Source organism: Lynx rufus, unplaced genomic scaffold (genome assembly GCF_022079265.1).
Source record: "Lynx rufus isolate CCGP_SWC_20201006 ecotype Redwood Valley unplaced genomic scaffold, mLynRuf1.p SCAF_4, whole genome shotgun sequence".
Lineage (NCBI taxonomy): Eukaryota > Metazoa > Chordata > Mammalia > Carnivora > Felidae > Lynx > Lynx rufus.
In genome coordinates, this window is record NW_025814856.1 from 10,283,385 (window position 1) to 10,335,198 (window position 51,814).

Here is a 51,814-nt window from a genome sequence, read left to right on the forward strand (position 1 = left end):
TAATGTTGGAGAAGTTCTGGTCTAGAGTGGTGTTTCTCAACTTCTCCACTGTTGACACTGTGCTAGATAATTCTCTGTGGTGGGGGCCGTCCTGTGCATTGTATGATATGGGGCACCATCCCTGTCCTCAACCCACTAGGTGCCAGTGGCACCTCCCTAGTTACGACAACCAAAACTTTCTCCCTTATCTTGTCAAGTGTTCTCTGAAGGCAAAATCACCCTTGGTTGAGAGCCACTGACCTAGCGCATGAGAACTGGAAATATCTTGGTCGATTTACAATCAAAGCTCCTTCCTCCCTCAGTTCACAACTCTGAGTAGTTCATGCCACACTTCTGAGCCCCACTGTTACAACTGTACTTTAATAAGTGTGGACTTTTCAGGGTGCCTGGCTGGCTCAGTCAGTTAAGTGTCCAACTTCGGCTCAGGTCATGATCTCACGGTTCATGGTTTCCTGCCCCACATCTGGCTCTGTACTGACAGCTCAGAGCCTGGAGTCTGCTTCGGATTCCATGTCTCCCTCTCTGTCTGCCCTTCCCCCATTAGTGCTCTGTATCTCTTTGTCTCTCAAAAATGAATAAAAACATTAAAAATTTTTAAAAAATAAGTGTGAAGTTTTCTTTAATTCTACATATGAATGAAATGATATTTGTCTTTCTCTGCCTGACTTATTTTTCTCAACATATTACAGTCTAGCTCAACCCACATGGGTGGGGAGAGAAGAGAGGGAAACAAACCACAAGAAAATCTTAACTATAAAGAACAAATGAGGATTGATTGAGGCAGGTGGGTGGGGATGGGCTAGATGGGTGATGAGGATGAAGGAGAACACTTTAGGATGAGCACTGGGTGTTGTATGTAAGTGATGAATCACCGAATTCTACTCCTGAAACCAATATTACACTGTATGTGAACTAACAAAAATTTAGATTAAAAAAAAAAGAGTGGGCTTTTGTAAAAATGAAATAAGGCAATCCACACAGAAGTCTAAGATCAGTGTATGGTACATAACATGATCTAAATATATCTTATAAGTAACGAGCTTTTTCATCTGGGACACTAAATGGAAGTTCTCAATTTGTGTTACCAGCATGACTCACCTTACTGATTAGTCAAAAACATCATGAACACAAGAGCACGGTCCCATAGGCTTATAGCAAATTAACATACCTCTCTCTCTTGTTGAGAGGAGAATAGCAATTTTCTAGAGAAACCGGGAAGTCTTTTCTGCCATTAAGACAATACTTTGGAGGTCCATGAGACCTGGTTAGCAAGGTCCCTCGGTCTTAGATTTGGAGAAAACGTTAACTCAAAATTGGGGTAAGATGTAAGGAGGTTAGACCTCTGGAAGGCCAGCAAGAGCATGGAGAAGAAATAACAAAAGTCAGATTCACCTGACTTCTAATCTGGTCTCCTGGGAACAGAGAATTAGCAGGAAAAAAAATTCCTTTCTGTCCAGACCAGTGGCCCAGAGGGAAACAAGGTGCTCCAGCGTGGGACTAACAATGGAAACAGCGCCTAATGAGCAGACACAGGGAGCTATAAATATCTCCTCTGCCATCCTAACCATGGTGCTCCTTGTGCAGGACAGGACATGGTTGTTGCTCTCGGATTCCTAAGTCTGGCTGGGGGACCCATGCTTCACTCCTTCCTGCTGTCCTGTCTGGGAACAGAGCCTTGGTTTCCATCATCGACCATCAAGGGGGAATTTCAGTCCTCCACACAGAGACACTCCTCTTGTAGACCCCATCCAGGTGAGTCTGAGAGCTCAGCAGGTATTTCAGGAAAGGATCAGAAAGAATGGAATTTGAGAACCTTTTCTTGAGGTCACCTGAGAGCCTAAGCAGCCTGGCCCAGAGTCAAGAGATACCATGTTTGTTTGTTAGGTTGACTTTTAAAAATTTGAACACAATTTACTTAACACATTTTTTAAAAGAAGTGTTTGTTGGACTCAGCAATACAAGGATCACTGGTGATGCTGAGCGGTGGGAATGGAAGTCCAATTGGATGAGACTGAAGAAGGAAAAGGGGGCAGGTGCGTAAAGAGGTTCCAGTGAAATTAGCACGTATCCACGGAGTTTTGCAGCTAACGGGAGTAGGGAAACAGAGTAGGAGGCTTGGAGATACGAGCAGCGGGATGGGAGCATTTTACACTTTTTTTCATTTGGGGTACATTTAACTTGTTCTTTATCTCTTAGAAGGATCCAGCCTCCTGAAGGTAAATACTCCCTTGTGACAGTGGTTTTTGAGACACACATTTCAAGTATCATCTCTCTCTTTGGTATTTACCAGAAAGAAATAATAGACTTAGTATGACTGAAGGGATATGCCAAGGAGCATTTTGGCCACAATTTTATTACCAAGGAGGCTGAATAGGTTTTAGACTTTGTTAGCCACTTACTTCCTATAAGCAAATTTTTTGGTAAGTATGTTGCTTTTCTGTACTGGGAACTGAGTGCTTTTATTGTTGTTTTATTGCATTCTTTCAAAAAACAATCGCAATCTTTCACCAAGTTTGCTGTTTGCCACTTAATATTTCTGTTGTGTGTACATGTATTTATGGGATTGAGAGAGAGTCTAGATATATTGTGTGCTCAAATCTCTCAGTTGGTCATATCGTGTTCCCCTCATTGCTTTTATTTATTTTTTTTGGGGGGGGGGACAGAGAGAGACAGAGCATGAACGGGGGAGGGACAGAGAGAGAGGGAGACACAGAATCGGAAACAGGCTCCAGGCTCCGAGCCATCAGCCCAGAGCCCGACGTGGGGCTCGAACTCACGGACCGCGAGATCGTGACCTGGCTGAAGTCGGACGCTTAACCGACTGCGCCACCCAGGCGCCCCCCCTCATTGCTTTTAAACATCGAAATTCTTCCACATCCTTACTAGTAAGAAGTGCTTTTCCATATATTGCTGTGTTATGTCACATCTGACTTTCCTTATTTCTGCCATTTTATATTTTGAAGTTAGATCTGTTTTTTAAAATAGGAATCACCTCCCGTCCTTATGTGCAACATGTTCTTTTGTATTTAACTAAAGATTCCCTACATCTTTTCCATCGGCATGATTGAGTCCGTTTATGGTTACATACAATAAAATTATAGCTTTAGCTACTGCTTCCTCCACTGTATGTTAAAAACTATATTTTCCCATCATTTATTTCCAAGCTTTTACCCATTTCGTCCTGAATCAGAGACCCATGTGGATATGATTATTGCTCTTTTACATCTTTTCTGTAAGACATTAGTGTTGGATCATTGTTCAATTTTGTTTAATACAGTTACTAGAATCCATCATGTTTAACACGATTTTCGTTTCCCTACTGTACTTTTTTTAATACATTCTCATGTTCTTAGAACTTGTTTCTGTATGAATGCACACCTTTGTGACCAAAAGATGCAAACAAAGCAGGTGAGGCCCCTGCTCCTTTGGGTCCTATATTATACTGGAGAAGAGAGCAAAGAAATAAGTGCTTATATGACATAGGGTCTTCAAGGATAACTCATAGAAAGAAAGGGGATAGATGGTCACGGAACGTGCATTATTTTGCACAGTACAGTCTGGGAAGGTTTCTGCATGTCAGACAAGGAACAGAGTAACGGGACTGGAGTGTTCCCACTGGATGTGGCAAAACAAAGATCAAACCCCAGAGCCCGAGATAACAAAGGAAAGAATACCACCAAGGAAAGTGAGGAAAGGGTCAGCCACATCCACTGTTGGGCCACATAAAAACAGGCGTGGTCAAATAGACAGGGAATAGGTACATTAATAACAATCAGGTCAGGGGCCCGAGGTGGACACCATGATGAGGCAAGTGGAGTCATCAGCCCGGGCTCCCTGGAGTCTGACTTAACATCAGCACCCAAACTCACTACATTTTCTCTCGGCAACCAGGCTCCTATAATGGACTCGCCATTCACACTGCTTTTTTCCCACATGAGCAGGCAACGGTCTTCTGTTAAAACTACTTTTCCCATTATACCAGTGGATTCCATTTTTTGTACTGTCCACAGGAAACATGTCTTTGACATTATGATCCAGAATGTGTGCACATGCAAATACACAAATCCACATGGATGCTCACACGTGTGTGCACACACGCACACACACAAATACACACACACACGCGGCTGAACAAACAGGATGACCACTCATAAACTAACAGGAAGGATCTATGCTGAACTTTTTATATATATTCACCTAATCTGTCGAGCACCTTGGAGGGTGGATACCACTGCCCCCACCATACTAGTGAGAATATTAACACTTTAGAACTATTTGCTTGTCTTCCCAAATTCAAACAGTTAACATTTTTTGGTGGATCTAAAATTCAAAGCTCATTAACTGATCCCAAAGTTGTCCAAAGTTGTGTGTGTTTATCATATAGAAAAACCTGTTACCATTTGATCTTGATAAATCCCCGCTATTTTTGTATGCTGTGTATTTGCTTTTGTCAGTTGGGGATTTATTCCTTTTACTCATATTTCCAGTGGATGTTTATACTTTATGTGTCTTGACACGATAAATACAGCACTCTTTTCTCTTTTGGAGAAATTGGATTTTGTTGCTTTATTAGTCATACTGGGCATATGGGGGTAAACCTAGGATTGGAATGCAACCAGAACCAGGGAAGCTTTCTTATCATCACAATCTCTCAGGGACCACCTGGGCTTATGAGATCTTTCTCCCTGCTCTTCCTTTGCTCTGTCTCCTTCTGAGTTTTTTATACTTCTCTAAATGCAGAAGAGAAGAATGGTCATATTAAAATGGAGCAGCGTGTTTTCATGTTCATGGGAATCTTACCAACTGGAAACTGGGTACTTTTCTATATTCTTTAGGATAATGACAATTTGATATTGAGAACTTCACCTGTATCATTTCTTTCCTAAATATTGTAACTAGGGGTGAGAAGAACCCATAGTCACCTGGCCCCAGAAGGCTGTGGTGGGCCAGTGTGGGCCCTCAAAATACAGATGCCAGAATGTTAACCATCATTGGAAGTAAGAAGGAGATCTACTTTTATTTGCAGGATTCCTTAGGGACAAAATTAATGAAGTGCAAGGAACACTAGGCAAAGGAAAGGCTCCCTGTGTCGTGAAGTTTCAGCTGTAGCAGGAGGCCACCTCGTTCCTCAACAGTCCCTGCCATCACCTCTCTCTTACTCCTTTCCTGACCACACTGCCTCCATTTTTATACCTGGGTACCTGAAACAAATGCCTTCCTCAGGGCCTTTGAACTGGCTTTTCTTCCTGCAGAGCCCACACTTCCCCAGATAACCTCATGTCTTCCGTGCACATATCCCAGAAGTCTCTCTTCAAATGTCACCTTGCTTTTAGGTCTTCCTGAACTCCCCGTAAAGATAATAACCCAACCATTTTCTTTTATGCCTGCTTTTCCCACACACACACATCATTGTAATTATACCATTTCTGCCATGTTACTAGTGCCCATTTGTGCTAATATTAATCTTTTTTTTTCTAATTTTTAGTCACCACCACCACCACATGGCACCAGGCAATGATACCCAAATTTCAGAATTTCTTCTTCTGGGATTATCAGATGAACCAGAATTACAGCCACTCATATTTGGGCTTTTCCTCTCCATGTACCTGATCATTGTGTTTGGAAACCTGCTCATCGTCCTAGCTGTCAGCTCTGACTCCCACCTCCACACACCCATGTACTTCTTCCTGGCCAACCTGTCCTTTGTGGACATCTGCTTCACCTCTGCTGTCATCCCAAAGATGCTCTGGAACATCCAGACTCAGAGCAAAGTCATAACCTATGCAGGCTGCATCACACAGATGTACTTTTTCCTACTCTTTGTAGAATTAGACATCTTTCTCCTGACTGTGATGGCTTATGACCGCTTTGTGGCCATCTGTCACCCCCTGAACTACATGGTCATCATGAACCCCCGGCTCTGTGGACTGCTGGTTCTGGTGTCCTGGATCATGTGTGCCCTGAATTCCTTGTTAGAAAGCTTAATGGTATTGCGGCTCTCCTTCTGTACAGTCAGGGAAATCCCCCACTTTTTCTGTGAACTCAATCAGATGATCCAACTTGCCTGTTCTGACACTTTTCTCAATAACATGGTGATGTATTCTGGAATTATGCTGCTGGCTGGTGGTCCCTTTGTTGGGATCCTTTACTCTTACTCTAAGATAGTTTCCTCCATACATGGGATCTCATCAGCTCAGGGCAAGTATAAAGCATTTTCCACCTGTGTGTCTCACCTCTCCGTTGTCTCTCTATTTTATTGTACTGGCCTGGGAGTGTACCTCAGCTCTGCTGCTACCCAGAGCTCCCACTCAAGTGCCACAGCCTCAGTGGTGTATACAGTGGTCACACCCATGCTGAACCCCTTCATCTACAGCCTGAGGAACAAAGACATGAAGGGGGCTCTGATGCGGAGAAAGGGGAACACTTTTGCAGTGTTGGTGGGAATGCAAACTGGTGCAGCCACTCTGGAAAACAGGATGGAGGTTCCTCAAGAAATTAAAAACAGAACTACCCAATGATCCAGCAATTGCACTACTAGGTATTTATCCAAAGGACACAAAAATGCTGACTCGAGGGGGCACACACACCCCCATGTTTTTAGCAGCACTATCAAAAATAGCCAAATTAGGGAAGGAGACTAAATTTCCCTTGACTGATGAATGGATAAAGAAGATGTGGTGTATATATATAATGGAATATTTCTCGGTGATCAAATAAATGAAATCTTGCCATTTGCCATTTGTGGATGGAAGTAGAGTGTATTACGCTAAATAAGTCAGCCAGAGAAAGACAAGTATATGATTTTGCTCATGTGGAATTTAAGAAACACAACAGATGCACATAGGTCAAGAGATAGAAAAATAAAACAAGATAAAAACAGAGAGGGAGGCAAACCAAAAGAGACTCTTAAATACAGAGAACAACAGAGGGTTGCTTGGGGTGGGGGGGGTGGGGGAGATGGCTTAAATGGGTGATGGGCATTAAGCAGGGCACCTGCTGTGCCCTGCTGTGATGAGCACTGGGTATTACATGTAAGTGATGAATCATTGGGTTCTACTCCTGAAACCAATACTACACCAAACGTTAACATGGATTTCAATAAAAAAACAAAAAGCAAACTGGGTTCAAAATCCTTCATTACTCTTTTCAGATACTGAGGTGACTTTTTATAAGAACAGAATTTTTTGGAATAAGAACTGTAAGTTGCAAGTTCATGAGAGATCTGGTTGTATTAAATTATTTATCACACACCTGCTTTAATAAAAGGTGAAATGTTAAAAAAAAAAAGATTGTCGACTATGTGGCTCCATTTGTGTATAATTCAAGAAGATGCACACTAAGCTTTAATTTCTCTGTTATATTATTGTGAAGATGTAATCCAACTGAGCCTCCATATCCTTATTTCTGAAGGTAATGTGGGGTAATGAGCCCTAACTCCAGACAGATGGTGTGAGGAATAAATGAAAGGCGTAGAGCACTTTGCTGGATCTGAAGAAAATATTCAAGGTTAAGGTTGTGATATGTATACGTGTGTGTTCATTTATGTCCATCTTTCTCTCAAATAAACACATTAATATGCATACATGTAGATGCACAGAGGACTTACTAAAATCCCATCTATTATGTTGAAAAAAAATGTTAAATATGGCAGAGGGGGGTGGGGAGGATCATAATGAAAAGAATAAACATTCAAGTCAACATAAACTAGAAAGAATAGAATTTTGACACAAAGACTTAAAATGGAACAGGTGACCTCAATTTTAAAAAGAAATTGTCTTTTATATATACAATGGAATCCTACTTGGCAATGAGAAAGAATGAAATATGGCCATTTGTAGCAACATGGATAGAACTGGAGAGTGTTATGCTAAGTGAAATAAGTCATACAGAGAAAGACAGATACCTTATGTTTTCACTCTTATGTGGATCCTGAGAAACTTAACAGAAGACCATGGGGGAGGGGAAGGGAAAAAAAAGGTTAGAGAGGGAGGGAGGCAAACCATAAGAGACTCTTAAAAACTGAGAACAATCTGAGGGTTGATGGGGGGTGGGAGGGAGGGGGGGTGGGTAATTGGGTATTGATGAGGGCACCTGTTGGGATGAGCACCGGGTGTTGTATGGAAACCAATTTGACAATAAATTTCATATTAAGAATAAATAAATAATAAAAAGGAATTGTCTTTTATCTCAAATCTTCAAAGGCCTCAGAGTCAAAACCACATTTACATGTATGTAGTGAGAAATCACTGTCCAGCAAGTAGGGCAGAATATCTCCAAACTGAAACTAAATTCTTTCCATTTAAGGTGGGATTTCAATACCAAATGCCTTTACCCAAGGGAAAGTTCACTGAATGAATTGAAAGGCTCAAATCCTGCTCCTATAAACAATATATTTCTGAACAAACTTCTGCATTCGATTCCTGATGCTGCTACAATAAATGACTACACTTGTGGCTTAAAACAAAGATTTATCCAAAGTTTCTAGGTCAGAAGCCTGAAATGGGTCTCGCTGGGCTAAAATTAAGAGATCATCAAGGCTGTGATCCTTCTGGACACTCCAGAAGAGAATTCATTCCGTTTCCCATTTCTATTTTTTAGTGGCTTTCCTATTTTTTAGTGGCAACCTGCATTTTTTGTCTAGTGGCCCTTCCTCTAGCCCGCAGCATTGTGTCTGAAAATGTCTCTCTGATTCCAATTCTTTTCTTCCATTTTCTGCATTTAAAATGCTTGTTTATAAATAACCCAGTGAAGAAATGGGCAGAAAACATGAATAGACACTTCTCTAAAGAAGACATCCAGATGGCCAACAGGCACATGAAAAGATGTTCAGCGTCGCTCCTTATCAGGGAAATACAAATCAAAACCACACTCAGGTATCACCTCACGCCAGTCAGAGTGGCCAAAATGAACAAATCAGGAGACTATAGATGCTGGAGAGGATGTGGAGAAACGGGAACCCTCTTGCACTGTTGGTGGGAATGCAAATTGGTGCAGCCGCTCTGGAAAGCAGTGTGGAGGTTCCTCAGAAAATTAAAAATAGACCTACCCTATGACCCAGCAATAGCACTGCTAGGAATCTACCCAAGGGATACAGGAGTACTGATGCATAGGGGCACTTGTACCCCAATGTTTATAGCAGCACTCTCAACAATAGCCAAATGTTGGAAAGAGCCTAAATGTCCATCAACTGATGAATGGATAAAGAAATTGTGGTATATATACACAATGGAATACTACGTGGCAATGAGAAAAAATGAAATATGGCCTTTTGTAGCAACGTGGATGGAACTGGAGAGTGTGATGCTAAGTGAAATAAGCCATACAGAGAAAGACAGATACCATATGGTTTCACTCTTATGTGGATCCTGAGAAACTTAACAGGAACCCATGGGGGAGGGGAAGGAAAAAAAAAAAAAGGACGTTAGAGTGGGAGAGAGCCAAAGCATAAGAGACTGTTAAAAACTGAGAATAAACTGAGGGTTGATGGGGGGTGGGAGGGAGGGGCGGGTGGGTGATGGGTATTGAGGAGGGCACCTTTTGGGATGAGCACTGGGTGTTGTATGGAAACCAATTTGTCAATAAACTTCATATAAAAAAAATAAAAAAAAAATAAAAAAAAAATAAAAGCTACACCCTGTTTGTCTCTTCTCCTAAAAAAAAAATAAAAAAAAAATAAAATAAATAAAAAAAAATAAAATAAAATGCTTGTTTATTTGTTTGTTTTGAGAGAGAGAGACAGGGAGAAAGAGACCAAGCATGAGCAGGGGAGGGCCAGAGAGAGAGAGAGAGAGAGAGAGAATCCCACGCATTCTCTGCTCTATCAGCACAAAGTCAGAAATGGGGCTCAGTCCCACAAACTGTGAGATCATGACCTGAACCAAAATCAAGAGCTGCACTATTAACCTAGTGAGCCACCCAGGCACCCCCTTCCTCTTTCACATTTAAAGGACCGCTGTGATTGCTCTAATCCCATCCCGATAATCTAGGCTAATCTTTTTTTTTTTATCAAATTCAGTGATTAGCAGACTTATTCCACCTCCTGGCTACATTCCTCTTAGTCTGTAAACAAATGTTTTCAAAAGTTTTTTGGATTAGGATGTGGACATCTTTTGGAAGCCCTTATTCTGCCTACTCCATAGTTTTTGCTCAAATATAAATTATTTGCTGTCACTCAAGAGCCCTTAGGTAAAAGAATTGAACACAGAATTTATCAACACCTATAGAGTTATGTGAAAAACTTTTCCTTCAAAATCACATATACAGAAGATTCCTGGTGGAGAAGACCTAAAACTGCCTACACGTGTCTCTAACACAGGAGCACAGCCTTGCTCTCAAGCTGTGCTCCACAGACCAGGACCCACAGCATCAACACCACCGGGGAGTTTATTAGAAACACAGAGTCCCTGGAGACCTAGAGACCTAATGCATCATAATTGGCATTTTAACTACAAACTCTGGCGATTTGTACACACAATGCAGGTAGAGCAGTGCCGGTCTCGAGTAATATTTCTCACTTTCTCACCGTTGACATTTGGGGCTGGGTGAATATTTGTATTGGGTGCTGTCCTATGGGTTATAGGTGTTTGGCAACATCCTCTTACACATGGCCAAATATCCCCACGGGCAAACTCCTGCCTGGTTGAGAACCGCTGTGCCAGGGTTTGAGAACTGGAAGCATCGTGACCGAATTCCAATCAAGGCTTCATCCAGCACGACAATTTATAACTGTGATATTATGATTTGTAATAAAAAAAATCATTTGGTCTACATCCCCATATCTGGTACAGAGCTCCTAAAACTCTTCCAATTTCCTAAGTGATGGGAGTCATAAAGACGTCTTGTGTTGCGGGGGAGGGGCATCTTGGTGGCAGTCAGGAAAGGGTCCAACTCTTGATATCATCTCACGATTTGTGAGATCTTCACTGTTAGCACAGAGGCTGCTTGGGATTCTCTCTCTCTTTCTCTCTCTCTCTCCACCCCCCTCAAAATAAATCAATGTAGTTAAGGGGGAAAAAATGTCTTCTGTCAGGTTAATGAAGTGACGTTGAGAGGGGCTACTGGCCAGGAAGACCAACCGTGTTATTAGAAGACTGAAACTTCACATCCCAGCCACTGACCTCCTGGGAAGAAGGAGGGTCTGAAGATTGAGTCTAATCACCAATGGCCAATGATTTAATCAACTGTGTCTACATAGTGAATCTTCGATAAAACCCAAAAGGATGGTTCAGAGAGATTTCAGGTTGGTGAATGTGAGACGTGTGGGAGATGGTTTATTTTCAGAAATACCAAATAGGGAGGAGCCATTTTGGCAGAACAGCCTGGAAGCTTTTTGTGTGTCTCACGTCCATGAAGTACAGCCAGACCAACACTAAACCATCCTACACACCTAGAAAACCGATTGGAAGATTAACACAACAATCTGCACAACCTGAACCACAGAATTCAGCAGGTACGTGTCACGGAGAGCTGAACTTGGGGAGCAAGAAGCCCCGAAGGTAGGGAACCCCTTTTGCAGGCGGAGAGAGGACGGAGACTGGGCGGGGAGCATACAGGAAAAGCACCCCTCCCCAAAAGCAGCTGGAAAGAAAGTGTAAAATTGGAAACAGCCGCAGGGACGAAATTACAAAGGAAGAAAAGAGAAAGGAGAGGGTTTAAATTCCATTAAGACTGTAAACAGGGGCGCCTGGGTGGTGCAGTCGGTTAAGCGTCCGACTTCAGCCAGGTCACGATCTCGCGGTCCGTGAGTTCGAGCCCCGCGTCGGGCTCTGGGCTGATGGCTCGGAGCCTGGAGCCTGTTTCCGATTCTGTGTCTCCCTCTCTCTCTGCCCCTCCCCCGTTCATGCTCTGTCTCTCTCTGTCCCAAAAATAAATAAACGTTGAAAAAAAAATTAAAAAAAAAAAAGACTGTAAACAAGGGGAGCACAAAGACTGCAACTCCGCAGCTCCCTACCTGGCGGTGCGCTGGTGGGAAGGTGAATCCCCAGGAACAGAGTGGGGTCCAGGAGGTTCTCGGGCCACACAGGGAAAAGCGGTTCTACTGACGGAAGGACATTCGGTAGAGACTGTTGAGGCCACCTGGTCCCAGCAGACTCCGGAAGGCGGCCACACTCGCTGGTGCTGGGACGAGGTCGTTGAGGGTGAAGCCTGGTGCCAGATGTGTGTTGTGATTTTTCACAGTCCCTGAAACGCTGAGGCTACACCGTCTCGCGATCTTTTTGGGGGGGCGGGCTGACACCTGGCCGCAGTCTCAGGGCACCGGCACCAGCAGGGTCCAGCAAGCGTTCCTGGGTGCAGCCAACATTCGGCCATTGCTCATTCGGCCACTGCTCAGTGAGACCTTCCCGCAGAGGGGTGGAGCAGGTCAAAGCCACAGTCCTTCGGAAGGGGCTGGGGAAAACGGCCGCATCTGAGACAAAACGTGGGCGAGAGGTACTGCCTGGGGCCTGGTCACGGAGAGTGGAAAAGCAGGGAGTGGATGAGAGCTGAAAACGGAGGACTGGTGCGCGATTGCCGATCGGGAGAACAGACTGGGTGGCTGGGTGGTGCCATTTTTCACCGCTCCCGCGCATGCGCCTGCGCACCGACAAGCCCTGCAACAATCCACCCCAGTAGGCTAGCAGCGCCATCTAGTGGAGAGCGGAGTTTTTACACCGAGCCCTGCCCAACTGGGCCAACTTCGCTCTTCAAGAGCACAAACCTCACCGCCGGCTTCATTTCTGGACTATAAAGAGCTACATGGACTGATTCTAGGGTAAAACGAAGCAATTTCAGTCCTACTTCAATCTGTTAGCAGGTTCGTCTATCCAATTTTTTCTCTCTCTCTCTTTTTTTCCTTTTTCTCTTTTACAATTCTTTTCTTTTTCTTGAATACAGAAAGAGAAACAACTCATTTTTATTTTCAATTTTTCTTAAAAATATCTGTCTTTAATTTTTATTACTATATCTTTTACTTTGGTGTAAATTTTTTCAACTTCTACTTTACTTCCATCTTTTTATTTTAGTCTACTTCAGTATACCCACCTTTTCAAATGTTCAAACAATTTCTTTTTTTTCTTTTTCTTTTTTCTTTTTCTTGAATGCAGAAAGAGAAAAACTTCAGTTTTACTTTCAATTTCTTTTAAAAATATTTTTATTTAATTTTTATTACTATATTTTTTGGTTTTACGTAAATTTTTTCAAATGCTATCTCACTCCCATCATTTTATTTTAGTCTATACAGTGTATTCACTTTTTCAAATTTTCAAACGATTTCTTTTTTTTCTTTTCTTTTTTATCTTTTTTCTCTTTTTCATTTCTTTTCTTTTTTCTTAAATACAGAAAATGAAAAAATTCATATTTCTTTTTAATTTTTATTAAAAATAGTTTTCTTTAATTTTTTCTACTATATTCCCTACTTCTGTGTATATTTTTTCAAATTCTATTTTACTCACATCATCTCATTGTAATCTACTTTAGTGTATTCATGTTTTCAAATTCTCAAACAATTTCCTTTTTTTTTCTCTAATCCGTCAAACCACTTCCAACACCCAGGCCAAAACAAACCTAGGATCTAGCATCATCTATTTGTGTGTGTGTGTGTGTGTGTGTGTGTGTGTGTGTGTGTGTTTATTTTTAATTTTAATATTTTTTTAATTTTAATTTTTTTAATTTCAATTTTCGACATCATTAATTCCTTTTCTCCCTTCAAAATGACAAAATGAAGGAATTCACCCCAAAAGAAAGAGCACAAACAAATGACAGCCAGGGATTTAACCAACACAGATACAAGCAAGATGTCTGAACCAGAATTTAGAATCATGATAATAAGAATACTAGCTGGAGTCAAAAATAGATTAGAACCCTTTCTGCAGAGATAAAAGAAGTAAAAAATAGCCAGAATGAAATTAAAAATGCTATAACTGAGCTGCAATCATGGATGGATGCAGTGGTGTCAAGGATGGACGAGGCAGAACAGAGAATCAGAGATATACAGGACAAACTTATAGAGAATAACGAAGCAGAAAAAAAAAGAGGGAGATTAAGGCAAAAGAGCACGATTTAAGACTTAGAGAAATCAGTGACTCATTAAAAAGGAACAACATCAGAATCATAGGGGTTCCAGAGGAGGAAGAGAGAAATAGGGGTATAAGGGTTATGTGAGCAAATCATAGTGGAAAACTTTCCTAACCTGGGGAAAGACACAGGCATCAAAATCCAGGAAGCACAGAGGACTCCCATTAGATTCAACAAAAACCAGCCATCAACAAGGCATATCATAGTCAAATTCACAAAATACTCAGGCAAGGAGAGAATCATAAAATCAGCAAGGAAAAAAAATCCCTAACCTACCAGGGAAGACAGATCAGGTTTGCAGCAGAACTATCCACAGAAACTTGGCAGGCCAGAAAGGAGTGGCAGGATATATTCAGTGTGCTGAGTCAGAAAAATATGCAGCCAAGAATTCTTTATCCAGCAAGGCTGTCATTCAAAATAGAAGGAGAGATTAAAAGTATCCCAGACAAACAAAAATTAAAGGAGTTTGTGACCACTGAACTGCAAGAAATTTTAAGGAGGACTCTCTGAGGAGAGAAAAGATGAATATATATATAAATAAATAAATACCAAAAGCAACAAAAGATTAGAAAGGACAAGAGAACACCACCAGAAACTCCAACTCTACAAGCATAATGGCAATAAATTCATATCTTTCAGTACTCACTCTAAACGTCAATAGACTCAATGCTCCAATCAAAAGACATAGTGTAACAGAATGGATAAGAAAATAAGACCCATCTATATGCTGTTTACAAGAGACCCATTTTAAACCTAAAGACACCTTCATTCAGATTGAAAATAAGGGGATGGAGCCATCTATCATGCTAATGGTTGCCAAAAGAAAGCTGGAGTAGCCATACTTATATCAGACAATTTAAACTTTAAAATAAAGATTGTTTTTTTTTTTATTTTTTTTTTTATATGAAGTTTATTGACAAATTGGTTTCCATACAACACCCAGTGCTCATCCCAAAAGGTGCCCTCCTCAATACCCATCACCCACCCGCCCCTCCCTCCCACCCCCCATCAACCCTCAGTTTGTTCTCAGTTTTTAACAGTCTCTTATGCTTTGGCTCTCTCCCACTCTAACATCCTTTTTTTTTTTTTTTTTTTCCTTCCCCTCCCCCATGGGTTCCTGTTAAGTTTCTCAGGATCCACATAAGAGTGAAACCATATGGTATCTGTCTTTCTCTGTATGGCTTATTTCACTTAGCATCACACTCTCCAGTTCCATCCACGTTGCTACCAAAGGCCATATTTCATTTTTTCTCATTGCCACGTAGTATTCCATTGTGTATATAAACCACAATTTCTTTATCCATTCATCAGTTGATGGACATTTAGGCTCTTTCCATAATTTGGCTATTGTTGAGAGTGCTGCTATGAACATTGGGGTACAAGTGCCCCTATGCATCAGTACTCCTGTATCCCTTGGGTAGATTCCTAGCAGTGCTATTGCTGGGTCATAGGGTACGTCTATTTTTAATTTTCTGAGGAACCTCCACACTGCTTTCCAGAGCGGCTGCACCAATTTGCATTCCCACCAACAGTGCAAGAGGGTTCCCGTTTCTCCACATCCTCTCCAGCATCTATAGTCTCCTGATTTGTTCATTTTGGCCACTCTGACTGGCGTGAGGTGATACCTGAGTGTGGTTTTGATTTGTATTTCCCTGATAAGGAGCGACACTGAACATCTTTTCATGTGCCTGTTGGCCATCTGGATGTCTTCTTTAGAGAAGTGTCTATTCATGTTTTCTGCCCATTTCTTCACTGGGTTATTTGTTTTTCGGGTGTGGAGTTTGGTGAGCTCTTTATAGATTTTAGATACTAGACCTTTGTCCGATATGTCATTTGCAAATATCTTTTCCCATTCCGTTGAAAAAAATAAATAAATAAAAAATAAAATAAAATAAAATAAAGATTGTATCAAGAGATGACAGAAGGGCATTATATCATAATCAAGGGGTCTACCCACCAAGAAGACCTAACAATTGCAAACATTTATGCGCCAAATGTGGCAGCACCCAAATATATAAATCAGTTAATCACAAACAAAAAGAAACTCATTGATAGTAATACCATAATAGTAGAAGACCAACACCCCACTCACAGCAATGGATAGATAATAATCAAAAAATCAACAAGGAAACAATGGCTTTGAATAATACATTGGACCAGATGGACTCCACAGATATATTCAGAACATTTCATCCTAAAGCAGCAGAATATACATTCTTCTCCAGTGCACATGGAACATTCTCCAGAATAGACCATATACTGGGACACAAATCAGCCCTAAGTAAGTACAAAGAGATCGAGATCATATCGTGCATATTTTCAGACCACAATGCTATGAAACTTGAAATCAACCACAAGAATTTGGACAGGTAACAAATACTTGGAGACTGAAGAGCATCCTACTTAAAGAATGAATTGGCTAACCAAGCAGTTAAAGAGGAAATTAGAAACTATATGGAAGTCAATGAAAATGATAACACCACAACCCAAAACCTCTGGGATGCAACAAAGGTGGTCATAAGAGGAAATTATATAGCAATCCAGGCCTTCCTAAAGAAGGAAGAAAGATCTCAGATACACAACCTAACCTTATGCCTTAAGGAGCTGGAAAAAGAACAGCAAATAAAACCCAAAACCAGCAGAAAGCAGGAGATAATAAAGATTAAAGCAGAAATTAATGCTACCAAAACAAACAAAACAAAACAGTAGAACAGATCAATGAAACCAGAAGCTGGTTCTTCAAAAGAATTAACAAAATTGATAACCCCCTAGCCAGTTTGATCGAAAAGAAAAAGGAAAGGACCCAAATAAATAAAATCAAGAATGAAAGAGGAGAAATCACAACCAACATAGCAGAAATATAAACAATAATAAGAGAATATTATGAGCAATTATATACCAATAAAATGGGCAATCTGGAAGAAATGGACAAATTCCTAGAAACATATACACTACCAAAACTGAAACAGGAAGAAATAGAAAATTTGAACAGACACATAACCAGTAAAGAAATCCAAGTTATAATCAAAAATCTCCTTAAAAAAAAGTCTAGGACCAGTTGGCTTTCCAGAAGAATTCTACCAAACATTTAAAGAAGAGTTAACATTTATTCTCTTGAGGCTGTTCCAAAAAATAGAAATAGAAGGAAAACTTCCAAACTCTTCCTATGAAGCCAGCATTACCTTGATTCCAAAACCAGACAAAGACCCCACTAAAAAGGAGAACTATAGACCAACTTCCCTGATGAACATGGATGCAAAAATCCTCAACAAGATACTAGCCAACTGGATCCAACAATACATTAAAAAAATTACTCACCACGACCAAATGGGATTTATCCCTGGGATGCAGGGCTGGTTCAGTATCCACAAAACAATTAATGTGACTCATCATATCAATAGAAGAAAGGACAAGAACCATATGATCCTCTCAATAGATGAAGAGAAAGCATTTGACAAAATACAGCAATGTTTCTTGATAAAAACCCTCAAGAAAGTAGGGATAGAAGGATCACACCTCGAGATCATAAAAGCCATATATGAATGACCCAACACTAATATCATCCTCAGTGGGGAAAAACTGAGAGCTTTCCCCCTAAGGTCAGGAACAAGACAGAGATGTCTACTCTCGCCACTGTTATTCAACATAGTATTGGAAGTCTTAGCGTCTGCAATCAGACAATACAAAGAAATGAAAGGCATCCAAATCAGCCAGGAGGAATTCAAGCTTTCACTCTTCGCAGATGACATGATACTCTATATGAAAAACCAAAAAAATTCCACCAAAAACTGATAGAACTGATTCATGAATTCAACAAAGTTGCAGGATATAAAATCAATGCGCAGAAATCGGTTGCATTCCTATACACCAACAATGAAGCGTCAGAAAGAGAAATCAAGGAATCGATCCATTTACAGTTGCACAAAAAAACCATAAAATACCTAGGAATAAATCTAACCAAAGAGGTGAAAAATCTATACACTGAAAACTATAGAAATCTTATGAAAGAAATTGAAGAAGACACGAAGAAACGGAAAAAGATTCCATACTCCTGGATAGGAAGAACAAATATTGTTAAAATGTTGATACTACCCAAAGCAATCTACATATTCAATGCAATCCCTATCAAAGTAACACCAGCATTCTTCACAGAGCTAGAACAAATAATCCTAAAATTTGTATGGAACCAGAAAAGACCCCAAATAGCCAAAGCAATCTTGAAAAAGAAAACCAAAGCAGGAGGCATCACAATCCCAGACTTCAAGCTATACTACAAAGCTGTAATCATCAAGACAGTATGGTACTGGCACAAGAACAGATATTCAGATCAATGGAACAGAATAGAGACCCCAGAAATGGACCCACAAACGTCTGGCAAACTAATCTTTGACAAAGCAAGAAAGAGTATCCGATAGAATAAAGACAGTCTCTTCAGCAAGTGGCCCTGGGAAAACTGGACAGCAACATGCAGAAAAATGAACTTGGACCACTTTCTTACACCATACACAAAAATAAACTCAAAATGGATGAGAGATCTCAATGTAAGACAGGAAGCCATCAAAATCCTTGAGGAGAAAGCAGGCAAAAACCTCTTTGATCTTGGCTGCAGCTTCTTACTCAATGAAAGCAAGGGAAACAAAAGCAAAAAGGAACTACTGGGACCTCATCAAAATAAAATCTTCTGCACAGCAAAGGAAATAATCAACAAAACTAAAAGGCAACTGACAGAATGGGAGAAGATATTTGCAAATGACATATCAGATAACGGGTTAGTATCCAAAATCTATAAAGAACTTATCAAACTCAACACCCAAAACCAAATAATCCAATGAAGAAATGGGCAAAAGACACGAATAGACACTTCTCCAAGGAAGACATCCAGATGGCCAACCAACACATGAAGAGATGCTCAACATCACTCATCATCAAGGAAATACAAATCAAAACCACACTGAGATATCAACTCACACCTGTCAGAATGGCTAACATTAACAACTCAGGCAACAACAGATGTTGGTGAGGATGCAGAGAAAGAGGATCTCTTTTGCATTGTTGGTGGGAATGCAAGCTGGTGCAGCCACTCTGGAAAACAGTATGGAGGTTCCTCAAAAAACTAAAAATAGAACTACCCTAAGACCCAGCAATTGCACCACTAGGCATTTATCCATGGGATACAGGTGTGCTGTTTCGAAGGGACACATGCACCCTCATGTTTATAGCAGCACTATCAACAATAGCCAAAGTATGGAAGGAGCCCAAATGTTCATCAATGGATGGATGGATAAAGAAGATGTGGTGTATATATATATATATATATATATATGTATATATATATACATATATACATATATATATATATATATATATATATATATACACAATGAAGTATTACTCGGCAATCAAAAAGAATGAAACCTTGCCATTTGCAACTATGTGGATGGAACTGGAGGGTATTATGCTAAGTGAAATTAGTCAGTCAGAGAAAGACAAAAATCATATGACTTCACTCATATGAGGACTTTAAGAGACAAAACAGATGAACATAAGGGAAGGGAAACAAAAATAATATAAAAACAGGGAGGGGGACAAAACAGAAGAGACTCATAAATATGGAGAACAAACTGAAGGTTGCTAGAGGGGTTGTGGGAGGGAGAATGGGCTAAATGGGTAAGGGACATTAAGAAATCTACTCCTGAAATCATTGTTGCACTATATGCTAACTAATCTGGATATAAATTTTAAAAAATAAAAAATAAAATTAAAAAAAAAGAAATGCAACCAATTTCTATGCATTTATTTTATATCCTGCTACTTTGCTGAATTCATGGATCAGTTCTAGCAGTTTTTTGATGGAATCTTTTGAGTTTTCCACATAGGGAATAGCATGTCATCTGCGAAGAGTGAAAGTTTGACTTCCTTCTTGCTGATTTGGATGCCTTTTATTCCTTTGTGTTGTCTGATTGCTAAGCTAGGACTTCCAACACTATATTGAATAACAGTAGTGAGTGTGGACATCCCTGTCATGTTCCTGACCTTAGAGGGAATACTCTGTTTTTCTCCATTAAGGATGATATTAGCAGTGGGTCTTTCATATATGGCCTTTATGATCTTGAGGTACAGTCCTTCTACCCCTACTTTTTTGAGGGTTTTTATCAAGAAATGATGCTGTATTTTGTCAGATTCTTTCTTTGCATCTATTGAGATCATGTGGTTCTTGTCCTTTCTTTTTTTGGTGTAATGTATCACTTTGGTTGTTTTGCGAATATTGAACCAGCCCTGTATCCCAGGTATAAATCCCACTTGGTCGTGGCGAATGATTATTTTAATGTACTGTTGGATCCAGTTGGCTAGTAATTTGTTGAGAAATTTTGCATTGATGTTCATCAGGGAAAATGGTCTCCAGTTCTCCTTTCTGGTGGGATCTTTGTCTGGTTTTGGAATCAAGGTAACGCTGGCTTCAATGAGTTTGGAAGTTTTCCTTCCACTTCTGTTTTTTGGAACAGCTTCAAAAGAATAGGTGTTAACTCTTCTTTAAATGTTTCATAGAATTCCCTGGAAAGTCATCTGGCACCCTGGACTCTTGTTATTTGAGAGATTTTTGATTAATAATTCAATTTCTTTACTGGTTATGGGTCTGTTCAGTTTTTCTATTTCTTCTTGTTTCAGTTTTGATAGCGCATATGTTTCTAGGAATTTGTCCATTTCTTTGAGATTACCCAATTTATTAGTGTGTAATTGCTCATAATATTCTCTTATTATTGTTTGTATTTCTGCCATGTTGGTTGTGTTCTCTCCTCTTTCATTCTTGATTTTATTTATTTGGATCCCTTCCTTTTTCTTTTTGATCAAACTGGCTAAGGGGTTATCAATGTTGCTAATTCTTTCAAAGAACCAGATCCTGGTTTCATTTATCTGTTCTACTGGTTTTTTTGTTTTTTGTTTTTTGGGGGTTTTTTTTGGTTTCAATAGCATTGATTTCTGCTCTGATCTTTATTATTTCCCATCTTCTGCTGGTTTTCGGTTTATTTGCTGTTCTTTTTCGAGGCCTTAGGGTGTAAGGTTAGGTTGTGTATCTGAGACTTTTCTTCTTTCTTTAGGAAGGCCTGGATTGCTATACACTTCCCTCTTATGACCATTTTGCTGCATCTCAGAGGTTTTGGGCTGTGGTGTTATCATTTTCATTGACTTCCATATACTTTTTAATTTCCTCTTTAACTTCTTGGTTAGCCCACTCATTCTTTAGTAGGATGCTCTTTAGTCTCCAAGTATTTGTTGTCTTTCCAAAAAAATTTTTGTGGTTGATTTCGAGTTGTGGTCTGAAAATATGCATGGTATGATCTCTATCTTTTTGTGCTTGTTGAAGGCTGATTTGTGAAACAGTATGTGACCTAGTCTGGAGAATGTCCCATGTGCACTCGAGAAGAATGTGTATTCTGCTGCTTTAGGATGAAATGTTTTGAATATATCTGTTAAGTCCTTCCGATCCAGTGTGGGTTTTGTTTAGATGATCTCTCCATTGCTGTAAGTGGGGTGTTGAAGTCCCCTACTACTATGGTATTATTATCAATGAGTTTCTGTATGTTTATGAGTAATTGATTTATATATTTGGGGGCTTTCATGTTTGGAGCATAAATGTTTACAATTGTTAGATATTCTAGGTGGATAGACCCCCTAATTGTGATATAATGCCCTTCTTCATTTGGAGCATAAATGTTTACAATTGTTAGATATTCTAGGTGGATAGACCCCCTAATTGTGATATAATGCCCTTCTTCATCTCTTGTTACAGTCTTTATTTTAAAGTCTAGATTGTCTGATATAAGTATGGCTACTCCAGCTTTCTTTTGGCAACCATTAGCATGATAGATGGTTCTCCGTCCCCTTACTTTCAATCTGCAGGTGTGTTTGGGTCTAAAATGGGTCTCTTGTTAACAGTATATAGATGGATCTTGTTTTCTTATCCATTCTGTTACCCTATGTCTTTTGATTGGAGCATTTAGTCCATTGACATTTAGAATGAGTCCTGAAGTATATAAATTTATTGCCATTATGTTGCCTGTAGAGTTGGAGTGTCTGGTGGTGATCTCTGGTCCTCTCTAGTCTTTGTTGCTTTTGGCCTTTTTTTGTTTTGTTTCATCTTTTCTCCTCTCAGAGAGTCCCCCTTAAAATTTCTTGCAGGGCTGGTATAGAGGTTATGAACTCCTTTGTTTTTGTTTGTCTGGGAAACTTTTATCTCTCCTTCTATTTTAAATAACAGCCTTCTGTATAAAGAATTGTTGGCTGCATAGTTTTCTGATTCAGCACATTGAATATATCCTGCCACTCCTTTCTGGCCTTCCAAGTCTGTGGATAGTTCTGCTGTGAACCGGATCTGTCTTCCCCTGTAGGTTAACGACTTTTTTTTGCCTTGCTGCTTTCATGATTCTTTCCTTGTCTGTGTATTTTGTGAATTTGACTATGATATGCCTTGTTGTTGGTTGGTTTTGTTGAATCCAGTGGCAGTTCTCTGTGCTTCCTGGATTTTGATTTCTGTATCTTTCCCCGGGTTAGGGAAGTTTTCTGCTATGATTTGCTCTCATAAACCTTCTATCCCTTTTTTTCTCTCTTCATCTTCTGGCACCCCTATGATTCAGATGTTATCCCTTTTTAATGAGTCACTGAGTTCTCTCATTCTTGTATTGTGTTCGTTTGCCTTAGTGTTCCTCTTTTTTTCTGCTTTACTATTGTCCATAAGTTTGCCCTATCACTGCCATATCACTGATTCACTGCTCTGCTTTATGCATCCTTGCCAACGTGGCATCCATTCAAGATTGCATCTCATTTATAGCATTTTTTTATTTTTTATTTTTTTTAATGTTTATTTATTTTTGAGAGACAGAGTGTAAGCAGGGGAGGGGCAGAGAGAGAGAGAAAGACACAGAATCTGAGGAGGCTCCAGGTTCTGAGCTGTCAGCACAGAGCCCAACACAAGACTCGAACTCACAAGCCATGAGATCATGACCTGAGCCGAAATCAGACACTGAACCAACTGAGCCACCCAGGCGCCCCTCATTTATAGCATTTTTAATTTCATCCTGACTATCTTTTACATCTTTTATCTCAGAAGAAAGGGATTCTTTGCTTTTTTCATTCCCAGCTGCTATTCTTATTATCGCAATTCTAAATTATGGATAGACATCTTGCTTGCATCTGTGTTGATTAAGTCCCTGGCTATCATTTCTTCCTATTCTTTCTTTTGGGGTGAATTTCTTCATTTAGTCATTTTGGGGGAATAAAAATAATTAATAAAATTTAGAAAATAAAAATTAAAAAATTTAAAACAACACAAAAAAAATCAAATAAAGGTTGCTAGCTCCTAGGTGTGTTTTGTTCTCGTTGTTGAAAGAAGCATGATAGAATAGAGAAAAAAGAGAATGAAAAGAAAAGGGAAAAAATGTAAAACATTTGGAAATTTTTAAAAAATGAATACAGTAAAATAGAATAAAATGAAATGATGTAAAACAGGATCTTAAAAAATTTACAAAAAAAAACTAAAAAATATAATAGAAAAAATTAAAGAAAATCTTTTTTATAAAAACAGAAAATAAAAATAAATTTTTTCTTTCTGTATTCAAGAATAAGAAAACAAAAGAAAAAGAAAAACATTGAATAGATGGACCAATGAACAGAGTGAAATATGATAGAAATTATATCGTTTCCCCAAGATGTCAAACTATGAAGCACTTTATAGTCTTTATAGCAGAGAGACTTGTGGTATTCCTCTAGAGCATGGTTGGTGCAGTTGGTCAGGGCTTGGTGTAACAGCTCTGTTGTCCACTAGATGGTGCTGCTTAGCTTACTGGAGTGGATTGTTGTGTATGTGCATGCACAGGAGGATGGCATCACCCAGCCACCCAGTCTCTAGTATCAGAACTCTGTGCTCTTGCCCACCAGCAATCAAGCATCCCTCCTTTGTCTCCAGCTTCCATCAACTCCCTGCTTCTACACTGTCCGCATCCAAGTCGTCAGCCTGCCAAGCAGCACCTCCCTCCCAAGTTTTATCTCAGATGGGGCTGTGTTTCCAAACCTCTCACTTCTGTGTCCCCTGCAGCTTTGACCTGCTCAGACCCTCTGGGGGAGGGTCTCTCCAAGCAATGGCCAGGGGTCAGCCCACCCCCAGGAAGGTTTGTGCACCTGTGCTGCTGCAGATGCCCAGAGACTGTGGCTGGGTGCCTGCCCAGCCCAGAAAAAGTTTATGCAATCACGTAGCAGCAGCATTCCAGGGATCTTGGTAAATCGCAACACACATCCAGCACCCGGCTTCACCCTTAATGTCCTTGTTCCAACACCAGCACATGTGGCTTTTCTCTGGGTCTGCTGGGACCTTTACCTGTGGCATGACCACACAGCCTATACCAAATGTCCTCTCAGTTGGAGAACCACCTCTCCCCATGTGGCCTAAGGATCCCGCGGACCTCTCTGTCTGCTCCTGGAGATTCACCCTTCCCACCAAAGCTCTACCAAGTATCAAGCTGCAGAGTTTCAGACTCTATGCTCCCCTGTTTATAGAGTTTTAATGGTATTTAAACCCTCTCTTTTCTCCTTTCTCCTTTCTCCCTTTCTTATTAATTCCCTTACAGGTCTTTCTACTCTCTCTTTCTTTCCAGCTGCTGTCAGGGGGAATGTTTTTCCTGTACTCTCCCCCCTGTCTCTGTCCTCTCTCCACAAGCAAAAATAGCTCCCTACCCTCCCTGGCTTCTCTCTCCCCTAGTTCACCTCTCTGCACTGTGTACCTGCTGAGTTCTGTGGTTCAAGTCGCACATATTGTTGTGTCAATCCTCAGATCAATTTTCTAGGTGTGCAAGATGGTTTGGTGTTGATATGGCTGCATTTCAGGGACAAGAGAGACAAAAACTTCCATGCTGCTCCACCATCTTGGCCCCTCCCCTATCCATAAGTCCATTTAAATATAATACAAGAAAGTGTACAAAAGCTTTAAAGCTTTATTATATAATTGTAAAAATGTAATCAACCAGAAACCTCTTTTTCCTTATTTCCAATGATGATGTGGGCTGATAAACCTAATTCAGGCAGATGTTGTTAGGAATAAATACAGTGGTTGAAAATATTTGGTGAGTCCAAGAACACTTTAGTGGGTAGTGAGTGGATGCACATATATGTGTGTGTGTGCATTTGTACATTACTTCATACAAATATACTCTTATATAAGAATGCATAACACAAACTCAGTAATGCCATCTTTTATGTTGAAAGGAAATTTAGGTGGGATATAAATGAAACCAGAAACTGTTTGAATTAGCACAGAATTAAAAGAATGTAGAAACTTAGACACAAAATTTAAAGTAGAATGGGCTAACTTAATTTAATAGTAAATTACTTTTTCTTATCATAATGTGCAAAAGACCTCAAAGTCAGGATTCATATTTAAATATAAACTCATGGGGTTCATTGATAGAGTATGTGACTCTTTATTTTCTAAGATTTTTTTTACCAATAATTACTTTCTTACCAATAATTACAATAAATAAAATTTATCGTCAAATTGGTTTACATACAACACCCAGTGATCATCCCAACAGGTGCCCTCCTCAGTGCCCATCACCCATTTTCCCCTCTCCCCCATGCCCCATCAACCCTCAGTTTGTTCTCAGTATTTAAGAGTCTCTTATGATTTGCCTCCTTCCCTCTTTGTAACTCTTTCCCCCTTCCCCCCCGCCCCGCCCCTGGTCTTCTGTTAAGTTTCTCAGGATCCACAAAAGAGTGAAAACATATGGTATTTGTCTTTCTCTGCCTGACTTATTTCACTTAGCATAACACTTTCCAGTTCCATCCACGTTGCTGCACATGGCCAGATTTCATTCTTTCTCATTGCCAAGTAGGATTCCATTGTGTACATAAACCACGATTTCTTTATCCATTCGTCAGTTGATGGACATTTAGGCTCTTTCCATCATTTGGCTATTGTTGAAACGCTGCTGTAAACATTGGGGTACAAGTGCCCCTATGCATCAGCACTCCTGCATCCCTTGGGTAAATTCCTAGCAGTACTATTGGTGGGTCATAGGGTAGATCTGTTTTTAATTTTTCAAGGAACCTCCACACTGTTTTCCAGAGCAGCTGCACCACTGCATTCCCACCAACAGTGCAGGAGTGATCCCATTTCTCCACATCCTCGCCAGCATCTATAGTCTCCTGATTTGTTCATTTTAGGCACTCTGACTGGCATGAGGTGATATCTCATTCGATATCAGATTGGATCCGGTTCGATATCCAGATCTGAAATTGCTGCAGCTAAGGTCAGAGAGGTTTTTCCTGCTTTCTCCTCTAGGGTTTTGATGGTTTCCTATCTCACATTCAGGTCCTTAATCCATTTTGAGTTTATTTTTGTGAATGGTGTAAGAAAGTGGTGTAGTTTCATTCTTCTGCATGTTGCTGTCCAGTTCTCCCAGCACCATTTGTTAAAAAGACTGCCTTTTTTCCATTGGATATTTTTTCCCTCTTTGTCAAAGATTAGTAACATAGTGTTGGAAGTTCTAGCATCAGCAGTCAGACAACAAAGTGAAATCAAAGGCATCAAAACTGTCAAAGATGAAGTCAAGCTTTCACTTTTTGCGGATGACATGATCCTATACATGGAAAATCCAATAGACTCCACCAAAAGTCTGCTAGAACTGATACATGAATTCAGCAAAGTCGCAGGATACAAAATTAATGTGCAGAAATCAGTTTCATTTTTATACACCAATAATGAAGCAACAGAAAGACAAATAAAGAAACTGATCTCATTCACAAGTGCACCAAGAATCACAAAATACCTAGGAATAAACCTAACCAAAGATGTAAAAGATCTGTATGCTGAAATCTATAGAAACCTTATGAAGGAAATTGAAGAAGATACAAAGAAATGGAAAAACATTCCATGCTCATGGGTTGGAAGAATAAATATTGTTAAAATGTCAATACTACCCGGGGCGCCTGGGTGGCGCAGTCGGTTAAGCGTCCGACTTCAGCCAGGTCACGATCTCGCAGTCCGTGAGTTCGAGCCCCGCGTCGGGCTCTGGGCTGATGGCTCGGAGCCTGGAGCCTGTTTCCGATTCTGTGTCTCCCTCTCTCTCTGCCCCTCCCCCGTTCATGCTCTGTCTCTCTCTGTCCCAAAAATAAATAAACGTTAAAAAAAATTAAAAAAAAAAAAAGTCAATACTACCCAAAACTATCTACACATTCAATGCAATCCCAATCAAAATTGCACCAGCATTCTTCTCAAAGCTAGAACAAGCAATCCTAAAATTTGTATGGAACCACAAAAGACCCCGAATAGCCAAAGTAATATTGAAGAAGAAGACTAAAGAGGGAGGCATCACAATCCCAGACCTTAGCCTCTACTACAAAGCTTTAATCATCAGACAGTATGGTATTGGCACAAAAACAAACACATAGACCAATGTAATAGAATAGAGACTCCAGAATTGGACCTAAGATCTTATTTTTAAGCTATCTGTACACCCAAGTGTTTCTTGAACTCACAACCCCAAGTTCAAGAGTCATGCACTCACAGACTTAGCCAGGTGCCTTGAGTATGGGTCTCTTGATCTCAGGGTCATGAGTTAGAGCCCCCACATTTAGCAAGAGATAACTTTTGAAATAGATGATAGGTAGGTAGATAGATAGATAGATAGAATCACATTTATATTTTTATCGATGAGGAGTTCACTTTTTCCATTCCATTTAAGCAATAGGGCAGACGCTCCAATTTGACTTTTTTTCTTCCAGTTAAGGTTGGATTTCAACACAAAATGCCCTTACCCAAGAGAAGAGAAATGAATTAACTGAGAGACTAAAATGCCTTTTCCTCCAAAACCATTTTATTGGATGAATTTCTATATTACATTGCTATTTCTGATTAACAGATTACCACACTAGCAGCTCAAAAGAAACACATTTATGCTATTACTATTTAGAGGTCAGAAGCCTGAAGAAAGTCTCCATGGGCTAAAATCGAGATGTCTGCAGGGCCTGGTTCCTTCATGGATGCTTCAGGAGAGACCGTCTTCTTTCCTATCGTGGTTTCTAGGGACAACAAGCATCCTTTGGCTCATTGCCCTTTCTGCATCTTGAAAGCCAGCAATGCGGTGTCCTCACATCTCTCTCTGATCCAACTACTCTGCCTTCCTCTCCTACATTTGGAGGCCCATGGTGATTACGTTCGTTCCACTATTAGTGGAATCTTAGTTTAAGGTCAGCTGATTAGAAGCCTTGCTCCAGGGGCACCTGGGTGGCTCAGTCAGTTGAGTGTCCGACTTCTGCTCAGGTCATGATCTCACAGTTTGTGGGTGCAAGCCCCACATCAGGCTCTGTGCTGATCTCTTGCTCAGAGCCTGGAGCCTGCTTCAGATTCTGTGTCTCCTTCTCTCTCTGCCCCTACCCCTGCTCACACTTTGTCTCACTCTGTTTCTCAAAAATAAATAAATGTAAAAAAAAATCTTTTTTAAAAAAAAGAAGCCTTGCTCCATTTGTTACTTCAATCTCGCCCCATACTATAAAAAAATAATATATTCAAAGTTTCTAGGATTTAGAATGTGGACAATATCAGGAGGCTCTCATTCTGCCTGCTAGAAAGTCTTCTCCAAAAGTATTTTATTTGATGTCACTCCAAGGCCCTTAAATAAAAGAAACAAACAGAATTTGTCACAGCCCCTAGAATGACCGGATATACTTGTCATTCCAAATTCTATGCAAACACAACTTGCTTTGTGAAGAAGACCTACAACCACCTGCCCCTTGCTCTATCCCAGGACCGAAGCCTTGCTACTCAAAGAGGTCCTCAAATCAGGACCTGAAGCATCAACATTGCTCAGGAGCTTGTTAGACACACCATATCTTGAGCCCACCAGCACCTGCAAAATCAGAATCTGCATTTAAACTAGGATCCTAGGGGATTCATATGCACCTTGAAGTTGGAGAAGCACTGGGCTAGAGTAGGTTTTCACACATTCTCAATTTGGCCTTTGAGGCAGGATGATTATTTGTGTTAGGAGCTGTCCTCCTCACTACAGGTGTTTAGTAGCATCCCTCAGACATTGTCAAATACCCCCAGGGGGAAAGACTCATCTCTGGGTGGGAACCATGGGCACAGAGTTTGAAAAATGGAGCACCCTGACAGAATCCAATCAATAGCTACCCCTTTCTGAAACCATAACCTTGAGAAGATCACTAAATTCTTCAAGCCCCATTTCTCCATGGGGAATGGAGTTCACAACAGTATTCCTCACAGAATGGACTTTTATAAAGATTAAATCAGGCAATTCCTCGAAGCTGCTAAACTCAGATAATAGTGCATAAAAACATCTAAGTATATCTCTTACAATAAACAAACATTTTATAATGGCATTTTAAATACTGGCTCTGAACTTGTGATATAAGTATGAAATCCCTAATTGTTTTTGCAAAATTGTCATGAAGCCCATGGGTGTAGTGCCCAAGGTTGTATATCAAAGGAAAAACTTAACATCTCTGTTGAAAAGGGGAAAGGTTACTTTCTAGAGATGTCAGGGGCTGTGTCTCCACCACAATCAATGCTTTCAAGAATCCAAGGGACCTAGTCAAGATCAATCTCTCAGTCTCCAACAAGAGAAAATGTTCACTCTGGATTGGGATAAGGTGCTGGGAGTTCAGGTCTCTGAAAGGCAGCAGAAGTAATAGAAAAAGAGTAAGAAAGACTGGCTTCAAATGGCTTATCACCTGGTCTCCTAGGAACAGGAATTCAACAGGAATAATTTCTTTTCTGTCCACACGGGTGTCCCACAGGGGAATCATGTGCCTCAAGGTGGGAGAAACAACAGTGAAATGTGCCTAATAAGCAGACCTAAGAGGCTGTAAATACCTCCTCTGCTGCAGCCCCACAGTGTGTACAACCTCGGGCTGGACAAGACATGGTCGTTTCTTTTGCAGTCCTAAGTCTGGATGGGACACCGAAGTTTGACCCATCCTTGCTCTCACATCTGGAGACAGAGCTTCAATCCACCATCCAACGAGATAGGTATTTTGATTTCCATGCAGAGATCTTCCTCTCAGAGACCCCATCTAGATGAGTTTTACATCCCAGTAAGTGCTGCAGGAGAAGGTCAAGAGAATGAAAGTCAAGAACGGTTTCCTGAGGTCACCTGAGAGCCAATCTAGCCTGACCAGAGCTGAGACTTTGCTGTAGTTGTTTGCTGGCTTGATTAGTAAATTGATTGATTGTTGTATTTATGATGCTATAAATAGAAGTAAATATTGAACTCAGAAATGCAAGGTTCAACGTTAACAACTAGATGATAACAGTGGAAACTTAATTAGGGGGAGATGGGAAACATAAAAGTAGGACCTAAGACCAAGGATCTTCACAATTAACCAGAGTAGAAAAGTCAAGTATTAGCTGTGGAGGGATACACTGTGAACTGGGGACATGTCTTTTCATATTTAAGATAGGACATACTAGACTACATTTCCATACTGATGAGAAAAATCCAAATGAAAGAATTCTCCCAAGTATGTCCTGCAAAAGGCGTACATGAAACATACATATCACTGTACCTTCTCTCTTGAGTATTCAAATGAAATTTTTTTAGGGGCACCTGGGTGGCTTAATTCGTTGAGTGACCTACTGTTCATTTTGGCTCAGATTATGATCTCAGAGTGTGTGGGATCAAGCCCCCTAGTTGGGCTCTACACTGACAAAACAGAGCCTACTTGTGACTTTCTCCCCCCGCCTCTGCCCCTCCCTCAGTTATGCTTTCCTTCCATCTCTGTCAAAATAAACAATTAAACATTTTTTTAAAAGAAGGTTTTACATGTATTATGTGAAAATGATATGCTAATGAGCTCCCTTCACAATTAGCTCATTACCTGTGAGCCTGAATATATTCTGGATTAGCTAGCCGCCCACTTTCTCTATTGAAAATTGTCTGTGGAAGTCCTTGGAGTTTGTATAGTGGGGTTGGAATGGTTTTATTCCTGTTTTTGTTTCACTTTTCCTGAAAAAGAATTGGCATTTATTTCACCCACTTAGCTACTTGCCATTTCTTTTTTATGGATGCATAGATGTATTTGAGCAGAATGTGTGAGAGTGTATAAATTTTGAGTGGCCAAGTCTGACTTAGTCATAATATATGCCCTCCACTGTTTTTTCTCTTTTTATTCTTTTTTTTTTTTTTGCTGAAATAATAGTTCTGTCACCTTAATAGTCTTCCTTTGTGATGAACTGCTTTCCACAAAATGAAAGTAAATATCCTTCTCATAAATCCCCCCCTTATATATATTTCTAACTAGTTTTCAGCTCTCTGTATTTCTTATTTATTTCTAAAATAGAAATTCCATCACTTGAAAGGCATTCTTCCACGTTTGACTAAGAATCACTTTTACCTTCCATAAGCAGACCTGGCCCATCTATCTTTATGTGAGATGAATTTAAACCTTATGTATCACTTACTCTCCACATAAAAGACTTTACATTTTCTGTTATTCCCAAGTCCTTAGCGATCTAATGTAGAGTTGGACCCACGACAGTATCACTTAATTATTACTCTTTTAAATCCTTTGGTTCAGAAGTTGGTTTGGGGTCTTCCTTCAATTTTGTTTCTTGCAGTCGTTTTGAACCACTCTGCTTAACCAAAGTGCCTCTTTCTTTCAAAAGAAGAACTTAGAAACCTAAGTTTCTCTTTCTTTCAAAAGTCTTCATTTATTTTCAAACTTTTCTGTTAGGCACACAAACATATTCACACACTTTCAATTCAAGTGTATAAAAAGACACTCATGCATATCATAAATACTCTTTATGTTCTGCACAATCTTTTTTCCTAGCTCTTCTCCCCCAGTCTTCTGAGTCAGTAGTAACTTACACGTGTTTTTCTAGTCAACCAGTGTGATGCTGATTCGTTAGTTCTTTTTTCTTTTAAAGATTTTATTTTTAATCCATCTTTACACCCAACGTGGGGCTCAAACTCACAACCCCAAGATCAAGAGTCACACATTCCACCAACTGAGCCATTCATGATTCATGATTTCAACACCTGCATGATATTTCATGGTGTGGCTGTGCCATTTACACTTTTGACGGTCTTTCATATTTTTTCTCATTAAAGTACTATTATATCAATGCTACAAAACATTTTTAAATGGTTAAAACCATGGTTTTCAACAAAAGGTGATTTTTGTCCCCCAGAGGATATTGAGAAATATTCAAAGACATTTTGGGCTGTCACAACAGGCCAGGGATGTTCTAAACATTCCACAGTGCACATGACACTCCCACCACAGAGAAAGATCTGGCCCAGAATGTCCATAGTGCAGAGACTGAGAAACCCTGAGTTAAAGAATATCCATATTTTTTTAAAGATTTTATTTTTTTAAAGTGATCTCTACACCCAACATAGGACTTGAACTTACAACCCTGGGATCAAGAGTCGCATGCTCTACCAACTGAACCAGCCAGGCACCCAAAGAATGTCTGTATTTTTAATATTTTTAACTGTCTTCAGAGCTCCCCAAGATACTGTAACACTTCACAATTCTGAGAGCAAAATTAGAAAGTGCCCCCTTGCTACTTATTTAAAGTTTTCAACCCCACTCAATGTGACAGCCTTTTGAGTGTTTTCTCAGGGTGATGGGTGTGAAAGAGATTTCTTGTTGGTTTTTTAAACTACTAATGAACTCAAGCAAAGATTCATATATTTGATCACCATGTTCATTTCCCTATTATTATATGTCCACATATTATATGTTTATTTTTCTATAATTATCAGCATTTCAAATAATTGTTGTAAATCACAGTTTCTCTGTTGACTTTCATTAGGTATTTCGGGCCATAAAATAGTTTTAAATTTTGTTTAGTTAAATGTATCTATCTTCTTGCTTCTGAGGGTATTTTCTGCCTTAATTACAATAGTTTTCCCACCTGTAGATTTTATATGTAATTTTATAGATGTGCATCTAAAATGGAATGGTTACTCTTACACTGGGGGTTTACTTAATCCTTTGGATTTTTGGTGAGATGAGTGAAGTAAGGAAACACCACACTTCCTTCCACATAGAAAGCCTTCACGCCAGCTTTCACTCAACAATCCAGTCTTTTCCAATTACACTTAAATGCAGCTTTGTCAAGTACTAAATGCCCATATATAATGAGACCTAATTCTTCATCCATTCAACAGATACTAAAAGAGCATCTGCTATATGCCAGAAATTTCTCAGAACTTTATATGTTATGCTCTTTTATTTCCAGGTCTTGTGGAGTTTTATTATTCATCTGGGTTGGTTTTGTTGACTTACTGCTCCTGTAGATCATGTTTCAGTTACTGCTCAAAAATCCATTCAATTTTAGGGCACCTGGGTGGCTCAGTCGGTTAAGCATCAGACTTCAGCTCAGGTCATGATCTCCCAGCCTGTGAGTTTGAGCCCTGCATTGGGCTCTGTGCTGACAGCTTGGAGCCTGGAGCCTGCTTCTGATTCTGTGTCTCCCTCTCCCTCTGCCTCTCCCTGCTCACACTCTGTCTCTCTGTCTCTCAAGAATCAATAAAACATTTAAAAACATTTTTTAAAACTCCATTCAATTGTTCTTAATATGGCTGCACTGAAACTGTTCTTTTTAACCTGATTTTATTTCCTCAGTCATTCTTTGTATTTCATAGTGTCTCATTTTCTCAAATGTGTTTCTATATAAGTGCATATACACCCACATACTTTTGTAAAGAAGAAGATGAAGAGAAGTTCCTGCTCCTTTGGTAATCAACGTCATGACAGACAGGAGTGCAGCGAAATAAATGTGAGTACAAGTAATGTATTTGGATAAGTTACATAAAGATTATTCAGAGTTAGAGGATAGACTGTCATGGGGTATGTGGGATTTCAGAGTCTGGGGAGGACTTTACGTGTTGAACAAGGAACAGAACCATGATTAGTTGTGCTCATCACACTTGTCAAGAAAATGACTAAAACCCAAAGCCTAAGAATACCAAATACACGAAAAAAAATATGTCACATAAGACAAGTGATAAAGAGGCTTACCTCATCGTCTGTTGGACCATATAAAAACTGATTAGCCAAATGAATATGGAATACACACGGGAAAATTAAGCCTTCTGCTCTCTGCTATCTGGTAAGAAAAATGCCCGTATTTTGTGCACTGTTTCTTTATTCTCTTGTTATGTTCAATCTGTAAGGTGTTTCACACCATAGAGATGTCGCTAGTTTTGTCCAATGGACAAATTTATTTTTGCTCTTTAATTATTTTTGCAGGATATAAATGGGATATAACCAAGATTGAATACCACCAGCGCCATTCTCTCTCTCTCTCTCTCTCTCTCTCTCTCTCTCTCTCTCTTTCTCTGTTCATTGAACCCAATTTTTTTTTATGTTTTTTTACATACAGATCTGAAAGCGACCATTCCAAAATGGAGCCCTAAGACTATTTGTCCTTGGGAAGCTATGAATAGGAATTTCTGGGTACTACTTCTACCTTCTTTCTGGGAAAGGTAATGTGATGTGTTTGCATTCATATCCTAAACAGTGTGTTAAGGCAGGCAGGGGGAGGTGAAAAGGACAGAGAAGTAACACACACCAGGAAGAGTGTGCTGTGTTGTGTGTATGCGAAAGCGTGTGCTGTGTGTATGTGTGTGCTATGTTTGTGTGTGTGTGTGTGTGTGTGTGTGTGTGTGCTGTGAGAGCAGTCAGAGCAGGGGTACATGGGATCCTCTATTCCAAGGCCACTGTTGTAACACACAGGCCAGACTCAATCAACAGATGATTGAGGAGGGATGTTCAATGGACAGGACGCTGCTATAACCAAATTAATAAAGTGCAAGAGGTACATGGTGTGGTTGAGGAATTCCCTGTGTCTTGACTTTGAGCGGTTGTGAGGTCACATGGTTCTACAAATTTCACTGCAACTATCTCTAATCTCTCTCCCTCCTGTCCATTCCACTCAACACACTGGCTTCCTTCTGAGTCTTGGTTCTTCTGAAAGAAACACATCCTCAGGGCCTTTGCACTGGCCTTCCCCCTGCCAGGAAGCTTCCTGTCTTCCACTCTCTCTTCCTTGAAGTTTCTGTTCAAATGACACCTTCTTAGCCAATCTTGACTGAAAACCCAACATAGCAGCCCATGCACTCTCTCCTTTTACCTGCTTTCATTTTCTTCATAGCCTCTGACACCAACTCAGGATAATTCAATTTTTATATATGCATATATCCTATCACAATCATTGAATTGTAGGAATTTTTGCTGTTCAGCATCCTCTACTTAATGACGTGGAAATACTGAAAACATGGTCAACACTATATATAGTCCTCAAATGCATGAAACAATTTCTTATTGAAACTGTACAATACCCAGCCTGTAGGAGAACATCCAATGTTGGGAATGAAAATTCCTAATCAGAGAGGAAATGGGATCCCCTGAAGGGGCCCAAATCCAGTCACAAAATATTGAAGTTACTTTCTTGATCAGAAAATATAAATTGTAGCCTTTGAACAATGTGGGCCATCTCCATTGATGTGAAGTTTTGTCATGTTATTTTCCCCTTTATTGGTAGTCACCTCCACCACATGGACCCAGGAAACGATACAGGAATTTCAGAATTTCTTCTTAAGGGATTTTCAGAAGAACCAGAACAGCAGCTCCTCATATTTGGGCTTTTCCTCTCCATGTACCTGATCACTGTGTTTGGGAACCTGCTCATCATCCTGGCCGTCAGCTCTGACTCCCACCTCCACACCCCCATGTACTTCTTCCTGGCCAACCTGTCCTTTGTAGACATCTGCTTCACGTCCACCACCGTCCCAAAGATGCTTCTGAACATCCAGACCCAGAGCAAGGTCATAACCTATGCAGGCTGCATCACACAGATGTATTTTTTCACACTCTTTGCAGGATTAGACATCTTTCTCTTGACTGTGATGGCTTATGACCGCTTTGTGGCCATCTGTTGCCCCCTGAACTACATGGTCATCATGAACCCCCGGCTCTGTGGACTGCTGGTTCTGGTGTCCTGGATCACGAGTGTCCTGCATTCCTTGTTAGAAAGCTTAATGGTGTTGCAACTGTCCTTCTGTACAGTCTTGGAAATCCCCCACTTTTTCTGTGAACTCAATCAGATGATCCAATTTGCCTGTTCTGACACCTTTCTCAATAACATGGTGATGTATTTTGGAGCTATGCTGCTGGGTGGTGGTCCCTTCATTGGAATACTTTACTCGTACTATAAGATAGTTTCCTCCATACGTGGGATCTCATCAGCTCAGGGCAAGTATAAAGCATTTTCCACCTGTGCATCTCACCTCTCAGTTGTCTCTCTATTTTATTGTACGGGCCTGGGAGTGTACCTCAGCTCTGCTGCTACCCGGAGCTCCCACTCAAGTGCAACAGCCTCAGTGATGTACACGGTGGTCACGCCCATGCTGAACCCCTTCATCTACAGCCTGAGGAACAGAGACATAAAGGAGGCTCTGATGAGATTCTCTGGGATGGCAGCTACAAAAGGGCCAATTGTCCTGGGCTGAAGAAGTGACATGATTGCAGGGCTCCAAGCCTGAGCCAAATGTTGAGATTCTTTGATCAGACTGTGGAAGTGAAATATTCCTCTTCTGTTTTTTTCCTGGAATTTCTATTTTTTTCCAACCTCTCTGTACAATTTTGTAACTTGCTTGATCAAGCTTTGTGATATCTTTGATATCCAAGAAATTTTTCCTTTGTCATTTTCCTACACACCCAATGTTATTCCTCACCTTGGATGTGAAATATTTGGCATTTCTCATTTATTTCAAAGGACTAGATGGATATGTTAAGAATAATCTCTTTTCAGGGCACCTGGGTGGCTCAGTCAGTTTAGCGTTGGACTTCATCTCAGGTCGTGGTCTCATAGTTCATGAGTTCCAGCCCCACATCGGACTCTGTGCTGACAGCTCAGAGCTTGGAGCCTGCTTTCAGATTCTGTGTCTCCCTCTCTCTCTGCCCCTCCTCCACTTGTTCTCTCTCTCTCTCTCTCTCTCTCTCTCCCTCTCTCTCTCAAAAATAAATAAACATTTAAAAAATTTAAAGAATAATTTCTTCTCAAAATATATCATGGTGAGTATTTTTCTTTTGTTTGACTGAAAAAAAGTAATGAGTTATACTACTCCTATGGAAAGTCTACTCTTGGCCACCACAGCTAGTTATGTAAGTTTATAAGAGAGAAAGATCTGAGGCCACTGTGCTTCACTCTTGTGAACATCATTCCTTTGTATGTCACTACCTTAACTGCTCTTCCTGATGATGCAGACTTTGATGTACTAGTTGTTATAGCCAATCCTGTTCCATTACACAGTTTTGTCACCATGCCTACCATAGTCATTGGCAAAAAAAAAACAAAAGCAAAAAAATGATAATAAAATACATGTCTCCAAGTGGAATCTACACAGAAAGACAAATATGGAAAAAACAGATTGATATAATATGGCCTTAGGGTCAAACTTGACTTTAAGTATGATGAAGCAGAATATTAAATAATACATTTATTACTATGCAAAATATTTCTTTCTCAGGCACTTCATCTACTCATTGAATTATGGAATATCAAGGTCCATTTGTTTTTTTTTTTTTTTTTTAATTTTTTTTTTTTCAACGTTTATTTATTTTTGGGACAGAGAGAGACAGAGCATGAACGGGGGAGGGGCAGAGAGAGAGGGAGACACAGAATCGGAAACAGGCTCCAGGCTCCGAGCCATCAGTCCAGAGCCCGACGCGGGGCTCGAACTCACGGACCGCGAGATCGTGACCCGGCTGAAGTCGGTCGCTTAACCAACTGCGCCACCCAGGCGCCCCTATCAAGGTCCATTTGTAAGGTGAATTCCTTAAGATGAAAGGCGGGTGGCATGTTGGGGTTTTATTAAATCATTTTCTGGTTTCTGTTCAAGAATTCCCAGTGCTCCATACAAATATGATTTCTTCCATTTCTCTAAATGACGTATCTCCCACTACTTGGAATTTTGCCATAACCACTAAACGGGCAGCCGATGAGCAATATCAGTATCAACCATTAAACATCCTCCTCCTAATCACTGGGTGACTCACCAGCAAGCATGGATTCCCGTCCAGGTATGTGATTCAGAATCACAAGTTTTGTGCAAATATGCATGTCCTTCCAGCCTTTCCGTGTTATTTCAAAGGGCTTCAATTGATTCATTTTTTTTAATACAGTTACACGAAATAACCTTAAAGGACAGAATAATCATAACGCTCACTTCAACTATCAGAACAAATGCCTAGAATGAAAAGAATCCGATTATGACAAATGCCCTCAGTTCCGCCTGATTTGATTATTATATCAGTTAGCTATTGCTGCATACAAAGCATCTTTTAAAAAAAAAGTCGCTTAATATAATGCCTTTATTATCTAACGGGATTGTAGAGTAGGGGTTGTTCTGATCTCTGCTGGGCTCCTCATGAGTCTATCGTCAGGTGCAAGTCTCTGCATTAATTTTCTAAGGTTCATCCGTGATGTGAGTGGCTGTCGTGCTTTTCTGTCTTGAACCACTTTATGTCATTTTACTCCATATATATATATATATATATATGCTAATATTCTAATCTACAAAAAAATGACACTATCAAACGTGAATTGTCTTATTTTAATCCTACTATTTCAATATTCACATGTTGACTTTTGTTTTTTCACAGTTGGTAGCATGAGATCTCCCGCCCCATTAGGTGTTAACTGTACACCAATTAGGCCCTGAGTCACACACCACTAGATGTTTAAATTCCAATTGGGCTTTTTGGAACATTAGCACGGGCGTTAACTGTATATATTTAAAGTGTACATGGGGCACCTGGGTGGCTCAGTCGGTTGAGCGTCCGACTTCAGCTCAGGTCATGATCTCATGGTTCGTGAGTTCGAGCCCCGCGTCGGGCTCTGTGCTGGCAGCTCAGAGCCTGGAACCTGCTTCCGATTCTGTGTCTCCCTCTCTCTCTGTCCCTCTCCCCCTCACGTTCTGTCTCTTTCTCTCAAAAATAAATAAACGTTAAAAAAAATTAAAAAAAAATAAAGTGTACAATTTTCGAAATTGAAAGAATTGTTGAAAAATCAGGGATACCTTCTGCATGGTGCCGTGTATATGGAACTCAGGAAGGTGCACAGTAAGTTTGAACTGCTTTGTTTGGTAATCGTTAGGACGTAATCCCCCTAGCCTTCATTTTCTTCTGAAGGCAATGTGGAATAATGAACATATCGTCAAAGGATGTGGTGAGGAAAGATGACATGTGTAGAAATACTTTTTTGGGTCCAAAGAATGTTCAAGAATAAGGGTTGTGTGTATAAAAATGTATGTGTATGTATGTACATTTTTCTTTCAATCACTCACATACACGTATATACATGTGTAAGACCCATAACTCTCATTATAACTCATTATAACCTACCTGTTGTGTTGAAAGAAAGCTTGAGAGAACTTGGAGGGTAAAGAAAGCAAGAGAATGAAGGTTTGCATTAACATGAAGTTCTAGGAATGTGGAGATGTAGACAAAAAAAAATTAGAGTAGAACAGGTGGTCTTTATTTTAACAATGAATCTCTTTTCGTATCCCAATCCCAGAAGCGTCAAAGACAGAAACACATTTACATTTATGCAAGGAGAAATTCTCTGTAGCAGCTAATAGGGCTGAATATCTCCAGACTGACTTCAGGTTTTGTTTCTTCTACTCAAGTTGGCTTTCAACACAAAATGCCCTTTTACTCAAGGAAACTAAGTGAAGGAGTTGAAAGATGTAAATTCCATTTTTTCAAAGACAGTTGTATGGGATAAATGTTTTTGTCATTTTTCTATTACCAATTACCACACTAAGGGTTCAAAAGAAACCAATTTCTACTCTCCCAGGTCTGGAGGTCAATGTTGAAAATGAGTCTCATAGGGCTAAAATAAAGATGCCTCTGCAGGACACAAGAGAGCTTGAATTCCTGCCCAGTTATGTGATTCCAGGTCACCATATTTTCTCCACAAAAATGGATGTGGAGACCAACCTCTACTGGTTACCTGAATAGAATCCTCAGTGGAGAAGATTTTTTTTAATAGTCATCCAAAATGAATTTGAATAACAGAATGATCATGAATGTTGCTGCGTAGCAAACCATCCTGAGAGCAAATGGCTTGGTAGAATGTCTTTAGAATTCAGTGGAATTGTATGGTGCTGAGTTGTTCTAATCTCTGTTGATCTCCTCAAGGGACTTGAGTCAGCCGTGTGTCAGCTTGGGGAGGCTCTGCTGATCTCGCCAGGGCATTCTAATATAATTGGAGCTAGGCTAGCTACCTGTGGCTGATCCAGGGTGGCCTTGGCTTGGACAACTTGGCTCTGCTCCACATGTCCACACTTCTGGTAGCCCACCTTGTTTTATTCACTTTTTGGAGGCAGAGTTCCAAGAGAGAGCAGCAGAAATGCACAAAGACCTCTGAGGTCCCCTGTCACTTCTATCAAGTTCTGCTGCCCACACTAAATAAAAAATCCTAACCCATCCCAATTCTAAGATGGAAGAGTAGTCTCCACCTCCTGATGGTAGGTGCTGCGCACATGGCCAAAGACATGGCTACAGAGAAAGACCGGCATTTGGGGTCATTGCGGCAGTCTACAACTGCTGTAAATTTCAATTCAAAAGGTTTCATTTCCAGGACAGCTGGGTGGCTCAGTTGGTTAAGCATCCACTTCAGCTCAGGTCATGATCTCGTGGTTTGTGAGTTCAAGCCCCACTTCTGCACTGATTGTGCAGAGCCTGCCTAGGATTCTCTCTCTTTCTCTCTCTCCCTCACTCTCTTTCTCTCTCTCTCTCTCTCTCTCTGCTCCTCCCCCATTCATACTCTCTCTGTCTCTATCTCCAAATAAATAAATAAACACTAAAAACAAAGTTTAATTTCCACTTCCACATTCATCAGTGCAATTATCTCAGAGAAGACAGTGAGAATGAATTAGGGGCATAATGAGCAGTTATGGAAATTCTACTCGTGGGGGTCAGGCTTTCCTCCAGATATAACCCCTTGCCTTTAGATCGCCATTCCTAGTCTAAGAAAAGATCAAAGAAATTAAAGGTTTTCTTTCCAGATGCCTCAGAGAGACCAGGGACCTCATATCAAACTCATGATTAATGGAGCTAAGAACTGCTGTATCACTGATGCGATCTTCATGGCACCCTTCTGTTGATACTGTTTTCCTATTGATTGACCTTCCCATTGACATACTCACAAAGCTTTTCATTCTGATACTGTTTTTTTTTTCATGGGGAGGATTCTGCTGGGTGGCGGTGACATTTTTAAATGCAAATGGAAGACAGAGACATAGGAATATTTTTTCTTCACTTTCCAGCTTTATTGAAATTTAATTGACATATAAAATTGCAGAAGTTTCAGCATACAACCTGGTGATTTCATATACATATCTGTTGTAAAGTGATCATCACAATAGCTTAGTGAATGCATCCATCACTTCACATGGTGACCATTTCCTTTTGTTGCAAGAACATTTACTATGTACTCTGTTAGCAACATTCAAGTATACAACATAATAGAGTTAAGCATAATGACCATATTGTACATTAAGTCCCCAGAACTTATTTATCTCATATCTGAGGGGCGATAGGCTTTCATTAGTATCTTCTCCTTTCCCCCAATGCCAGCCACTGGCAAACATGAACCTACTATCTGATTCTATGGTTCAAACTTTTATATTTCATATATAAGTGAAATTATACAGTATTTGTCTTTATTTCAGTTAGCATAATTACCTTGAGTTCCGTCCGTATTTGGACAAAGGAAAGGATGCCTTCCTTTTTTATTGCTGAATTCCATTGTATAAATATGCCATCATTATTAATTCATCTGTCGATGGATGCCACGCTGTTTCCATGTCTTGGTTATTGTGAATAATGCTGCAGTGAGTGCAAGAGTACAGATATATGAGATGTTCGCAAATGTGTGGGAATTAAACCACACACTCATGTATGCCTGGTGGATGAAAGAAGAAATCAAAAAAGAAATTTAAAAATCTTGAATCAAATGAAAATGGAAATACAGCACATCAAAACTTATGGGATGTTGCAAAAGCAGCTCTAAGAGAGAAGTTTATAACAATAAATGCCTACATTAAGACAAATAAAAAGATCTTAAGTAAATAACCTAACTTTATGATTCAAAGACCTAGAAAAAAAAGCACCAACTAATTCCAAAGCAGCAGAGGAAGAGAAATAACAAATATCAGAGCATACACAAATAATATATAGACCAGAAAACCAAGAGAAAAGACTAACAAAGTGAAGAACCAATTTTTTGAAAATCTAAGCAAAATTGACATGCCTTTAGTTAGACCAGGAAAAAAAAAAAAAACGGACATGGAGAAGACTCAAATAAATAAAATCAGCAGCAAAAGGTGAAGCCTTATAATCAATACCATAGAATATGGAAGAATCATAGGAGACCACAATGAACAATCTCACTCCGACAAATTGGACAACCTAGAAGAAATAGATAAATCCCTAGAAACATACACACTACCACCACTAAACATACCACACTACCACTAAATCAGGAGGAAATGGGAAATATGAACAGATCAAAAATGAGTAAGGGTATTAAATCTGTCATCAAAAATCTCCCAACAAAGAAAAGCCCAGGACCAGAGAGCTTCATAGGTGAGTTCTACTAATTATGTAAAGAAGAATGAATTACTATTCTTCTCAAACCCTTCCAGAAACTTAGAGAGGAGGGCACATTCTCAACCTTATTTTCCAAAGTCAGCATGACCCTGACACCAAATCCTGAAAAGGTCAGTACAAAAAAAAAAAAAAAAGTAAAGAAAACTATAGACCGATATCCCTGATGAACACAGACACAAAATTTTTCTTTTTTTTTTTTTTTTTTAATTTTTTTTCAACGTTTATTTATTTTTGGGACAGAGAGAGACAGAGCATGAACGGGGGAGGGGCAGAGAGAGGGTGACACAGAATCGGAAACAGGCTCCAGGCTCTGAGCCATCAGCCCAGAGCCCGACGCGGGGCTCGAACTCACGGACCGCGAGATCGTGACCTGGCTGAAGTCGGACGCTTAACCGACTGCGCCACCCAGGCGCCCCACAAAATTTTTCAAAAAATATTAGAAAGCTGAATCAAACAGCACATTGAAGGGATTATATTTCATGATCAAATGGGATTATCTAAATAACGTAAAATTGTCTTTATTTACATATGATACGAATTGAATATAGAAAATCCTGCAGACTCAACCCTTAAGAGCGCCCTCACTGAGATGAGCACCAAGTTATGTATAGAATTGTTGAATCACTATGTTATACTGAACTATATTGTTCTGTATGTTGATTTTATGTCCTGTACCAATAAAACTTTACTGAACTGAAAATTACACATGTGGCAGACCTTTTGCAGAGATGGCCCCAATTCACCACTTATCTCTGTATCCATGTACTTTGCAATGTGACTGCGAAGCTCCTCCCACTGAGAGGTGGAGCCGATTTCTCCACTTTCGAATCTGGACTGAATTCAGTATTTTATTTGCCTTGGCTAAGAGTGTATGGTGAAAATGACAGTGTGTCTGAAGGGTCCTTGGTGTGTTTCTGCTGCGCTCTTGGAACCCTGTCTCTGCCACGGAAACAAGTCCAAGCTAGCCTGCTGTAAGAAGGGAAATCACGTGGAGCAGAGCCCTGTTGCTCTAAGGATGGTCAACCTAGCCTAGCTTATCACCAGCAAGCTCCCAGATGTGGGAATGCAGCCAAGATTAACAGAGCTCCTCCAGGGGCGCCTGGGTGGCGCAGTCGGTTAAGCGTCCGACTTCGGCCAGGTCACGATCTCGCGGTCCAGGAGTTCGAGCCCCGCGTCAGGCTCTGGGCTGATGGCTCGGAGCCTGGAGCCTGTTTCCGATTCTGTGTCTCCCTCTCTCTCTGCCCCTCCCCCGTTCATGCTCTGTCTCTCTCTGTCCCAAAAATAAATAAACGTTGAAAAAAAAAATTTTAAAAACAGAGCTCCTCCAGCTGACCCACAGCTGACCACCACCTCATGAGGAGACCAACAGAGACCAAAAGACTTCCCCAACACAGACTCCCATGTGATGGATGGAGCTAGAATGTATTATGCTAACTGAAATAAATCAGAGAAAGAAATATCATTTGATTTCACTCATATGTGGAATTTAAGAAACAAAACAGATGAACATAATGCGGGGGTGGGGGGTGGGGGGTGGAGAGAATAAAGGAAACAAACCAAGCAAGACTCTTATGATAGAGAACAAACAGAGGGTTGATGAAGGAAGGGGGCGGGGGGGGGGGGGGATGGGCTAGATGGGTGATGGGTTAAGGAGAGCATTTGTGATGAGTATTGGGTGTTGTACATAAGTGATAAATCACTGAATTCTACCTCTGAAACCAAGAGTGCACAACCTATTAACTAACATATAAGTTTAAAAAATTTTTAAAGCGTTATCTTAAATCATATAGGTTTGTCATAGCTTGTTATGCAGCAATAGCTTATTGATACAATAATCAAAGTAAACAGAGCTGAGAATATTAATAACCTGCTGCTTCTTATGTTTGACATTTGTTCTGATATTCCAAGGAAGCATTCATAATGACCTGGTTATTCACATTTATTTCAGATAAGTGTACTAAAAAGTGACCACCACTCAGGTTCTTTTCCAGGTAACTGGTAGAGATTGGAAAGACCTGTCTGTTTTTGCAGGGATAACTTGTGGGACTTTCTGTCACAAATCTCAATTCCCAGAGCATTACTGGGCAGGAATTCAAGTTCTTGTCTGAGTAATCCTTTGATCATGAGGATTGAAGAGAGTTTAGAGCATAAAAAAGGTAAATAAATTAATGGCAGTGTAAATGCACGTATTGTTCACTCACTCACACTATAATTTTATGACAGAATTTTTAAAGATGAGATATTAAGGTGAGGGCAATGGAAGAAATAATATCATCATCCAATTAAATAATATAAAATCTGCCACTAAAATCTTCACTCCAGTGAATAAAACACTTTAAATATGGACACCAAATATCCCACACTTCAATGAGTAGATGTACATCATCGAAAACATATTTTCCACCACGAAATATGACGTGACTCAAAATTTTACTTTATCATATTTCAGGTCTTCTCTGACACTAAACCCAAGTCAAGTCACTCGGTTTATTCAAATTTATGTCTTTGTAGATTACATGTGGAACACGTTTTTTATAAGCAATTTTTGCCTTACTATTCTATATCAGGGGTACTGTGGATGCTGAGCTGATAAGAGAGAGAACAGGATCCTAAGGAGGATCATAAAACCTCATGACAAAACAAACTAGTGACAAAACAAACTAGTATGTTAAAGTCTACATTACCAGGAGGAGCATTTAAGGCGGTAAGGTAGAAAGGAATGGCAGACACAGAGTGAAAAAACTGTGGTCTCAGAATTTCTCTACCATAAAATTATATAAAGGGCCTCAATTGCCAAATGTAGTTTATTCCATAAAACTAGTACAGTTCGTCACTATATGAGGCAAATGGGAATCTCCAAATTTCTCCTGATTCAAGGCTGGGACTAAATTAGGAAATTAAGAAAACCAGAAAGGAAAAATTGTTAGCTATCAGAAGGAGCAGGATGTTAAACAAAAGGACTTATTTAAATTCAATAAAGCAGTTGAACTTAGAAAAATTGAAATTCCAGGATATGAATAGAGGGATTAAGTTCTTCCATGATCCGATTAAAGGATCACAATCTCTGGCTGTTAAGCTTTGAGCCAGCAATCACAGGTACTTCTGGGAAAATGGCCCTTTTATGACTTCCCTCTGAAAAGTAAATTTAGAGCCTCCTTTATGTCTCTGTTCCTCAGGCTGTAGATGAAGGGGTTCAGCATGGGCGTGACCACCGCGTACATCACCGAGGCTGTGGCACTTGAGAGTGAGCTCTGGGTAGCAGCAGAGCTGAGGTACACTCCTAGGCTGGTACAATAAAATAAAGAGACAACCGAGAGGTGAGATGTACAGGTGGAAAATGCCTTATACCTGCCCAGAGCTGATGAGATCCCACGTATGGAGGAAACTATCTTAGAATAAGAGTACAGGATCCCAGCCAGGGGAGCACCACCCAACAGCACAGCTGCAAAATATATCACCAAGTTATTAAGAAAGGTGTCAGAACAGGCAAGTTGGATCATCTGATTGAGTTCACAGAAAAAGTGGGGGATATACAAGTGTGTACAGAAGGACAGCTGCAACACCATTAAGGTTTCTAACAAGGAATGCAGGATGTTCATGATCCAGGACACCAGAACCAGCAGCCCACAGAGCCGGGGGTTCATGATGACCGTGTAGTGCAGGGGGTGACAGATGGCCACAAAGCGGTCATAGGCCATCACAGTCAAGAGGAAGTTGTCTAAACCTACAAAGAGTATGAAAAAGTACATCTGCAGGATGCAGCTTTCGTAAGTTATTATTTTTCTCTGTGTGTGTATATTCACCAGCATCTTCGGGACGGTGGTGGAAGTGACACAGATGTCTACAAAGGACAGGTTGGCAAGGAAGAAGTACATGGGCGTGTGGAGGTGGGAGTCAGAGTTTACAGCCAGGATGATGAGCAGATTCCCAAGTATGGTGACCAAGTACATGGACAGGAACAGCCCAAAGAGGAAGGGTTGCAATTCTGGTTCCTCTGAAAATCCCAGAAGAAGAAATTCTGAATTTCGTGTATCATTGCCTAGTTCCATATAGTCGATGTGACTATCAAAATAAGAGAAAAAGAGGATGACACAACCATGCATTACTAACCTGGCTGATACTAACCTGGCTGGTACATTTCTGCACTCAAGAAATTAATTTTTATACTTGTGGATGGAACTAGACAAGAATATTAATATCTAGGGGAAAAAAGGAAACTATCTCAACATAAAGCCATTTATGAAAAACCCACAGCAAACATGATACTCAAAGGTGATGCAGTGAACATTTTCCTGTATCATCTGAAACAAGGGAAGGATGCCCGCTTTCACAACTTCTACTCAACATAACACTGGAAGTTCTAGCCAGAGTAATTAAAGAAAGAAGAGGTATCCAAACTGTAAAGTAAGAAATAAATTTATGTATGTAGATGATGTGATCGTATATGTAGAAAATCCTGAAGATGCCACCAAAAAAATTGTATCACCAATAAATTAATTCAGCCAAGTAACTGGATACAAAGCCAACCCGGAAAAAATCAGTTGCATTTTTACATATGAAGAATGAATGATCTGAAAAGGAAATAAAACAATTCCCTTTATGTGACCTCCAAAAGAAGAAGACTGTCACCTCACACCAGTCAGAATGGCTAGTATAATGAGACAAGACGCAAATGTTGGTGAGGATGTGGAGAAGAGGGAACACTCATCCACATTGGTGGGAATGCAAACTGGTACGGCCACTGTGGTAAACAGTATGGAGGCTCCTCAAAAAATTAAAAATAGAAATACTACATGATCAAGTAATTCCATTACTGAGTATTTACCCAAAGAAAACAAAAACACTAATTTGAAAATATATGTGCACCCCATGTTTACTGCAGCATTTTTTATAATAGCCAAGATATGAAAGCAACTCATGTGTCCACTGATACATGAATGGCTAACATAGATTAGTGTATAGCTAAGTAGATAAAATATATATTGGTATATATCTAAGTAGATAAAGTATATATTAGTGTGTGTGTGTGTATATATATATGTGTGTGTGTGTGTGTGTGTATCTATTAATATCTATATTGGTATATATCTAAGTAGATGAAGTATATATTGGTATATATTTGTGTATATATATTGGTATATATCTAAATAGATAAAGTATATATTGGTGATATATATATATTGTGTATATATATATATATATATATAATGGAATATTACTCAGCCATAAAAAGAATGAGACCTTTCCATATGCAACAACATAAGTGAATCTAGAAGATGCTACACTAAGTGAAATAAGTTAGACAAAGACAAATATCATATGATCTCACTTATAGGTATAATGTAAAAACAAGAACAGACAGACAGATACTTAAATACAGAAAACAAACTGGTACTTGCCAGAGGGTAGGTGGGGTGGGAGCGGGGGTAGATACAGGGTATTAAGAGGTACAAATGAGATCTTGCCATTGGTAACACCATGCATGGACCTAGAGAGTATAATGTTAAGTGAAATAAGTCAGTCAGAGAAAGACAAATACCATATGATTTTACTCATCAATGGAACTTAACAAACAGAACAAATGAACAAAGGAAAAACAGACTTTTAACTATAGAAAAAAAAGTGATGGTTTCCAGAGGGGAGGTGGGTGGGAGGATGGGTAAAATAGGGGAAGGGGATTAAGAGTACATTCATCATGATGAGCACTGAGTAATGTATACAATTGTTGAAGCACTATATTGTACACCTGAAACTAATATAACAATGCATGTAAATTATACTGAAATTAAAAAATAAATTTTAAAAAATACAAAAATCACCCAACATCCCTTAAACTACCAAAAAAATCCCAAAATATGATGAACTAAAAAAAATAAAATCTACCACAAAACTGTCTTCATTCAGGTAAGAAACTGAGAAAGAAGAAGTTATACATTAACTAAGAGAATTTAAAACACTTTTATGGCCAAATTATCTCCATATAATTCAACAGAGAAAAATAAACTGTAAAAATAATTTGAAATGCTGACAGCTATAGCAAATGAGCATATAACATGTGGGCATATAATTACAATGGGCGAATCAAAATGGCCACCAAGTATATGAATTTTGTTCAAACTCACTGATAGTTTACGACAAAAACAAGAAATCTCTTCCACATCCATCTTCCTGTCAAAAAAGTTAAATCTTCCTGTCAAAAAATTAAAGAGTTGCCACACCAGTTGGGATTGGAACTGTTAAACAGGCAGCAACACGGTACTCTTTAATTTTCATAGCGGAAATGTGACGTGCTATAACATTTGAGATAAATTATCTGAAGACAGCTCTAAGTTTTAAAAATATAGATATGTGTTATTTAACTCAGGATTTCTCGATCTCAGCACTGTTGACGTTCTGGCCCAGATCATTCTCTGGTGGAGTTTGTCCTGGGCATTGTAGGATGTTTACAGCATCTCTGGTCTCTAGTGACACCTCCCCAGTCTGACAGCCTAAAACGTCTCTGGACATTGCTCAATGTCCCCTGGAGGACAGAATTGCCCCCAGTGGAGAACCAGCATTTTAACTCAAACTCAAAATATTTTTGTAAAATTTATATAATGGCAATTTAATGAAAAAGAATATGAAAAGTCCTGAAAAGCATGAATGACACGGACACACCCTGAAATATTAGGCAATCCCTGAAATAATGAATTAGCATTATACTAGCTGATGGAGGCAAGTCTGTAAAGTTGAGGGAGACAAGCTATTTAAAGTAGACAAGCTATTTAGAAAAAGACAGCACCAGACCCTAAAGGCCATTTACAATGTGCGTAAGATTCTGTTCATGAATTTGTATAAAAGTGTGTGAATATTTGTGTGTGCATAATATAGAAGTTTAAGTTTCAAAAGAAACTAAGAGCTTATGGAACAAAGCCTAGCAGGGAGGGTGATAATAGGTTAGCCATGGACCTCCTTCACACAACTGTATGAAACACCCTGACAGTCTAAAACTATAGAGAGGTATAAAATAATATTAATGTAGTGACATCTTGTGGATCAGTAATTCAAGATTAAGGTGCTAAATACTTGGAAATAAGGGCACCTGGCTGGCTCAGTCAGTAGAGCATGAAACTCTTGATCTTGGGCTTAGGAGTTCGAGCCCCACATTGGACATAGAGATTACTTTTAAACAACATAAAAACTTGGGGGAGGGCATCTGGGTGGCTCAGTCAGTTAAACATACAACTCTTCATCTCAGCTCAGGTCGTGATCTCATGGTTTGTGAGTTCGAGCCCCAAGTCAGGTTCCATGCTGACAGCGCAGAGCCTGCTTGGGATTCTCTCTCTCTCTCTCTCTCTCTCTCTCTCTCTCTCTCTTCTCCCTCTCTCTCTGCCTCTCCCCCCTCAAAATAAATAAATAAATAAATAAATAAATAAATAAATAACAAAAACCTGGAAATAAAAGAATATAACAAATACAACAAAAAGCCTTTTTTAAAAGTGGGTATGAAGCATTATTTAAAATTATGATTTTATCTTATATACAGATATATATATTAATTCATATTTGTGCAAGAAGAAAAGAGGAACTTTAGTCAAATGACAAAGAAGAATGCCTTCCAAACCATGGTTGAAGGTGATGTGACTTTGAGAAATAGATCTAATTACAAACGCCCAAAAGGTACAATAAGGAATAACAGAAAGGTGGAGACTGGTTGGAAACATGTATAAAAAATGACTTATTAATTCAAACGATGCAGAAGAACTCTCTACACTTAAAAAAGTAAGAGGTGGGAAGAAAATATACATAAAGAACCGAACATCAAACCATGAAGTTGGTGGGAAAACTCCAATTCTTATATTTGAAAAAATGCAGTCCAAAACAGGAATATAAACACTCCAAACCCACGAAACAAAAGCACAGAACTGGCCCAGACAATTTTCTTTGTTTTTTTTTTTAATGTTTATTTTTGAGAGAGAGAGAGACAGAGCATGAACAGGAGAGGAGCAGAGAGACAGGGAGACACAGAGTCCGAAGAAGGCTCCAGGCTCCGAGCCGCCAGCACAGAGCCCCACGCGGGGCTCAAACTCAAACCGTGAGATCATGACCCAGGCCAAAGTCAGAGGCTCAACCGACTGAGCCACCCAGGCACCCCTGGCCCAGACAATTTTCAATAGAGAAAGCCAATGTTTGAGAAAGCCAATGTTTACGAAACCCACAAATATACTCATCCTCGCCAGTAAGGAAGTAATTGCAATGTAAAGCTTTTTTTTAGTATTTCCTTTTTCACCTATTAATTTTTTTAAATGCTTATTTATTTTGAGAGAGTGGGAGAGACAGAGCGTGAGCAAAGGAGGGGTGGAGAAAGAGGGAGACACAGAATCCAAAGCAGGCTCCAGGCTCCGAGCTATCAGCACAGAGCCTGACACAGGGCTCGAACCCACAAACCATGAGATCATAACCTGAGCTGAAGTCAGACGCTTAACTGACTGAGCCACCCAGGCGCCCCTTAAATTTTTTTTCAATTGATTAGAATATGCAACATGAAAAAGGACACCATGAAATGTATGTCTCATGATCCATTGGTCTGGATCTTTCTCATCGATATGGAAACATACTCAAATTTTCCCTGGCTTACTGCATATCCCTCATAGCTAATGCCCTATTTCTCTATTCCCCTTAAATGCTAAGATTCTTGGACTTGTGTTCCACTTCTACTGGGACCATCTTATTCCACCCATTACCACTCTTCCATTGCCACTAGTTAATTCTCAACCATCTCCCCACATTGCTGATTTCAATGTTTCCTTTCTGTTTTGGATCATAAATAAATACATTAATTAGTGAATCAAGCAAGCCAACAACCACAGTGATGTCCCAGTGCTGGGTTAGGTTGCATTGGCTCTCAAGTAGCTTCAGGTAAATGTTCTCATCCTTCTATTCTCTCTGGCCCTTTCCTGCAGTACCTACTGGGTTTTTGGACTCACCTTCATGGGGGTCTCTGGGAGCAAGGTCTCTGTGGGAAAGTCCAAATTCCTCCCTCAATAGTTGATGGTGGAGACTGGAGCTCTGTTCTCAAACA

General features: G+C 39.8%; 3 protein-coding genes across 3 annotated transcripts; 2 read left to right on the forward strand and 1 right to left on the reverse strand.

The window, feature by feature from the left end:
* The first annotated feature begins 5,501 nt into the window (after positions 1–5,501).
* Positions 5,502–10,288, forward strand: LOC124524426 (olfactory receptor 7A5-like). The gene is made up of 2 exons (XM_047096697.1): positions 5,502–6,404; positions 10,262–10,288. Exons 1-2 carry the CDS (start codon positions 5,502–5,504, stop codon positions 10,286–10,288), a joined length of 930 nt encoding a protein of 309 aa, XP_046952653.1.
* A 25,315-nt stretch (positions 10,289–35,603) lies between these two features.
* LOC124524427 (olfactory receptor-like protein OLF4) lies at positions 35,604–36,584 on the forward strand. The gene has a single exon (XM_047096700.1). The coding sequence runs from the start codon at positions 35,631–35,633 to the stop codon at positions 36,582–36,584; it is 954 nt and encodes a 317-aa protein (XP_046952656.1). The 5' UTR covers positions 35,604–35,630.
* Positions 36,585–45,872: 9,288 nt separating this feature from the next.
* LOC124524428 (olfactory receptor-like protein OLF4) lies at positions 45,873–46,838 on the reverse strand. The gene has a single exon (XM_047096701.1). It carries the CDS (start codon positions 46,800–46,802, stop codon positions 45,873–45,875), a length of 930 nt encoding a protein of 309 aa, XP_046952657.1. The 5' UTR covers positions 46,803–46,838.
* Between the last annotated feature and the right edge of the window lie 4,976 nt (positions 46,839–51,814).

What these genes read in the sequence shown, in the direction of transcription:
- LOC124524426 (XM_047096697.1), top strand. Translation starts at nt 5,502, where the DNA reads ATGGCACCAGGCAATGATACCCAAATTTCAGAATTTCTTCTTCTGGGA. An exon ending in AAGACATGAAGGGGGCTCTG is followed by an intron (nt 6,405 to 10,261) that starts ATGCGGAGAAAG and finishes AATCACATATAC; the next exon opens with AGAAGATTCCTGGTGGAGAA.
- LOC124524427 (XM_047096700.1), top strand. Translation starts at nt 35,631, where the DNA reads ATGGACCCAGGAAACGATACAGGAATTTCAGAATTTCTTCTTAAGGGA.
- LOC124524428 (XM_047096701.1), bottom strand. Translation starts at nt 46,802, where the DNA reads ATGGAACTAGGCAATGATACACGAAATTCAGAATTTCTTCTTCTGGGA.